Source organism: Alosa alosa, chromosome 4 (genome assembly GCF_017589495.1).
Source record: "Alosa alosa isolate M-15738 ecotype Scorff River chromosome 4, AALO_Geno_1.1, whole genome shotgun sequence".
NCBI lineage: Eukaryota > Metazoa > Chordata > Actinopteri > Clupeiformes > Clupeidae > Alosa > Alosa alosa.
In genome coordinates, this window is record NC_063192.1 from 27,624,539 (window position 1) to 27,677,928 (window position 53,390).

Genomic DNA, 53,390 nt, shown 5'->3' on the forward strand with positions numbered 1-53,390 from the left:
TCATCAGCGCGCCGGGTGCAGCGGCCGGGATCGGTAATTAGACAAGGACAAATCGCCCGGCCGCAGACACGGATGGCTCCGTCCGCTAAATAAGAGGCCCGTTACCATACCGACCGGTGGGCGGAGGGGCAGGACGCGGGACGCAGGTTCTTGGGTAGCGAGAGAGAGAGAGAGAGAGAGGAGGCAGAGAGAGAGAGAGAGAGAGAGAGAGAGAGAGAGAGGAGAGAGAGAGAGAGGGAGAGAGAGAGAGAGAGAGAGAGAGAGAGGAGAAGGAGGCAGAGAGAGAGAGAGAGAGAGAGAGAGAAGGAGGCAGAGAGAGAGAGAGGGAGAGAGGAGAAGGAGAGAGAAAGAGGGGGAAAGAGAGCGTGAGAGAGGCTGTACTGTCCACTGCCTGGCAAGTCATCTGTTATCGTAACACCCCCAACCCTCCCCAAAAACACACACACGGTCCTCAGCCACCACATCCCCCCTTAACCCACCTTGCAATCTTCTCCACGGGACCTAAAAGTCACGCCCCACCCACCTGCCCCACCCCCAGCCTCTTCCATCCTCCCATCCCACCTGCTACAACACCTCCCCCACCTCTACCTATTTCCCAAAAATTCAGGCCAGATTTGGACACAGACACACACACACACACACACACACACACACACACACACACCGTGCCCAGGTCCGCCCTGGTCCGCGACCGCGGGAGAGGCTATTAGTGCACCGTCGGGTCTCGGCCCACTCCGGGCTGGGAGGAGGGCCCCTGCGGCCCGGTGATTTTTCACGGTGGCACCGCGAAGGAGGAGGGGTCCGGCAGGTCACGGCTCACCACCGGAGCTCAAACGCCTCCCTCAGACACCAGCAGCAGCAGCAGCAGCCCTGCCCCTCACCCCAGCCCCCCCCCCGCCACCAGGGGAGCTTCAGCAGACCAGAGACTCCTGCACAGCCCATGGAGGACCAGAACGAGAATACGAAATAAGAATAAGAATAAGAAATGCCTGATAATTCATTATGATTCCTAAAAAGATAATTCATTATGATGTACTATTCATATTTCATTATGAATACTATTCCTAAAAGCCTGATAATTCATTATGAATGGGTACTATTCATATTGCTACACTATTCCTAAATGAATACTACTAAATACTAATCTGCTCTTTCTTTGGACAATTTCTTTTCCAGAGCAAAGTTTTGCTTATACTGACCCATCCACATTATTTACAATAATTATACTCCAACTACTACCGATGATTAAACAAACAAACAAGTAAACAAACAAACAGAGCACAAAGCAATCACAGGATGTTCGTCTAATGGAGCGTGCAGCACAACTTTAACCATGACTTAATCCCACAATGCATAGCAACGCAGGCAGGAGACCAGACAAAGCTCTGGCATTACACCATCTGCTTAGTTGAGGTCAAACCAATAGATATACAAGTGCATTAGGGTGGAGTAAAGCCCTGGTAATTATGGGGTTCACAGTACATTAGGTGTAACATTAGAGGGCAGAATTAGTGGGGAAAAATACACTGAGAAGCCACTAAAATTGAATTACAAATGGGTTGGCCAGGGCAGTCAACAAAAATATAAATTGCTATTCTACCCAAGGAGTGCAGGGAGAGAGAGGCCTCTGAGGAGGAGTTGGTCAAGATTGTTCCAGCCTGCCAAATACCCTGCACCCAGTAAAAGGAGAGGCCTAAGGGAATGTGGGGCTCAACAGAGAGAAGCTGACCACACACACACACACACACACACACACACACACACACACACACACACTAACATACACGCACAGTAAGCAAGCATTATGGCAAGAGAAACTCTATTGATTTTCCCTCTCCTAATTCCCTAATTATTTTCGAATTGGATTCCGGATTTAATAATCGTCATCAGGACACATTCAAAGAAACCCGAAACCCCAGCAAGATTTTTTTGCCCGAGTAAACATATTTTCATTAAAAAAATAATATTGCGGTTAAATGAAGCTGTGCATTCAATCCAAGTCCCCAGCTGCTCGAGTGACCCCCTTTTTTCCCTCTATACCCCCCTTCCCTTAACCCCAGCAGATGACAAGAACTCCTTCGAAAGCATGTCCTGTGCCACTGCAATGTTTAAAGAAATGCAGAAAAGAAGAGAGAGAGAGAGAGAGAGAGAGAGAGAAAGAAAGAAAGAAAGAAAGAAAGAAAGAGAGAAAGAGAGAGAGAGAGAGAGAGAGAGAGAAAAGTGGAAAGGGTGTGAGAAAAGAAGCACTGTCGGTCCCACATGATTGCACAATGTCTGCATGGGTTGTAGCCATTTCCCTTTCTCGCCCACTAGTGTCTGATCTCTGAAGATCATCTTTTAAAGGTCACAACGAAATAAACAAATCAATAAAAAAAAAACTACACTACCTGCATCAAAAGTGGGAAACGGGACGAGCGAGTGGGCTTTGTGTTCTCGCAAACGGAGCTAGAAGGAAAGAGAAAGCCAGCGACAGGAAACCCCCTCCCCCCACACACACATGCTACTGCACATCGCTGTACCCCACCACAGTACCACAGCGCGCACACACACACACCACTTCCTCTCCAAAGTACACACACAACTCACAGTACATTCTTAGGACAAACTTCCCGTGAGGAGAACGCAGGAAAAGGGTCCAGGCATCCCCCCCCACCCCTGCCCCCGTTCACTGACAGACTACCGGAGTCTGCCAGTAACACCCAAGCGACTTCCAAGAAAAGGGGAAATGTACGTGGATCCATGAAGCTGTGTGTGGGGGTGAGAGTTGGTACCAGGGTGTTGAAAAGAGCGCAATAGGGACATCACAAGACTATTTCATGGCCAGCTGTGTGTCTCTTCCTGGGGTTGACAGTTAGATGGTTAAACAAAACAAAACTAAGGTGGAAAAATAAAAAAAATGTTTTTCCCGCAAAAGCGCTAAAGACACCTGTTCCTTTCAGAGAAAAACATGGGACAGGACACACATTTCCCGACAAGAGGATAACAGGTCATGTGTCTATCAGAACAAAAGAAAACTTAGGGGTTATGACAGGTATGTGGTATGCGTACATGGATCTGTGTGTGTGCTTGTGTATGTATATGTGTGTGTATGTGTGTGTGTGTGCGTGTGCCTACCAGGAATTGGCGGGCTGCTCCAACACGCCTGCTCCATCCCCCTCCAGTGCAGCGCGGGGGAAAGGCAGAGGTGGCGGAGCGGTGAAGCACAGTGAAGAGCCCGCAGGGACAGAGTCAGGAGCGATGCACCCCTCTTTACAGGGATGGATGCCTGAGACGACCACCAAAGGAAGATGGAGAGAGGGACAGGGACAGCTGGGAGGGAAGGACCAAATGTGCATAAGGGTGTGCATGACTCTGTGTCTGTGTGTGTGTGAGTGTGTGTGTGTGTCTCTGTGTGTGTGTGTGTGTGTGTGTGTGTGTCTCTGTGTGTGTGTGGGTGTGTGTGTTTACAGGTAAGAGGTGACTTAAAATCCTGCAACCTGTAAACACATCACAGTTTAACAACAAGCAGCATACTTTAAAATCACGACAGTGTGTGTGTGTGTGTGTGTGTGTGTTTACATGTGAGGGGAGACTACAAATCCTAAAAACAGAGTACCTGTAAAAAGTACGCAGTAAAGAATATTCCAGAAGATCACCTGGTAAGCCTAACTCTTTCCTTCTTTTTTTAAGATCCCTATAACAGTGAATCAAAACTCCGGGGAGAGTTTTCAGCCGGAGTGTGTGTGAGGTGTGCGTGTGTGTGTGTGTGTGTGTGTGTGTAGGCAAGGCCCGGCACCTTAGCGTGTGTGTAATTACTCTAAGTGCAAGACTGGGGCCCTCTTCCCAGCACCGCTCCCTTGACATTTACCATCTTCCCAGCCAGCCTCTTCTTAGAATCACTCATACGTCAGATATGCTTTTGACATCTACCGCGAGGCTCCAAAAATATATATATTACTGACACTTCCTGATGGATATATGGGAGGGGAGATGGAGAGGTTCAATAGATATGTTCATTTGTCAAATCAAAATAAGACGGGGGGGAAATCAATATACAGACATGCTGCTGTTGCTTCAGTTGTGTATGACTTTTTGACACCATGGCTCAACCCTGAAACAACAGTGCAGGATTGAGAGGTACCCCAGCAGGAATAGCATCAGGGCTTTGGTCATGCAGAAATGGCTGAAGTAAGAGTCGCGGGGGGGGGGGACGCCACTCTCAACTCTGACGGACTTTCCACCGTGGCCAATCTGCCTAGCAACCTAACAACCCAGACAGGTCTCATTATTTGTTCATTGACACGTGTTGAATGATCCTAACCCCACCCACCCCCAACCTTTCTCGTCCGCCCCCGCCGGCCACTCTCACGCCTCCCCTTCGGTCCAGTCTGATTCCCACCGAGGTGCGCTCCCGTTTTACATTCCTGATTTAAGCCATGCACTTGAGAGGAGCTACAACAGCCATAAAGCATTTTTAAAACTTGGGCAAGGTGTAGGTGGCAAATGAACCCATTAAATCACCCCACAGAAGCACTTAGGTAATGAGGGAGTCGGAGGGAGCAGAGGAGACGCCCCGCTGTGGCCTCACACACACACACACACACACAAACACACACACACACAGGCTTGCTCTCTTGCTCTTACATATACAAATATACACAAACACATACTCTCTCTCTGTCACACTCACAAAGAAACAAACACACAAACACACACAAACACACAGAGACACAGACGCACGGCACACACACACACACACACACACAGGCTGGGAGAAGTGAGGGCCTGCCCTGGTGTGTGCATGCATGGCTAAAACCGCATTCTTCCTGCCACAGAAGCGCAGGGCGACAACTTGCACAAGCTGCGCTCCTCTGACTCATGCATGAACATTCAGACATACAGAAACAACAGAGGCAGGATTTAGAGCACCATTTTGTCTCATTTGTATAATGTTAAAACTAAAAGCACTTTTGTTTTTAGTTTTTGTGTCACTATCAATTTTCCACTTTATTAGGTATTTGAGTGGTGTAGCATCACTGCCCTATATTATTGCGGTTTTCGATGACCTCTTATTAGCAGATATATGTATTTCCTGATGGCCTAATATCTTATAGGCAACACAAAATACAGAGGAGGATATAGTGAAGGCGCGGGGGGCAGGTGGGGGTGTGTAGTGTGTGTGTAGGGGGGGTGGATTAGTGTGTGTATGTGTGTGTGTGTGGGGGGGGGGGTATAGTGTGTGTGTGTGTGGGGAATGGCCATGTGAGACCAAGCGCAACAGATAGAGGTGGAATAGAGGATCACCCAATTCCACCCACTCTCTGAGCTGTGGCTGTGTGTGTGTGTGTGTTTGTACGTTCATGTGTGTTTTGTATGGGTTTTGGTTATATTTGTGTGTGTGTGTGTGTGAGAGTATGTCTAGGTATGTGTGAGTGTATCCTGTTGGTGTGTGTGTGTATTTGTGTGTCTGTACAGTACGAGTGTATCTGGTTTGTGTTTGTGTGTGTGTGTGTGTGTGTGTGTGTGTGTGTATCTAGGTATGTTGAGAGGATCTGGTTTGTGTATATGTGTATGTATGCATGTGTGTGTGTGTGTGTGTGTGTATCTGGTTTGTTTGTGTGTATATGTGTGTGTGTTCATGGGTGAGAGGAACAGGCTTAAATTCCAGTGAAGATGTTTTTGGCCTTGATCACCGCGCCGATCGATTGCCAGCTGATTCGCTCTCAGATACGTCTTATTTTATTAGTGGCTTCGGCCTTCCACGGCCCCATTCGCCCGTGATCAATACCACTGTCGGGACGGGCCGTATTTTTCTCACTTTTAGTGCCTTAACGCTATTTAACCATGTCACCTGATAAACGACGGGCCCTCCCGAAACGCTGATTTCCTATTGATTTCTCCCACGCCACCGCTGGGCGCCGTCACTCTCACATTGTTTTCATCTCCTGTTATCGGCCTCCTGAACCCACTCCGCTGCCGCCCGCCTGCCTTTTTAACCGGCCGCCATTTTGGGTTTTGGTGGCCGAACTGGTGGAAGGTACAGATATTCGAGAGATCGTAACCCAGAGAGCGAGAGACTCAACTCTGGAATGTGAAACCTGAGAGAGTGCACAGATGTTGCCACTTTCTAGCTGATGTTTGCTCTGTAACAGACCTTCAATAAATTCTAAAATTAAAATAGAAATTTTAACGTTAACGTTTTAAACGTTATTTAAGTTAAAGTGAGATAATTATGAAAAGTTATTAAATAGTATTTCCTTACTTCCCTTACTATGAAATTGTTTGCAAGCTGGAGAGGGATCTACACTGCAGATGCGATTTCCAGTTAATCATACCTGCCAATGTAGTGGTGGACAACACACTGTCAGCCAAAATACAGAAAGAGTCAGAAGCTGTTATGGACAGACAAACTTCGGTGACCACTGCCAAACAACGGTACTTTGTGAACATCTCATATGTTAAATGTCAGATTCTCCTCATTTGTAATCAGATAAAATCACACAACACAAGTTCTCTTTCAACAGGCGTCTCATTCTTTTGAGGACCTTGCAGATGAAGTTAAATTCCTCAATATTCTGTGTTCTGGCATGTCCAATACCACCTCCCCTTATACACATACACACACACAAACATAACAGCACTCACCACTCCACCTGCACCACCCCCCTTCTCTCTCTCTCTGCATTATTAATGCAAAATTAAAGTGTCCAGTCTCCAGTCTGAGGCCCACACACACGGGCATATTGATCTCCCAATTTCTCCAGCACTTCTATAAATTTCCCTCCTCTCTTTGTCTCCCTCCTCTCTCTCCTCTCCTTTCCTCCTCTTCTCTCTTTGTCTCCTCTCCTACTCTTCTCTCCTCTCCTTTCCTCCTCTTCTCTCCTCGTCTCGTCTCCTCTCCTCCTCTTCTCTCCTCGTCTCCTCTCCTACTCTTCTCTCTTTGTCTCCTCTCCTCTCCTACTCTTCTCTCCTACTCTTCTCTCTGTCTCCTCTCCTACTCTTCTCTCCTCTCCTTTCCTACTCTTCTCTCCTACTCTTCTCTCTTTATCTCCTCTCTTTGTCTCCTCTCCTACTCTTCTCTCCTGCTCTTCTCTCCTCTCCTTTCCTACTCTTCTCTCCTACTCTTCTCTCTTTATCTCCTCTCTTTGTCTCCTCTCCTACTCTTCTCTCCTCTCCTTTCCACCTCTTCTCTCCTCGTCTCGTCTTCTCTCCTCTCCTACTCTTCTCTCCTCGTCTTCTCTCCTCGTCTCCTCCCCTACTCTTCTCTCATCCTCTTCTCTCCTTGTCTCCTCTCCTACACTTCTCTCCTCCTCTTCCTCTCCTCGTCTCCTCTTCTCTCCTCGTCTCTCCTACTCTTCACTACCACCTCTCAGCGCAGCTAGCCGTAAGTGCACACATCATTATAGCGGGAGAATGGATCGAGGAGAGCTGAAGCTACCCTACTAAAGAGTGCCACCGTTTGAGCCTCCTGATACACATGCCAACTCGTTCAGGGCCTCATTGAGGTATGACACGCGCTCTCTCTCTCTCTCTCACACACACACTGGCGTGACCGAAGCCAAGTCCTTCAAAACGTGCTAAGGGGCAAAAACACTAAGTCCTCCAGAAAAGGACAAAAAACAAACTGTCATATGATCTGAAGCCACAGCACAGCTGCCCTTTACAAGTGATTCCTGAAGACGTGGAGCGCAGCCATAAACATCTGTTATGCAGTGCAGTAATGCCACCTTGCCTGATTTTTATTAGACCTTTCAACCCTTTTACAATGGGTTAAGTGATAAACTGACATTTACGGCTGGCTCTCCCGAGTTACACCAGGGCAGCACACACTGGGTAGCAGACCATGAAGCAATAACAGGCGAGGGAGTGGGAGCAGAAGGATTTTCTATTAACACTGAGTTAGGACCGAGGAGGAGTTAAAAGGGGTTTGTTTTAAAAGGACCATATCTCTCACCTCCCTCCGCACACACCACTGCTACCATCCTGCCCCCATGTTCCTGTTCTAACACACACACACACACACATCACGAGTCACACTTTCACATATGACCTGGGAGGAGAGTCTTCCAGTTTGGGCCTGAAAGCAGCAGAGCAGGAGCACCACCTTGTGGTGACAAAAGGCCTAAGCACACACAAGCCCACCACCATCGCCACCCCCTCAAACCATCAGCCAGAGACCCCGAGGACATTAATCATGACCAGGGGAGTGTAAAATTCAATCGCCTCCTTCCATCCATTTCGAGTGTTCACGGTCTGAAGGCCGGCCTTGTACTCACCCGCCAAAGAGAGAAAGAGAGCAAGCGAGAGAGAGAGAGAGAGAGAGAGAAAGAAAGAGAGAGGGATGAGAAGCCGGGTAAAGGAAAGCAGAGAGAAGAGGAGGTGGGGGGGGGTGCAGGGAGGTGTGTGTGTGAAGAAAATAAATAAATAAATAAATAAATAGAGAAAAGCTCTCCCTACACTTCATCAGGACCCCTACTTCATAACAAATGGTGTGTCTGGGTGGAGGAGTAGTGCCATCAGAAACGGGCGGTCTCTCTATCCATTTAATCCCGGCACCGGGCGGCAGGGTCAGGGTGGGGAGCAGTGGGCTGCAGAGAGCCCCCTCTCCCTCGCACTCTCTCCCTCTCTCTTTTCCTCTCTCTCTCTCTCCCTCTCAGTGCACAGCAGATCAGAGCTTCCCCTCAGTCACGCTGTAAACTACCTTTTAGGAATTGTTTCTCAATAAGAAATGATCAGTCCATTTATCTGCGGTAGACGGGACTGTCTCCTCGCGCGGACCTCCAATATTTTTCGTTTGACCTGATCAGGGCAATAAACTAGACTGAGACACTTTCAATTTGTCACAGGGGGGTGGGGGGTGTGTGTGTGTGTGTGTGTGAGGGAGGTGTTGGCGTAGGGTGGGGGAGGAGGGGAGACTCGGGGAACATCAGCCGCTGATTGCATCCCTGCCTGAAACAGTACCGGGCGCAAGCACAGATGTAAAAATTCCTCCCACTTCACAGTCTTCCTTGGCAACACACTCCCCCCCTTTTTGCACGGCACCTCTGCAACTGCTTGGCAATTCTTTGAAGAAAACACACAACTGCATGTATGTACACAAGTATAACATATCCTGGATATCCACTGTATTTGCAAAATAAATGTTTTCTTTGCTTAATGAATTTCTGTTTAATGGCATTAACTCTTGTCTTGTGAAAGGAGACCATTATAAAACACTCTGTTTGCCAGTCACAAGGTTACAAGTACACAAGGTTAACTCTTTTCCAGGAAGACCAAAAACTAGCATTAACTTAGTTAGTCACAACAGAGGATGTTCTTTTAAGCACATCCTAATTATTAACCCTTTGTCTATTTTTCTGGTCATCTGTGAATAGATCATAGCAAACATAATATATTCCTCACCCTGAGGAAATATCTTTCTAAAATGGAGCTGGTACTAAACAGATGCACAGAAACACTGCTGGTGTTAATTGACATATAACTGTATGTTTAATGCAATACCAAAATATCAATAGTGTTTAAAGACTGTTGTGACACAGGCACAATTTCACCCTTGACTGGCTTTAAGGAGAAAAATTAACTGGATTGTTTTCATTCAAAACATTTGTAAACTTTGAGCAGGACTAATTACACTGCATGCATGACTTCCCCCCTCTCTCACAAAAGACATGTAAAAAGTGTTAAATATTCTCCCATGGCAAGGCAAACGTGTAAAACATTTTTTAAACCAGGCTCCCAAAATACTGGCATTGACACACGGAGTCGGAACATATTGCAGTGTCATCAAAAACACAGGCATCTATTAATCACTAATTGCTATGGCTGTCAGCCTTCATTGCATGTTGATGGTTGCACAACAAATGTGGCTGTTGATGTGGAACCAAAAACAGGATCAGGAAGCCCTTAATGTAAACATTTCCAAGGAAACAAAACAGCCCAGTTTAATATATGAGCGCTGCATTAATCATTTAGCTATTATCCTTCCCCAGCAATTGATATAGATAGCATTGCTCAGATGGTCTAAACCTATTTTTTTTTTAAATGCATTTTCTACCTTTTAAGCAATTATTTTATACACAAACGTGTACATGCAATAGCACACCACTTCTAAAGTTAATGGAAAACCTTGCCATTGAATTATATTGTTTTCAAAATGAGAAATTAACTGGTGACTAAAGGTATGTAGGCGGTGGCTGTCTTGGCAGCTCGAGGCCCAGTCAAGGCCAGACCAGGGTCTAAGAAGGGCTGGGTCTGTGATATGTTCCATTATTAGCGGCTGAATGGGATTTGTCATAACACTAGCAGGAGCCCACTGTCCAGACTGGCCCACCATGTACTGGCCCCCATTCAGTAGGGACGGAAATTGAATGTGCCGTACAGGGACACTGACCAACGCTTAAGATGACCTACAGAGTGCCCCCACCACCACTGCCACCCCCTCTTGCCTTGTGCTGTGGCCTGGTCAGGGCTGATTGAAACTGGGGCTGTGCTCCCCTATCGTTGTGGCCATCATCTGCTGTCCCGTGGGAGTCCTGAGGACAAGCTGTTTCCCTCCTCCGCAGAGCGATTGGAGTCCTAAGCGAGACACACTTTTTTATGCTGCCACTCGAGGAAAATTGGTATTTACCTTAACACACACACACACACACACACACAAAACCACAAAATCACACACACACACACACACACACGCAAACATACAATCCCATTTACTTTCACTGACTCTTCCTAATTGAAGCACATTGTAGATTGAACCAGGAGCATCAAATGACAAATTGAATGCACAGCAGGATGTAGAAATATATTTGTATTTAATGTATCCTAAATGTTTAGGTGTCCACAGTTCATTACTGTCCATTGCATTTACAAGCAAATTACTGTAACCATGACTAAATCAACAGTGAATATAATCCCAAAATAACTAGAACACCTTCTACTCAACTCCCAAGTGAAAATTCCTCTACTTGGCAAGCCTGTGAACTGAAAATCTCAAGTGTTTCCCAATGCCTATTAACAAAGACAATGCCAATTCCACCTGGTGTGTGAAACGATAAAATAAATGTGAAACATTTATCCCTCCATAGCAATGTCAACACTGACATCTTCTGGCCAAAATAGAAAACTACACTGGGAAATGTGGCCACCTCAATTCCCAAGCCACCCTGCTCCCCCAAAATAGACTAAGTAGAGCTAAAATGGACTAAGTAGAGTTTACTTTAAGCATTTTATTTAGGCTATACTCACTCCATACAAATCCCCATTGCTAAGGGTTCAGTTTCTGTAAGAGAGGAAAAGTAAAATAAATACTTGGCAAAACACTAGTCTCTACAAAAGAGGCAACACATACAACACAATGAAAATAGAAATGTTAGAGGTACAGTTGGGTTTATTTTAATATTTCAGCTCAAGTCAATGAAATTAACCCCTTTTCCATGCTTAACAAGGTGGATTGGCTAGAAAAGCGTGCGACCGAGCCTCTTAGATAATCACCCATTTACAGTGCCAACACTGCACTCAAACAAGTCCAGTGCTTGTACACTCACACTCACAGGACAGCTAGAGGATTGTGAGGAGCAATTTGCTGAGTTTGATCAACAGTACACCAGATTAGAATACCAGACTGTTCACTTCATCTCAATAGTAACCCTGCTGCAGGTAAAAACTCTAAAAAAACACTGAAAAATGAAAACGCCACCCCTTTGTTGAATGCATGACCATTTGGCTTTATTTGAAGATATGTCTAACACACTTGGGCAATGAGTGGATCTTAATAGAATTCACTGACTATAATTCTGTACTTCTGTAGAATAACATTTTGCCTGCGCTCAGACATTCTACAAATGATGACTCTACACACCTCTTCTTGTTGGCAACAAGTGGTAACTATGAGAGTAAAACTACTAGTGAGCTTCAAAGTGTTGTAGTTTCATCGCACATGCAAGAGTATGTGGCAACAATGAATATTTTGACGTATTTGATTGTATTTGACCTCAGCCTACCAGAATCTGCGGTGTTCTGTAAGAACTACATCTAAGGCTATCAAGTGGTGTGACCGCTACATCTAATCTGATATATTTCACCATGCAGACATTTACCAATAAAGTTATAATGCTAACCTTACTGAAATGAAAGCAGGTTTTATTGGAGCTAAAAAAAAAATACAAATAAAAAAAACAAAAAAAAAACAACCATTTGATTTGGCTCACTCCTCCCTAAAAATCATATGGTTTCCGAGAATCGAGTTTCACCAGGGCCAAAAGAACAAAGGAAAAAGGGAGTGTCCGTCATGATGAAGGGAACTGTTAAAAATGAAAAAAAAAAAAAAACTTTGAAAAGAGTAGAAAAGAGGAAAGGTACTGACTATAAGTGAGATATTAACACATGGGTTGGTGTCTTGAACAAAAATAAAACTTTAGTAAAAAAGTCACGACATTGGGAACAGACTAAATGCATGAAAGAAAAACATATCAGAAAGATGTTCAAATTAACAGTTTTGAGGCATTCCACAGATCTAAATGCTCATTTTCAAGCACGCTTTAAAAAACTGGCACTTTCCTTTTGATTGCTTCTTGTGCAATTGTAACTACAATTTATTTGTCCATTTCATGTGCCATGGTAACATGTACCATGAAATGTCAAATACAATTAAATAATTTGGCACACAATGGTTACAAAAAGGCCACTGAATATGGTAAAACACAGTGGTAGATTGGGGAGAATTTTGGTCATTACTACAATGACCCCCCCCCCTCCATTTACTGGGATATATATATATATATATGCACATTCACTGTTGAGTCACGTACCTGCCATTCTCATTCTTTCTCCAGCACTCTCTCCATCTCTCTCTCTCTCTCTCTATCACTGACCACTCACTCACACTGCCTCATGCTAGAGGATGGAAATAAAAATTAAAAAATAATTCACAGTTCTTGTGTTAATTCCCTTACCATCGGTCCTCAACTATCAAGCCATGCCAGAACGGAATAAAAAAGCTGTTATTAAAAAAATAAAGTTTAAAAGATGCTCATGGCCAGGGGCATATGGCTTATAACCTCAAATCCCTGGACTTAAGCCTGCTCTACTTACGGTGTATACCCATATACTCATATGAGTGGGGACAGAGAGGTTCAGAAGAGTGGGAATGATGCAATAAATAGATCATATATATATATCACACATCTCTATATACATGAGGTTGGGGGAACACAGTGTCTCTTTCGGAGGAACTTCAGAGGTTTTTTGCCTGCTACGCCCACACACAGCTTTCTTCTTTTGTGTGTATGTGTATGTATGTGTGTGTGTGTGTGTGTGTGTGTGTGTGTAACTTCGTCTGCCCAAGACCCATAAACTCTCAGGAGTGGGCTAGCACCTGATGTGGTGTGTGTGTGGGGGCAGCAGGGATGGCCAGTCTGCTCAGAAGACCTTAGCTCTCTTGCTTCCCAGTGAACCGTGCTGAGGGGGAGAGAGGGAAAGGACAGATGAGGAGAGAGAGAGAGCGAGAGCGAGAGAGAGAGAGAGAGAGAGAGAGAGAAGAAGAAGAATGTTAGTTGTATAATGATTGTTTTATAGTTCACAACAATTTGGTAGAACATTCCAGAACATGTTTTTCTTGCTCAAATCAAAAAACACATTACATGTCAAACTTTGCCCAATGTTTGTGTTTTCACTGTAAATATCCATACTTCTGAGTGTCTGCCTCCCTCCTCCCCTTGGCGGGTGTCTCCTCCCTACCTTGGCCTGCTTGTAGAAATGAGGGGCCAGCTCCACCAGCCAAGCAGACTCCACGGCAGTCACGTCCCGCATGTAGTACTTGGAGGTCTGCACCACCTCATTAAACACAACCCTGCACACACACACACACACACACACACACACAATAAGCCTGGACTCAGCTTTGACAGGAGTACAAGAGTATACAGGACTAACTACTGGGTTCTACACACACACACACACTGGGTAACTACTTAGATTAGGTAAATGAAACACATGAAAGTTCTATGCCTCTTCTATGTCCACACACCCACATACACAGGGAGGGTACTGACCATTTGGGGGGCTTCTCCCCAAAGAGGACAGAGTTGGGGTGGATGTGCAGCTCCCGGTCATCCCGCAGGGTCCTGGAGGAGGGCAAGAACGAGAGTGGATGGCACAAAGGAGGGAACGTGTAAATGAGAGAGAGAATAAATGAATCAGAGAGAGACAGGAGAAAGCAGGAGAAAATGTTGAGTAGCATTAGAGACAAAAAAGGGAAGAGACGCAGATGCCTTCAATCTCAACACGTCGTCACGGAGACCTTAGACCAGGGGTGGGCAATTATCCTCCCCAGAGGGCCATACTGATTGTGATAAAGTAAGTGTCGGGCCATACATTGGACGATTGAATGAAACACAAAACCCGCACAAAATGCATTGTGCTGCATAGGCTACAAGCAGATTAGCCTGGGCTACTTCCAAGCCCATTTGGAGGCCTGATTTCTTTTTACGGCTTAACCCATTTGTGTTGGATGCTGCACAACGCAACATTCTATCTCCCGCCTGTTGCTGCATAGCGCAACATTGACTCTCCCGCTGGTTTCTGCGTAGCGCAGCATGCTTTTTATTTCATGTTTCTAGGTGTACAGAGGCTTAGATATTAAGGATTTGGTAGACGTTGACAATTCTTAATATTTTTTCAGAAAACCCTTAGAAATAAGGTCATTTAGTCTAGAATGCCATAGGATTCTATAGGCGTTTTTAGCAGGCATTTCAGGAGTAAATGGGTTAATGCCAAATCACGCGTCTACACACGTCTAAAACGGTCAACTCAAATGCAGTGTCACAGCTACACCTAGTGGACGAGGGACGCTAAACCCTTCCTTAACCAACAATACTGTGCCACTGGCAGTACAAGCCGAATCCGCCAATCCCAGAAGCCCCACCTGTAGGATCCAGAATGGTGCAAGCGGGCAGCGTTGGCAAAGAATCCTGAAACAATGCACCTGAGGATCACATCCGGGTCACCTGAATAGAGGAATCAAAACCAAATCTGAGATTCTTAGTAAACACAGAGAAATACATAACAGGGACATGGTTGAGAGAGAGAGAGAGAGAGAGAGAGAGAGAGAGAGAGAGAGAGAGAGAGAGAGAGAGAAAGAAAGAGAGAGAGAGAGAGAGAGAGAGAGAGAGAAAGAAAGAGAGAGAGAGAGAGAGAAAGAAAGAAAGAAAGAAAGAAAGAAAGAAAGAAAGAGAGAGAGAGAGAGAGAGAGAGAGAAAGAAAGAAAGAAAGAAAAGAGAGAGAGAGAGAGAGAGAGAGAAAGAAAGAAAGAAAGAAAGAAAGAAAAAGAGAGAGAAAGAAAGAAAGAAAGAAAGAAAAGAGAGAGAAAGAAAGAAAGAAAGAAAGAAAGAGAAGAGAGACAGAGAGAGAGAGAGACAGAGAGAGAAAGAAAGAAAGAAAGAAAGAAAGAAAGAAAGAAAGAAAGAAAGAAAGAAGAGAGAAGAGAGAGAGAAAGAAAGAAAGAAAGAAAGAAAGAAAGAAAGAGAGAGAGAGAGAGAGAGAGAGAGACAGAGAGAGAGAGGAGGATCACAGACCTTCACTGGAGGTTCGTGGCACCTTGAACTTGTTCATGAGTCGCCTGAGCTGCTCCCGGACGGTCACAGCCCGCATCAGGCCCTTGTAGTTAAGGAAGCGATCCTGGCACCACTGGGAACTCTTCTGGTGCTGAGGACACCAATGGCCAACATACAAAGACAGGACAGGTTGACTAGTCAAGCCAAGTCAAAGGTGCTTCTGACATTATGTGACTAGAGTTCAGTCTGGAAAATAACCTTGGTAGTTGAAATTGTGCCACAGAAATGTGGAAAATCAGCATTGACAAGGCTATGCCAACAGCCTTCACCAAAGACCCACCCCTGACATGCGTTTTAATATTCTAACCAGGCAAAGAAATCCAATCCTTCTTCAGGAACTACTCATATGGTATGACTTTACTGGTCTCCTTATCAAACAACAGAATCTGCTTTGGGACATTCAAAATGGCCCTACAATCAATTCAGAGAAACAACTTCTTTATTTATTTATGAGGATGTAATCAGTTAAAACATGTCTGTATCCTGGTCCAGTCTATTTCCCACTTGTTATTTTGCTCACCTGGTAGTCACATACCTTGATGAAGGCTTCATAAACGTTGAGCATAGTGAGATGGTCACCTTCAGCTACAGCAAACTTCCTGTGTTCCCTGGCCTGAGGCAAGCAGGTAGAGTGAGACACAAAGACAAACACACACACACACACACACACACACACACACACCAGGCTTGTGGGAAGGTCACAGGAGAGAGCGGTTTTGGCACAAGACAACAGAGCTGGCACGACAGAGGTCACGCTTAACAGTCGCTGCAGCTGGAACTTTACAAGAGAACGGAGATCATCCCCAAACATTAACAGATTAGGTCCCAGTCACGGAGCTCTGCTGACCCGTCTGCCAGGTAAATAAAACACACTCACAAACAAAACACACACACACACACAACACACTTATGATCAGGGTAGGACCCTGAGAGAAGCAAAGATAGACAGAGAAGGAACATGAGCAGTGAAAATACACAGACAAACAAGAAGCAGAAGAAGCAGGAAAAAAGGACAGTGTGAAACAAAAGTAAGAGAGCTACCAACACTACTACTACACACACACACACACACACACACACACACAATGCAAATGGACTTACTGCTGCTTTCTTCTGATTGGGATGCACCACAAAGATGTTTTGGATCTGCATCATGGCTGCTATGGTAACAATCTCCTTGGAGCAGCCGAAGTTGCCCGACTCAAGCAGCATCTTGGCAAACATGGGGCTCAAGGGGAACTCGGCCATGCGTACGCCCATAGGGTCCGTCAGACGGCCATACTGGTCCAAACCTGCAGAGACGACAACATTCATTGCCAATCACTTTATCAAGGATATTTAATCAAAGAGAAACATACTAGAATAGGATAAGTAAGTATTATCTAATATTTTTAGATTACCATCAACATGTATAAAATTGTATTAATTTCAATACATTTTTGTCCATCACATATTTGGCGTGACCATTTCTGTGGCCATAGTTAGAGTAAATAGAGAATCATCATCTCCTCACCCCCGAGTGCATAGAGGAGCTCTAGGGCCTGGACCATGGACTGGGCAGGAGGGGGCTGGGGACAAGAGAAGAGACACAGATGGGACTTCTACCCACACACCAGTACAACCACATCACACACACGCACGCACGCACACACACACACACACCCTTTCCTCCCTACCTCTACTTCCTTCTACCTCCTTCTCCTTTTACTCCACTTTAACTAGTCTTAAACTTCTTCACTCTCATCCTCTGGTAGTAGTATTTATTGTTACCTAAGGTCTCCTTTGCATTGAAGCTTGTATGCTAATCTTTATTTTGTGAGTCGCTTTGGATAAAAGTGTCTGCTAAATAAATAAATGTAAATGTAAGCACAAGCACATACCTGAATTTAATTTAAGTTGCTGTAAATAACTTTAATAGGACTAGTAGTAGTGAATTGTCTCTCTAATCATCATCACTAATACTGACGAGCAGAAATTCAAAACAATCTGTCTATGAACTTTTCACAAGGCCCAACTACATCAACCAGTCATGATGCTTCAACAGAGTTAAGCATCCCTTCTCCTACAGTGGCTAAGCTGTGCTGACATTAGTGGGCAAGGCCAACAGTAGGTGTCCATTAGCATTGAGATGAAAGCTGGCCTGGGCTGGACTACGTACCGATAGGAAGCTGAAGCGCAGCACGTTGTCTATGCCCAGAGCCTTCAGCTGCAGGATGACCGGCGCCAGGTTTGTGCGCTGCATCTCGGGCACTGTGGATGGGGGCAGCTTCTCGTAGTCCTCCTCTGGAACACACACACACACACACACACACACACACACACAAGCATCACAGGTGATGTCCCAGCTAAAATTTGCTAACCAGTAATTTCCTTCATTATGTGAGAGGTCTACGCATTCTAGGCTTAAAGGAACACGCCACCCAATGTCAGTAGTAATATATGTTCTTACCTTAACTTTCACGAAGTTGATTCATACCTCTCCGTGTCAGTAACTGCGCACTCAACGCTCTGGCGCTGGCGCAAATGTGTTAGCATGTTGCTATGCTAGCGGGCTCAGACGTAGCCATAGAGGGAGGAAGATAGAAGTAATCAAAAACATCCACAAGACCTAGCGTAGTAATATTAGTTAACAGCTAAATGTAGATCCTATCCACCACACCGTTGTGTGACCTTACACATTTTTATCAACTACTCATGCAACTGTATTTAAGTAGGGAAAACGTGGATGTTTTTGATTACTGCTATCTTCCTCCCTCTATGGCTCGCCTGAGCCCGCTAGCATAGCAACATGCTAACACATTTGCGCCCGGCAAGACCAGAGCGTTTGAGTGCGATACCGACATCGGAGAGGTATGACTCAACTCGTAAAAGTTAAGGTAAGAACATATATTACTACTGACATTGGGTGGCGTGTTCCTTTAATGTGAGGACCAAATCTTACCGGTGTAAAGCCGGAAGCATTTCCCTGGGCGGTTTCGTCCACCCCGACCAGCCCTTTGGGCAGCCGAGGCTTTGGAGATGGGAGTCACCACGAGCGACTCGATAGCTGTATGAGGATTGTAAGCTCTCAGCTTGACAAATGCACAATCAATGACAAACACAATCCCATTGATGGTGATGGAGGTCTCAGCGATGTTAGTTGCCACCACCACCTAAACAGAAGGAGAAAAAAAAAAATATATATATTCTGTGAACCTCAATTCTGTGATTCTCATTGGCAGGTTCAGCAGTTCAACTCACCTGTGGGATTGACCATAATGAAAAATGTCAGATGTCATAAAATAGTTGTCACTCAACCTCTAATGTGCCTTCATCAATTATTTGTTTTCCATTCTAAAATACATTTCAATAAACTCAAATACATTTCAATAAACTTTCAATAAACTAAAATTTTGTGTAAGATATACACTGAAGGTTTGCAGATAACACGACACAAAATACAACAATTTAAGAAATCTTGTCATGATTTCTTGTGAAGTGAGCGTTGAAGTCAGTTCACCTTCCGCACTGAAGGGGGCATCCTTTCAAAGACTTTCATCTGCTCCACGTATGGGAGCCCAGCATACATAGGCAGCACCCGCAGGTGCTTCTTCATGCCATAGCGAGAGAGTGTCCGCGCCTGCTCCTGCAGCATGGACACCACCTTCTCCACTTCCTCCTGGGAAGGAGGATGATCATGTAAGGAAAGCCCTTGTGTGTACAGTCAACAGCAAAGGATGGGGGGAAAGTAATCCTGTGAAAGCTACAGGAACGAGATATGATATTCTACATTGTAGGGGTTGAAAGTGACACTTGGGAAGGCTAGTAACATTAATCTCTTATGTCTCTGTATGTTTTTGTTCTAAATATTTTGATTTTACATAGGAGCAACAATACAACAATGTTCAGCAGCTCATAAAATGATCTACGTTTTTTAAGCCAGTCTTGTTGCAGTGTTCCTCTGCTTGGATCCTCCCTGTAGCATGTTGCTGTGTATAATCATCTTATGAATTATCAAAGCGCTGGCGTCGCTCACAAACCCTGTAGCATGTTGCTGTGTATCATCATCGTATGAATTATGAAAGCGCTGGCGTCGCTCACAAACCTGTCCGGTGAGAAATGCCAGCACATCTCCATCTTCCTCAGTCTCATGAATCTTCAGCACAGTCTCCACTGTGGCCTTCACATAATCAGGGACAGGACTGGGAGGAAAACAGACAGAGAGACAGAGAGAAATGGAGAGAGAGAGAGACAGAGAGAGAGAGAGAGAGAGAGAGAGAGAGAGAGAGAGAGAGACAAAGTTAGGAAAATGCTACACATCTGCACCTCAAATTGTCAACAGTTTTCCTAAAAATGAACTCAAGGCACTGCAGGTAATACAAATCTGGAATCATATATAATTGATCTTTTGACACTACATAAAAAGCAAAAACGCAGTCTCACACACACACACACACACACAGGTGAGACCCATCAAAACATGAGCCAACAAGACAAATATTAGAAGATTGGTAAAACCAATGCTTTAAAACTGAACTGTCTAAGCCCTTTGAGCAACCTCTCAATATCACTCTGCAATCATTACACACTTGAAGCGTGTCTGGACAAAATAAATCCATCCACTTTGAGCTTTACAAAAGGGATAAAGGCTGAATACCTGACAGTATAAAAGACATCCACAGGGAAGGTTCGACCCTCGACTGTAAGAATGCCACAGGTATCCTTGTTGGGGTCTCCAGACTCATTCAGATTGAAGAACTCCTGAAATTTCTGTAAAAGATCACCCACGAAATAGATCAACATTGAAATGAATACAGACAGTCTACCCTTCAAAGGATGTGTAACCATTTTTAACCAATGATTATAGAGCACAGCAATCTGGAATCTTTGGCTTTAACACATTTGTTTATTCAAACAGCTTCAAGTTACAGTGTTATGGGGGCAGTTGTGGCCTACTGGTTAGCGCCTCGGACTTGGTAGGCCCGACCAGTAGGACCGGCTGAAGTGCCCTTGAGCAAGGCACCTAAGCCCTCACTGCTCCTCGAGCGGCGCTGTAGCATGCAGCTCACTGTGTCGGGATTAGTGTGTGCTTCACCTCACTGTGTGTTCACTGTGTGCTGAGTGTGTTTCACTAATTCACAAATTGGGATAAATGCAGAGACCATATTTCCCTCACAGGATCAAAAGAGTATATATACTTACTTAAACTGTGTTTATCTGACTGTCTTACATGTATTTACACTTGCATTAAGTAACTCTTTACTCATTACCACCCCCTAAACACACACACACACACAAATGGCTAATGAAACCCATTTCCATTTGAAACCCATCTGAATTAAATCACCTTGGCATCCAGGGTAGCAGATGCGACAATCAGTCGCAAGTCCCTCCTCTTCTTCTGGATCTGTCACAGGGCAGATGGACAAAGGGCTTTATGGACAGATTCCAATGTTTTTCCTTTTAATGCAATGAAATCAAGTCTGGCTTTTTCCAAGACACACAGGCAGCAAAGTCACCTTTTTCAAGAGTCCGATGGCGATGTCTGTGTACAGAGTCCTTTCGTGAGCCTCATCCAACATGAGGACACTGAGACAGGACCAAAAAAGCTATCAGTACCCAGAGACAAACAGGAGATTGCAGACAAACAAACTTCGAGGTCAAGTCCTCACAAATGCATTTTCATCACAAGTGACTAGAATAACATTTTGGCATTCATTTACTGCCAAAGCATTTAAGGACATGTGATGGGGCAGTGATGATTTTTTTACTGTCAGAGTGTCATAACTTTTCTGGGACAGAAGCATTTTAGCCTAAAAGTCTAGGACTCCGAACTCAATAAGACCTATTCACAAACCATCTTGAACCTCTTTTTTGTGGCATTTCACGTCGCGATGCCGATTTCTTTGAAATAAACATGCGGTTAAAGAGCTCTCAATCGCAAGGGATTAATTGTGCATTGTAACTAAGGGATGCAATAACGCCACCAACAACCAAAACCATTCATTGCATGTAAACTAAACACATTTTGTTGTTTCAACGTTTCATTGTAAATCAAATTAAATTGTTTCTCCTCTTTGCGACTATAGGCTACGTGTCTTCATACAGATTAATTTAAAACAAGTTGCAAAGATACTGCTTCAATCCATAGTGTATTTTATTATGCTACTAGTCTATTTTCTTTATCTTACTCTTCATTCATTTAGGCTGTTTATTCATCATCTTCTATTCTTCATAGTACTTGTGTAGCTCACGCATTCACACCAGCAAAGACCGGTCACCTGTCACTCATCATCGTAGGGGGGGTTTTTTCCATCATTCCCACGTTATAATCATCAGCCAATCAAAGTGGTCACGTCAATCAAGCTCGTGCATGAGTAATGATGTCAACCATAGCAACGGAGCTCTTATTTAATCTTAGGAGTTGGCATTTTTCCTAACTAAGAGTTGGTCTGAGAGGTTTTGTGAATAACTTTTCAGAGAAAACTTCTAGCTAAAATCTTTAAATGCGATTAAGAGTATTCCTAGTGGTAAGATAAAATGGTTTGTGAATATGGGCCCAGGTTGGAAAGTAATGCCCGCAAAGACAGGCCCACAAATTCTCACCTGTATTTCTTCAACAGAGGATCTGCCATCATCTCCCTCACCAACATCCCATCTGTGAGAAACTGTTAGAGAGACAGCGGTCAACAGATTCAGGTTGTCCATATATTTCTGCACGACTTAATGCAGTAAATTACATTGTGCTACAGTACCTATTGATCAGTGATCACCACCATCAGATCATACTGACAATTTAGTTGGTGAATTAAGCTTAGAATTAAAACCATGTAAATGTGCCCCGAAATAATATAGCTTTCAGCAGCATGAGAAGACGTATTTTCATGCGTTATCACAGGCCGGGCCAATATTTTAGAAGAGCAGTAATACCTTTATTCTGGTGGCATGGGGGTCAGAGCAGTCATCAAACCTGATGGTGTAGCCAACCTCGTGTCCGAGCAGTGCCCCGCGTTCCTCTGCCACACGGTTGGCCACCTTGGGGAATAAATTCATCAAGACTCGTTTCAATAGGCGATCTGGGAAATCAAGGTACACTGCATCTACAGCATAAGCGACAGAGAAACACTTACTGATGTAGCTGCCACTCTTCGAGGCTGAGTCACTCCTATGACCTTTCCCTCTGCGGCCCAACCTGCCTCTAAGAGGTACTAATGGAAAAAGGAGAGAGAAAGAGAGAAATGAGGGTGATGGTATAGCTTAGATGAAAGGTCTATCTTAATAAAATTGAGGCCTCCCCTTGACATTTTAAACACAGCATCAGGGAGAGTAACTGCACAATGTAAGACTTATTGACAGCATGAGTGACCGAGAACATTCAATACTAACCTGAGGTATTTGTGTGCTTTTCCCACATCCTGTCTCTCCGACAATTATCACTGTCTGATAGTTCTCCACAAGATAGAGAATATTGTTTCTGTGCTGAGGAGAGAGAGGGGAAAACCGCCCATAACGGTATGATGTCACTGAGGATAACTACTGCGCCTCTGTGCGCAATATTGACTACCAATTTGCCATTCAGCCTAATTGGTAAATTTCCATGAGAAGATGACTGACTTTACATGTTACTTGCACGAATTTAAGTTTATATTCATAGTAGCCACGAAACAGCGAAGACATGTAAATACCTTAAAAACTGGAAGTTTCTGTCGCTGCTTCTCAATGGACAGCGCAGTGTGAGGGTTGTAAATAACTGGGGAGCCAGCGGTCTCTGTCGTTAGCTCCCGCTCCTCCGAAACACCCGGAGCATCAGCTCCTGTATCGTGGCATTAACAGAAAACATCAAATGTACAGTACAATCGGCACTCGGGGAATGTGTCTCATATTATTAAACTAACACTGTGCGCCTCATCATTGTCATCGTTGACAGATTAGCTTGGCTAGCTAAACTTAGAGGACGCAGCTAACTCGTGACTAATTCATACTGTTCTCTCTGTCTAGTTGAGACCATCGAGAAAGCGTCTGCGGTACCTCTGGATAAAGGTCTTTGACCACGGTGTACAATAGGTTGGACCACAGCTACACTTGCTAAAGTAACTTTATGTTACTGAAATTGCGCATGAACACAAATCGGTGCAAACACCACTGCAGAGGTTCCACCAAAACACGAAAGCGTCTTTTTTGCTAAATTAACGATAGCACGCATTGTAAACTGATTGACTTTATTCCAGTGATGTTAAGTCACATGATAACATTCAGAATACAGGGACAGCATGAAACAACGCACAACTCTATTTTTGTTAGATATATTTTCATCTTACCGGGTTTCCAGAATTTCATCGTGGAGTGGGGCGCCGCCATCTTGAAATTGACGTCACATTCTTCAAAACTTTATTATATCCCACTAAAGGAATAAGGAGGCTGGGCAAGGAATAAATCATTTTAAAACTCCGGGTCCCGTTTCACTTAATGACGCTCACTTAAGTTAACATTATTTATTCTCAGTATATCATTTTAAGTATTGCTTTTAAATAAAACCCTTCCTGAGTTGGATGAAAAATCCAAGACGTCAAAAATGGCTAATCATGTATAAGGGTACCATATGTCAGACAGTTCGTGAGGACACTGTTTGGAAAATGTTGGATTCAGTGGGAGACTATACCTATTGCCTGTATGATGGTTGGGTGTTACATCATCTTCACTCCCCAACAATGGTAGATTCATAACCTTATTCACACCACACTGTTGTGCCCATTTTACCTAGTATAATGCATTCAGTTCTTTAAAATTCACTTACTTCCAACACATTTAGCTCAACAGTGTGGTGAAGTTAACAGTCAAGTCATCCCCCACCTTATTTCATAATGTATTCATCTAAAAGGAAGTACAAAATCCATCTGTGCTGTTTGGTGCTTATTTTAACAATTCTGTGAAGTTCTTAATTACTTAATGGTTCCTAGTGGATTGTAGCTGCAGTGACAGAGTAGCACAATTTGCAAAAAACAAAGAGTGTCTAATTTCACCTTCAAGTTGCCTATCTTTCGTACTAATACTAGTAGTCAGGCAAAAACATGCTATGATCTCTTGAACTGATCATGAGTTGAGACAACTTCAGGGTTGCATTATAACTGGGAGCATTTAGGAGCAGCCTGATAACAGGTTAGGGCTGACCACTAGACTGCCACTGGTCAGTTATGCCTGAAGACTTGTTCCTTTTTTTAAACCATATGGAGTAGACATGCGCTTTGGGGAGGAAAATTACAGGGTAGTGGTTGAATTTCATCCACGAGAGCTCATTATACCATACCTCTAGATAGATTTACAGTGATCAACTGTACTTCCAACATTACAGAGCAACACTTTGTCTGTTATAAAATGTGGGACAAACAAAGTCCATGTTTTAATGCAATTCCCAAAAGATTTCCATCAGAAAATACAGTCTTTCAAAAGCCTTGTGTACAGCTGAGTGTATACCTGGTAGAGCAAATACTTTTGCTTGCAGTTAATACACTATAAAATACTGAGATGTATGTTACACACAGCCTATACATAACAAAGACACACAAATAAATCAGTTTAATACACATATGATAAAATGCATATTGTACAGAATCTATACACTGTTTAATGTTTAAACAAATTCTTTGACTGATTTGGTAAAGACTATCTGATTCGGAAGCTAATCGTGAAAAAACAATAAAGTTAATTTAAGTTATATTCTCCTGCTAAATACAATGTCATTTACTGAAAAAAAAAAATCATGGCAGTGCACAGGACAGTTTTAGCTTAAAACTCAGACGCAATGACCAAGGACTCTAAAATGGCCATTTTACTGAAGTTACCCATAATGCACTTCTTTCTCAAGGATGCTGTGTGTTGCAGGTGATTCATCCACACCTTGAAGCTTGAAGTTCTGCATATTACATTTTACACTGAAGAAAATGTCTTTTTGTCTCGCTTTACCACACAATGTTTTTTCCACAGGTTTTCAATCGTAGTGTAATGCTGTGTAAAAGATAATCCATACCACCTGAAATAAAAAAAAAAAAGTTAACACATTTTAAAACCAAAAACCGAGTACGTGATTGTAATGTTATGTATTAGCTCACTTTGTTCCTGCCTGTTTTGACAAGATATCCCGGTTACAAAAACAGTTGTCACGTATTCTAGCTAAGGTTAGTCACGGTGAGAGTGTGTCATGTCTATTAAAAGCACATACACTGGATCATTGATGTTTCAACATCTCAAAAGCAAAACCCTGAGATGAAAAAAAAAAACAATCCCCCTTTCTAATCAAATTTATTCATTTGGTAAATCATGGCAAATACATTATCCAATAAGATATTTAGGGCTCTATTTTGGCTATCTAAAACACATGGTCACTGGCGAATAGCTTAGGGGTTTGTCCAGTCCACATTGGGGGTGGTTTTGTCATCAAACGTCAGGCGCCTGGCGCAAAAAGGTGGTCTTACTGTATGTTTCTTAATCAGTCATGGGTGTGTTTTGGGCGTAACATCATTTAAACCAATGAGAGTGACATCTGTTGTTTCCTTTAACAGGAAGCAGTGCGACTTCAAACAGCACATTAGTGTTTTGATGGTCACCGGCACATTTGAAAGCATCTGCTTGCACGCGAGACCATATGGAACAGGTATTCCACTAAACCATGCTTTCCTAAAACCTAGCAGAGTATAGCCTACACGCTGCACTTGTCTATTATTTGATTGGCTAAGTGAAACTAACTTCACCATGGTGTCATAGTCAACAACAAAACAATTATACACAGTTAATTACTTTCACTATTGACTGACAATGGGTTACCATCGAAACATAGTCTGAAAAAAGCAACACTTACCCAAATAATGTTCGAATAACTGAATAAAAAACCTAAGGACATTTATCCTGCAGAGGAGTTGCTGCTTACATCTCGTGACAGTGCGTCTTCAGCTGTGCTTTATACTGTATATGCCTCTTGCTATAGACCAGGTTTTTCTTGGTCAGTGGCCTAATGCTTTTTAGATGGTGTACGATAGCGATTTTTAGATAATGCTCTAGATCCCACCTTAGGTTGTTAATTGCCATACCCCTGAGCGCATTGCTCAATAAAAGAGACAGGCATGGCGAAAAACTCGAGTGTACAATAGGAATACGTTTGCGCCGCCGCCGTGATGGGAATACGCTTTGCGGCACGCTTTTGACCTTCATAATAGAGCCCATAGATTCACACATAGCACCTTGCATGTGCTGGACACAACAGCCTGAAAAAGGACCAACTTTAAAAAAGACTAATTGTGTACAGTAAATCATGTCATGTGTTATTTAATGGGGCTGCACAATTATCGCAATCGCAATATGAACCAATGCAATTACCTAATCGCAAAGTCTACAAATAACCGTGCAGTTTATAGTTACATATTTTTTATTTTTATATTCATGTGATCCTCCTTCACTGTGCCACTTCTGATTCATGCCTAGTGCGTGAAGAACACAGCACTTCTGACTGGTGATCTTCAGTCAATCAGGAGTGCTGTGATTCTCGTGCTCTAGGCATCAATGAGAAGTGGCACAACTCAGAGACTTTTGGAATACTGAACTGAATCAATTCCTTGACATTCAAAAATCATATCACAAATCGCAACCACAATCGCAATATCTGTCAGAAAAATCACGATTAGATATTTTCCCCATATCGAGCAGCCCTATTATTTACACATTACAACCTATTCACTAAAACAGAAAGACAGACAGACAAACAGACAAAGAAAGAAAGAAAGAAAGAAAGAAAGAGAGAAACAAAGGGAGCGATCTGATGGCATCTCACCAGGAATAATGCAAATGATGTCATAAACCCTTCTTTGGTCAGCTCCCATGTGCCGCCATACTCCTCCTCGTCTACCTGTTGAAAGCTGCTGAAGTATAGGTACAGAACACCTGCATTGATGATGCAGAATCTGGGAGGGGGAAACACAGAGACTGCATCAGGTGCGAGCCTTCCTGACAATCATTAGCAACCTGGGTGTATTATATCCGTCAGCTTTCAACTTTTACATTTTTTGACCATCGGTAGGGAGAGAAAAAAAAAATTAAGAGAAAAATTCTGCAGGTTCTTGATGCATTGGCTGCTACAAGATATTCTTGTGGAAACAGCATCGAATATTTTGGGGAAAATGACGTTTCCTTGAAAAATGTTCATGGGACCAAAACCAAAAAGCTATGTTTATGAATAACACTAAGTTACTGGGTATGCATCTTTTGTCTTTCCGGTCAAAGCACTACATGGAGAAGTAAAAGGCACAGTCCTCAGCTCTGATTAAATGTTGACATTTGAGTTAAATAGTCCCTGAAATAAAGCAAGATGTTGATGATTGGCTGCAACTGTACAAGCTAGCTTATTTGGCTCCCATATAGTCAGAAGACAATGTTTTGTGACAACAGAGTGGATGGACAGCTACAGGAACATGAATTTGAAAAAAAAAAAAAGCAATTCATGGTTTTCCGAGATGTTGGAGAGAAAGTTGCAAGGCTGATTCTCCATAACCAGTTGCAAAGGGTGTGCAATTCTCCCTATTTCAAGTTAGTTTACCATCAAAATGACTTTGAAGCTGTTATATCAAGGTAAACAACTGGCATAGAATGCCTTTAAAATAGACAGCTAATACCAGAAATGCATTCTTAAGGGAGCAGCTGGCTATCAAAGTAAAATGTTTGTTTCGCCACTTACAGATACGGAGGTACACGTGTGCCTGTTTACCTCAGTGAAGAAGTAGAAACGGAAGGTAAACCTATGCCCATATGCCCCCTCGCTTAGCTACCTCAATACTGAACGGTTTGCTGCTTTTGACCCTAATGAAAATACGCAAAAAATAACTATAGTACTACAATAATATCTCTATAGTAGTTCTATGGCAGTGTATAATAATTAGATAGATAGATAGATAGATAGATAGATACTTTATTGATCCCCAAGGGGAAATTCAAGTTATGTGATGTTCCTTATCCTTACCTTCTATAGTGTTCCTATAGTACAGTCTAATAGCACTTCTATAGTACGTGTCCCAAAATACTAAGGGTTCCTATAGTTCTTTTTCATTAGGGATCAAGATGAATGAAATTCCAAACTGTTGGCCATTCATACCAGGTTAATAAACTGACAACCTGGTTCAATATCTCAAAACACAAGGTAAAACAGGTGTTACATGTGCATTGCTAAAAGTGAGAGGATGTTAAGTTAATTGGAACTGGATTAAACCACACTGTTATTCAAGACTCTATGATTGAATGAAAATAAGAATTATGCTTACATTGCTATTCCCAGAAATCCTTTGAGCGGTGCAATGCCCCATATTACTCCGAGAATAACTGCTATGATTTGCCTGAACCAGTAGATCACATCCAAGAACTCGTCCTGTAAAACAAAGCAAACCGTTAGCCCAGTTTATCATCAAGGAGTCTTGAATCAGTGATCCATTAAGATGTCAACATCCGAAATATGAAACTAAAGCCCCTCACGGTTTCCTTCAACAACACAGTTGCAGTCTGCAATTGCTTAAAGGTTATGTTAATCATAAGACTGTATTCAATTTCCCAAGGTTGTATGTGTATTAGGGACACCCAAGCAAGAATACTGCATGTCTGCTGCATGAGCTGTGTGTTTCAGTTCATGTGATCTTAGTGTTATCCACCTTCCTGGCCCTGGTATGTCACAACTTCACAAATCCCCACTTCAGTTTCCTAAACCTTTAATGTAAACGTTAGCTATACAATGTGTAGATCAGGCAGAGAACGCATTGTTAGCATACGGGCACAAGCGGCACCTTGATCACAATCCCATGTCGAGAAATACAACAGATTCCGCTAACTTAGAAATATTGTGCGTCGCCTCATAAGATGACCACAAAACCGTCTTGAGTTAATCCATCGACGACCCCCCCCTTATGTCATATGATCTGACATTACAATACAGGGGCTATGCTAGCTAGCAAGCCAACTAGACACCTGGCCAAGTTCTGACACTTACGAAGAAGATAGTACTAAAAATAAGTTCAAAGTACAGCCGGCTCATGGGGAAGAATATATATTAACAGATTTTTCTTTCTCAATCACAAACCCACCTTCTCCTCCCATACAGCTTTACAATTGAAGGCTTTGCTCCATGCGGACTGCTTCACTCCACCGTTGGCGAGATGAACTTCTTCCTTCTTTTTTGAACTGCTCGTCATTCTCTGGGACTACCGCCGGGTATTAGCTGAATCTGTGAACTGAGCGACACAATTTTGAAAATTGTGTGAAATATCTCCGATTCTACTAAGAAGCAGATAGCGTTAACTCGAAATAAAAGCACTGCTGACTCCTCAAATTGGTGTCGAAGATTTCCAAAGCCCGCACTATTCACGCATGCGCTGTAACCATTTGACCCTAGTGGGAGAGCCAATAACAAAATGCGACGTTCACGCAAGCTCCACGCGCTGGACCCGGCTGGACCACTGGAGTATGTTTGAACGTCTCTCAAAATGAAATAGTGACATCTGCTGTTGGAAGACGGTCACTGAACGAATGAATGAATGAATTAATCAATGAATGAATGAACGAATGAGCGAATGAATGAATGAATGAATACACATTGCGTGTTTTCTGTCCGCTATTTGTATTATCAGGATTGTATGGTGAATTGTGAAGCCTATAATGTGTTGTTTTCATTGGTGTAAACTAATTAAGCGGACTATACAAAAAACTTCAACTATCACACTAAAAATGTGTGACCTGGATGTTTGATCATCATTGCCAAGGTCATGCATGGGCTAATCGATGCGAAGAAAATATTATTTCAGAGGTCTCAAAAGCATGATGATGCCAATCAATGAGGATGTTACTAGTACACAGAGAAAACTATTAAGGCTACATGTCCAGTGGAAGAACTTCATGGACCTCATAAAGAATGTTAAAAAAAAGTATTTAATCAAGAGCATAATTTTATGATTCTCTGAAATATTAACAGCCCTCAGTATTTTGCCATTAAAAACACATTTATAAAGTTTTTAATAACAGTCCCACAAACCCACAAAACACCTATCTCGGATTGGTTACTGTTAGTGACAACAAAGTCACTATGCAATTTGCAATTGATGCTCTAAGTTGGAAGGATATCTGCACTGGACAGAACAAAGAGGATGACTGTTCCCATAACTAACTTCACCTCTGAGTCTGTCCATGAGCTCATGCCGACCAGAGGTTTGGTAGCCAGTGACGCTCAGGATCACGTGCTCCAACCCTGGGTACGTACGTCGTAGTTTCTTTTCCCTTCTCTTTCTGCCGAGATCGATTCGTAATAAACAAGAACGAGGGGGCCATTGTCGCTCCCCTGCCCTGGTGGCCAATATCACTGTTACAACGAGCACCTAAGAGAGAAGTTCCACCCCACTTCAGTTGGCATCAAAGGGTACCTAAATCTCATGTAAATTATTTATTTACTTGTTCCACTGGTGAGCTTGCTGTTTGTTGTCGATTTCTTCTGCCACATCTGCTGGATCAAGTGCACGGTAAGTTAGATCTGTGTTTAACATCCGAAACACTGTTTCTGTGCAGCTACTGGGACTAAGTTATAACCCGCAAGCTAGCTAACGTTACCTTCGTAGTGCTACGCAGGGCCAAATTAGCTAGTTGACTGGCTACATGAAGTCGCTTGTGTAAAATGGCGACAGTAGGTGGGGGGCGCCGAGTCGAGTTTTGGGGTATAGTATTTTTCTATCGTTTCGATTAGGTTGCTTAACTGTTTCGCGAGGGCCGTTTAACCACTGCCTCCAGGACTGAAACTTCAGCAGATGGGCACATCGCGCCTGTTTTACTCCAAGTAATAATATCGGGGTTTCCGATGTTGGTTTCAACGGGATGTTACCCCGTAACCACACAAAAAAATCTCCCTGGATTTAATGCACCCTTACTCTTTCAGCAACACGACAGGCACACGAGGTTGCCACAACTTCGTTTTTGGTAAAAACCACAGTGTAGGATTGATAGTCTCCCGATAAATCACGCTCTGTTGCTTTTTTTTTGCAGACCTTGGATGACTCAAATTTGATTTATCTGGATACATGCATTTATTATTGTACTTTATAAACATTATATAATGTAATTAAGTGTTGGTTGTTAACATGTTTGCCCTCATGCTCAAATATATATATATATATATATATATATAACATTTGTTTCATGATGACTAATGTTTACCCTGAGAAGTATATACAGGCTCACATGTTGTTTCTGTCAGTTTTGAAATGTAATGTTGTGATGTAACTGGTCTTCCCAAGTCTTCCCCTGTATCCAAAGGGTGTCACTTGGGCCATGATTTTTCCACTGAACTTTTTTTACTGACAGACAGACAGACAGGGCTGCTTTGCACACAACACAAATGTGCACCACAGCAGCTCCTATTCCTCTCTGTTATGACATGTAACCTGCCACACCCCCTGTATGACTGTATATGAAAACGAGTGAGACATTTGGGGCATTGCACCCGCTTACTCTCTCATCCCTGGGTGTGATGCACATTAGATTAATGACCAGATTATGGCTGTATGGGACACCCGTGTTTTGAGGGACCCCAGTCTGTCAGTCCAGTGGATAACCCAGATTATTTCTCTAGGGTCAGTTCAGGTTGGAGCACTTTAGTGAGATCAGCAGTGGTTGTGATGATAGACAAATCTGTAGTGAGGGAGATGAAATGTATGCAAATTTGACATTGCATGGGCACTGTACTAGAGCGCTTGAATGATAAGCCTACTAAAAGGAAGCACATGGCCTCCTTGGCAAAATATCATATTGATGCTATGGTAACAATTTTAAGACCTTATATCATGTATTTTACATGTAGGCCTACTCTAGTTAGTTGAAGTGAATTGAGGCTTAGCGCCTCATTGGATGTTGAATATTTTAGGGGACAGTGTCGCTTTGGAGAGTGACCTGCTGTCAGCCTTCTCCCCTGCTCAGGTACAGTCATTTCAGAACCATCCCACCTATGTGGTGGACCAGGGCCTGGGAGCAGGTTCGATTGATGGCGGACTGCACCAGCAGTCCTGGGAAGCAGGAGCGCGGGGATTGCGCTCGCTCGGTTGCTCGCTCGCCTTCTCTCTCTTGCCCACTCACTTGCTCGCTCGTGCATCCTGAGCTAGCGGTTTTGGTCAGCAGGAGCTGGCGTTGCAGTGTCTCGCTGGATAAGAGGCTGTGATGTCAGCCATTTTAGGTTGGACAGCGGAGCGCGTGGTGTGCCGCCATTTTTTTTCTTTCCCCCCCTCCTCCTCCTCCACCACCGCCCCCTTCCATCCTCTCCCTCCCTCCCTCCCTCCCCTTCCTTTTTTTTAACAACTGAGCCTTTACGCCTGAGGTGGCCCCCCTCTCTTTCTCTCTCTCTCTCTCACACACACACCATTAAAAGAAGAAAAATAGTTTCCAAACTGGTCACAGGCCCTAACTGTACTGGTAAAATTTCTGTTGGGTTGATTATTTCTTGTTCGTTGGCTCATTTATTTTCAATATCAGATCAGTCTGCCATAACGCGTTGTGTTGCCGAAAGGCTGTGCAAGGCCTGTCTTTTAAGGGGCCATCTTTGGTGTGTGTGTGTGTGTGTGTCTTTGAGTGAGTGTTGGGGTGGGTGGGTGGGTGTTTGGGTGGCAAATACAGGGTTGGTAGGTCTAGCCCTGTGTATGCGCCAACCGGTCTAAGTGTGGTGACATGTTGTGTCGTCTTGTGGACCAGGCGTAGATGGAAATAAACAACCCCTGGCTCAAATGAGACGGCCCTAGGTCCTCAATGGTACACAAAGGCAGAGAGAGAGAGAGAGGTTTAAAATCCAAGAGAAACAAGGGGGGAGAAAAAAGAGAGAGTTGCCCGGCGTAGATGATAGAAGTGTGACGGCGAGGACGACCACACCTTCGAGACACGGACACCGCCAAACACAGCGCTGAAATAGGAGCAGGGCTGGGACTCGGGAGTCACCGCTCGCAGGAGTGTGGGGAATAAACAAGCCAGCGAGAACCCAGCCAACCGGCCAGCAAGCCTCATTCTGTGTGTGTTTGTGTGTCTGTGTGTGGGGTGACTACTATGTGAGTTCTTGCATGTGTTGATAGGGTGTGTGTGTGTGTGAGCGAGAGGGAAAGGAGAGGGGGTGAGGGGGATGAGGGGGAGTAGGACGGCCGGTTGCCATGGGGATAGTAACACACCAGTGGCGCTGCCGACCTGTCTCCCAACAGACCGAGCTGAACTTGTTGAGAGAGGGAAATGGAGGGAGAGTGGGGGAGGGGTGAGCCATGCAAGCGGTCAGGCAGGCAGGCAGGCGGATTGTTGGAGTGGCTACAGCTTACCCACACAAATGGACAAACACACCAGTGTACTTCACGTCCAGCAGGCAGACGCTAGTCTTGAGGGAGAAACGCTTGTTAGACGTTTGGGGGGAGTAAATAAAATTCGACGTAGATGCACGGATGGGGCGCTGTGGCGGCGACTGTTCTTCCTAGAGACGCCGTCAGCACGGCTCCGTCACTGCCCAGCTTCTAAAATTGGCACCTACGGCGCGGCGCGGTTATAGAGACAGGCCAGTATGTTATGATTGAGAGACACGCAGGACATGTGACATGGCTTATTTATGTGCTCCGAAGGGGACAAAAACAATCCACCCCACGTCGGGCCAATTCTCCTCTCACTCTGAGGGACTTTAAGAGGGGGTGCCGCACCAAACAGGCACCAAACAGGCACCAAACGGGCCTCAAACTATCCCCAGTGGTTAGGTAGGCTACAACTTATAGGCTCCATGATGCCATGTCCGGTTAAGTCGCGCAAGAATTGTGGTTTAGTTGAGTTTTGGTTAAGTTGTTATTTTCATCTGTTTTGTATTTGTCTGTTAACAGTCTTTTGTCTGTGCGTTTGTTTATAAGCATGAGAACAACAACATTGCTTTGCTAATGATGATGACTCATTGCATTCTCTAGAATGTGGCTGTCTGGTGAATTTAGTGATGAAGCACATTTGCGGATATGACTCGCTAGACCATCCCACACCATGTGTGGCGTAGGCTGCTCCTGGCTGACCACTCGGTCAACTTGGTTACTGCGCTCATACCCTTTTATTGTTCGTTTTTATCCATCTGATATTTATTCCCTTATGCAAACGCACAGACACCTCTTTTGACCCTAAGGTCAGTCATAGGCTTGCAAATAGTCTGATTCTCAGAAATGCGTAGGCCTCACCACCCTTTACACAGAGGTTAGCGTGAGAGTTTGATCGGATTTAGATTTGGCCAAGGACTGTGTTGGTGGCCATTACCATTGGGCTTGCTTGCAATGCTGGAGACGGGTTAAGCACACAAAATGCAACGCGGCTCCTAGGTTGTCCACTGGCTCCATTGCTCACAGTAGAACATTCCAGAGGCTTCGAAGTACGCCAGAGAGAAGGAGGAGGGAGGGGAGGGGTAAAGGGGAGGGCCAAAGAGAGAGAACGACCGTGTGTGATTGTTGTGGTGGGGGTAGAGGTAGAAAAGCTGTAGGGAGGTGTGTATAGGGGGGTATGTGGGGGGGTGGGGTGTATTAGGGCAGAAAATTCTTTGCTGAAACACCTTGCCCCTTCCTCTACGCTGCGACAGTTAACACCCCCCATTCACACTCCTCACACACACACACTGCCCCCCCACCCTCTCACACACACATCCACATACACACAACCACACAAACACACACACCAACACTCTCTCGGCCCACTCCTCTCGCCCATCCCCCACTCGCCTTCTTCTCCCTCGTTCGCTCTCTCTCTCTCACCCTCTCTCTTTCTCTCTCTCTCTCTTTCTTTCTGTCTCTCTCTCTCCCTCAGGGCTCTGGCCCACGTGATGGATGGTAAGCCCTGCCCACCCCACAACCCTTTTGTACAGGTCATGTGACTCTCAAGTCTTGGCAGGGCCGTGCCCCCTCATGCAGAACCGAGTGGCAGTAGGGCAGTAAGGCCTAACGGAAGGGCAGTTCCGCCAGCGACGAAAGGGAGGGAGTGAACAGGGAATATTTCTTTGTTGGGCGCGGGCCACTCGTCTCCTCTGTCTCCTACTCACCCCACCATGCCATGCCGGTCCCCACTTGACGCAAACAAGTGACCACCTCCTGCAATCAACCTCACGTACACGAGCCGTTGAAAAAAAACAAACAAACAAGGAACAAAACAAAACAAGAAATTAGATGTTTGTGTCGCAAGAGTCTTTTTCTTTTTGCAGGCCTGTGCATCCTAGAATTCCTGGCGTTGCTCACAGGAGGCTCAGCACTGACTTCGCTCTCCGTCGTAACAGCAGTAAGCCATGGAGCCCAAACCCCAGTAGGTTATTGGCACGACGCTCCTTACTGTTCAAGCCTGCAGGGGTATTTGTTAAAGCACTGTTCAGTTTGTTGTTCTCTTCTTGAGTTTTATGACACCCCTTTTTTGCACTCTCTGCAGGAAGAAAAACTAGAGGAGGTAGTCATGGATCTCTAGGGGGTCTCTGTCTGCTATACCACATAGAATTTAACTGTGTCAGCTAATCAACAGATGTCTTGGCAAAAGCCAAAACTGTGCCTAGCAGGAGGCTCAACCCTGTTGGTCTGGTTAGGCCTCACTCAGGGGCCTCGTCAGACTTAAGAGCGTTTAACGGCTCTCTCTTCTTTTCTCCCCATACCATACGGAAGCCATTAATTCTGATTCTCCAAAGTGCTCGACAGCGACAGAAGGCTAAAGCACTTGAGATCACATCTTGATACACTTGCTGTGTGGAAGAAATGGAGTGCAGAGCACGCTCATAGTAGTTGTCTGGTCAATAACGAAAAACCAACAGGAAAGCGAGTATGTGATGTTTTTAGTTCTGATATATCTTCCCTCATCAGTGCTGGAAAATAGACATCATTCATATGCAGTCTACCTTAGAACTGTGCCTGTTGCTGGGACAAACCTGTGCTGATTAAATCTACCGTAACCTTCCTGTTGGCAGAACAAGCTAACGTGTTTGGATACCGCAAACTAGGATTAGGGAGTAAGATGGTGGTGACCTATATTTTTTTTAGCAAAGCCTGGCAGCTGTGTGGGAGACAGGAAAGGTGTGTGAAAAACGGGCGAAGGCAGAATGGTTATCGGTCTGTTGTCACAAAAAGATCCAGTGGTGTAGGAAGCCAGGCTTTCCAGATGAGCACATTGTGTTCACAACAGTGTTCTGTGATTTTAGCAGATGTGCTCGGACCTTTTGGGGGTGGGGGTGAAACTATGCAGACAACTAACCAGTGGCCAAAAACGTTGTTTGTGTGTGTGTTTGGGGGTGTGAGTTGTGTTCATTTGTGGTATTGTGATCGGTGTGGTGTTGTGGCTGGGGTTGACTATTTCACAACACTTTTTAAGGCCTAGTGTGGGTCAAGCCTTAGTTCTTTTGTAGGTAATTTCCTGCATTTCATAGAAATAGTACGGATAACAAATATTGCCTAAAGTGTATACTATGTGTGACACTGTGATCTCATCTGTCTGTGGTCCTGTCCTACAGCGATGGACCATGCTTTCCAGGGTATTGTGACCGTAGTAGCCTCATCAGGGAGGTGAGGGGGAAGTGCGGGTCACAGTCTAGCTCTGACAGACAGAATGAGAGACCATAAAAGAGCCATCTGAAGTGTCTGTTGTTTAGGGAGACATCTCCATAGAAGTCAGGTTCTGTGGATGGGATAAGTGGGGATTTAGTCGTTAGACGTGACACAAATAGATCACCAGACCACAGTTGACCTTGGCGCACAAAAGCTCAATGTGTTTTAAGTTACCCCCATTGATATATTCAATGCTGAGCCAAATGCTTTGCTGCTGACATAGATATATCATGCCAAAGGAAAAGAGCAAGTTTATAGGAGAGATTATAATGCTACTTTCAAAAGTTGTATGTATTTTGTTTAGTATTACCATGTATGTTTTGTATTTGATTGTTTGATTTTTGTTTGTAAAATCAAACAATCAAATACATAACATACATGGTAGAAATTGTATAGAATTGTAGAAATGTTTCCAGTCATTGCATGCATCAAGTCCTACTGATATAATTGTGCCATTTAAGGGGACACGTCTCATAACCTTCCACCTAATATTAATTCCACTTTAATTGTTCCCTCAGTGGGTAAGGTCATAATACTGTCTTTTTGAATGTTGAACACAACATTTGTTTAATGAATTTCCTCTGCTCTTTATCCACAGGTGTCTTTACTGATGCCTGGATCTAACATCAGAAGAGCACAGCTGATGGATTGAGTGGCCTGTCAGCCAGGCAGCATCACAGACCTGTCTCTATGGCCAATCCATAACTCAGCGAACCACCAAACTGCAAAGCCCACAGAAAACCAGTCTTCTAGTCCACCCAGCTTATTGGCTGCAGCCATGGCTAGCAAGCGGAAATCAACCATTCCTTGCATGATCCCGGTGAAGACCATGTATATGAGGGATGACACTGAGCACGACCTGCCTTGCACAACGACTAAGGACAGTGCCTATGCATCCCGGGAGGACTTGTACGGTCAGGGCTACCTTGACGCTGGCGAGCCTTCCAGGCATGACTCGGGTGAAGCCCTGAAAGACGGGGGCACCTACACCTGTAGGCCGTGTAACTTCGAAACCCTGGACCTGAACCTGTTCCTGGATCACGTCTACAGCGGCCACCCGGAGTTCCGGTCGGACCCGAGCTTCCACTGTGTGGACTGCGGGGTGACGGCGGCCAAGTTCGAGGGTCTGGCCCTTCACAACGCCCGCGTGCACCCGAGCACGGTCACCACCACGCTACAGCTGAGGAAGCGGGACCGGAAGGTCACTGTAGAGCAGAGCCTTATCCTGGGCCCCGGCGATAGCCTCCTCTCCAAGTCTCAAGACTCGGAGATATCCATCACCAAGACGCCCATCATGAAGATGCTGAAGGGAAAATCGGAGCACAAGAGGATCGTGGTTTCGCACTCCGCCGCAGACGACTCGAGGCTGGAGGCTGGAGTGTCCGTCGCCACCGGCAAGCCGGCCGAGAAGAAAGACCCCCCTTCTGTTACTGTTACACACGTGCCCACTATCGTCCACAATGGTTCGACAAGCAAAGTGACATTACCATCCGCCATACAGATCGTCAACGGCTCCGGAGCACTTCCCATTCTCAAGACGGCGGTCACGCAGGTGGTGTCGGTGGTCCAGAACCGGAACCTCCACCAGCACTCCACGCCCATCACCATGTCCTCCTCGCCCTCCTCCTCCTCCAGCCACAGCTCCAAGAACCTGCCCAAGGTCATGATCCCTCTCAGCAGCATTCCCACGTACAACGCCGCCATGGACAACAGCAGTTTCCTCAAGACCTCCTTCAGCAAGTTCCCCTACCCGACGAAAGCGGAGCTCTGCTACCTGACCGTCGTCACCAAGTACCCCGAGGAGCAGATCAAAATCTGGTTCACGGCTCAGAGGCTGAAGCAAGGCATCAGCTGGTCACCAGAGGAGATCGAGGAGGCCCGGCGGAAGATGTTCAACACCATCATTCAGACGGCGCCTCCGTCTGGTCATCACCATCACACGACGGTGGGCCGACAGACCCATCACGGCGCGGCCCAGCAGACCATCACGGTCTTGCCCGCCTCCCTGGGTGCCACCGGCATCCCGCACATCCTCCAGGGCAGCCTGGTGAGCCAGGGAGGGGTGATCGTCACGCAGCCCATGATGGCCAACGGCATCCAGGTCAGCAGCGCCCCCGTAGCCCTGGCGGTCACCCCCAAGCCCCAGAGTGCCGCCAAGCCCATGATGCAGGCCAGGCCTGCCGCCGCCCTGGTGGCCGATAAAGGAGTCAGCATGGTGGTGGGCACAGTGGGGAGCAGCAGCAGTCTCAACTACACCATCTGCAGCAGCAGCAGCAGCAATGGAGGCGTAAGCAGCAGCTGCTCCAGCAACGCCAGCAGCTCCAGCAGCATCATAAGTAGCAGCAGCAGCAGCAGTCGGTCAAACAGCAGTAACAGTGGGAGTAGCGGTCAGACTAGTGTGATTAGCACTGGTGGAGGCACCATCATCACCACCACCATCAGCAACAACAACAACAGCAGCAATGGCAAAACTAGCACCAGCAGCAGTAACAACATTAACAGCAACACAACTAAAACCAATAACGGCAACAAAAGCACTGAAAACGGCAAAAGCGCAGTCAACGGCAAAGGCACTGCACCCAGTGCCGCGAATACTAAAACCAACCAGGATGTCAAGAGTGGCAGCAACGGTAAGGACAGCAGCAGCACTGTGAAAAGTACTAATGATGGCAAAGCCTCTCCTGACATAAAGACGAGCACTGACCGCAAAATCAGTACTGACGCCAAGAGTGACAGTAAGACAGACAGCAAGAGCAATGGCACCAGCCTCACCACCACCACCACCACCACCACCAGTGCGAGCAACACTAACGGCAACACAAACAGCACCAGTGCCACGACTGCAAACACGGCAGCACCCGCAACCGTCACCACCACCAGTGGCCAGCAGCAGCAGCAGCAAGAAAGGAGAGACCGCAACAGCAGCTGCAGCGTCATCACCATCCACCAGCACAACCCCGAACTCCCGCACCCTCCCCAACGCCAGTTTCCTGGATGCCAACTCCAAGCAAAACAAGAAGTCCCAGGAGCAGCTCTCGGCCCTGAAGCAGAGCTTCCTCAACAACCAGTTCCCCAACCAGGACGAGGTGAACCGCCTGACCAGTCTGACGGGCCTGTCTGTGCGCGAGGTTCGCAAGTGGTTCAGTGACCGCCGCTACCACTTCCGAAACCTCAAAGGGCCGCGCACAAGCACGGGGGGTCAAGCTTCGGGCACCGACAAAACCACTTCGCCTGGTCCCGCGTCAGGCGCCAGCGTTGGTTCGTCGGACACGCCGGTGGTGTCATCCGCAGACAGACCCAAAACGCCCCCGCCGACCCCGACGAGCCCTCCTCAGCAGCAGCAGCAGACCACATCTCCCACCACGCCGTCGCGCCGGCCGCCTCGGCCCCCGTCTCCCGATTTCACGGCCATCCGGTATAAAGAGCGCGAGCCCCACCAGCTGGTCGCCCTGGAGGCCAGTTTCTTGCTGGACCCCGAGCCCTCGTCCGAGGAGGTGGACCGGCTGAGGCAGGAGACCAAGATGACGCGCCGCGAGATCCACGGGTGGTTCGCCGAGCGACGGAAACGGGCTGCTGCGGAGAAGAAAAAAGAGGAGGCGGAGAAGGCCGAGAAGGAGAAGGCCGAGAAGGAGGAGGCCGAGAAGGAGGAGGCCGAGAAGGAGGAGGCCGAGGCCTGCAGGGAGGAAGGGGGGGAGAAGAGCGAGCCTGTGAAGGAGGAAGTCAAGGAGGAGAAGATGAACATCGACGAGCATTCGGGTGGAGATGCGTCGTCGTCGTCGTCATCGTCGTCACAACAAGGTAAAGACGAGAAGCAGAAAGACGACGCTCCTAAAGTCAACCCCATCAAGATTAACCTGAAAATGCTTAAAGTGACCGAATCCAACGGGAAAGAGGGTGAGTGCAACCAGCCGGTCCAGGCTGACCATCCGAAAACGGCCTCTCCGGCGCCTGCCCCTACGTCGCCCATCCCCATCCCCTCGACCCCGTACCGCGGCAAGAAAACGGCAGACCAGCTCCACGTGCTGAAGCAGGCGTTCGCCCGCACGCAGTGGCCGGGCAGTCCCCAGTACGACGAGCTGATGGCCCGGACGGGCCTGCCGAGACCCGAGGTGGTGCGTTGGTTCGGCGACTGCCGCTATGTGCTCAAGAACGGGCAGCTGAAGTGGCTGGAAAGCTACCAGACCATGGTGGAGGAGGAGGACTACCAGAAGGCCAACCTGGACATGCTGAAGGAGCACCTGGAGATCCACGGGACGCTGGACGAGACCCAGGTGAAGGAGCTGGCCAAGGGCAGCGGCCTGACAGAGGACCTCGTCCACCGGTGGTTCACCAACAGAGCTCCATTGCTGCTGGCGGCCAAGAAGGCGGAGGAGGTGGAGGAGGGCGGCGCTGGGACTGCGACAGCAGGGGAGGTGGAGAAGGAGAAGGAGTCCAAGGTGGATGGAGCTCCAGCAGCAGTGGCCCAGCAGGACCAAGGGAGCGAGGAGAAGACGGAGCAGTCGACACCTGCCAGCACCGCCTCCTCCACCTCCTCCACCCACGAGACTGAGAAGACAATGGCGGCAGACGTGAAGTCTACAAATCCAAATCAAGGTTAGTTATGATTTGGCTCTGATTTGCAAATTATCCTTAAAAGAATGTCTATGCACATGGGCGTTTTTACCCCACACGTCCTTTTCACCTCACACCTGTATCACCTGATTCTAACAGAAACACTGTTCAGGTTGTTCACAATTTCTAGCAAGACAAGTGGCGTTAGCCCTACATCTTCACCTTTCCCTCATGCCTCATTCACACCAGATGCTTGGCGTGTACATGGCGGTTGCGTTACCTGTCCGTTTTCGTTTTGGCGGCCATGTTCATGGGTCAGAGTTTTCACACGACCTCTGTGTGAGACGTGCATCTCCGGCACGGCGCCAGCTGCAGCCGCAAGCCGGCTAGATAATAGAAGTGGCGCCTTTTTTTTTTTAGGCAAGAGGCAAGCGTGTCAGAAGCGGTCCTGTGAAAAGTATAGTAGCAGCTCCGCATCAGAGATGTTCCTGGTGTGAATACACATGCGCATCTGCAACGCAGCAGGTGTGAATGAAGCGTGATGCTCTTACTAGAAACAGCCAGTGGCTGACCTAAACAACCAAACTACATGCGTCCTGTGCACTCGAAAGACTGTGCAGCCTATATTGTTAAGATTATGCAACAAATGTGTATATTATTGCGCTTTCTTGTGCCACTAAGCATCAGGGGCATTACTTACAGAAGCATAGGCTGCAAAAATGTGTGTGTGTGTATAATTATGTCCACACGCATCTGGTAAACGACTCCTGACAGACCACACACTGGAAATGCAATATCAGATAAATAAATTAAGTGGGCAATTACAGGCCATGTCAAATAATGACGACTTATGTAGAACATTAGAGGGATCGGAACACATGGTCTTCCTTGTATCTCTGTTTGTTTACATGGATATGCTGTTGTCGGGAAAGTGTCAGAGGTGGAGGAAGTTGATGTCATTTGTACTGAAATGATGTGCTGTTTGGTAATGGTAATGCCCACGTTTATGGGCGTGGGTTCAGCGGCACTTGTAGGCGACTGGATTTGTTGAGCTGATTTTAGAGCAACATATTTTTCACCATGTTGTTTTGTCATGTTTGTCGTTGCACCACAATTAATGTTCCTGTTTGTTTGTTTGTTCCACAGGAGTGGCCTGAGGAGGCGGCGCAAGAGGCCTTGTGTGAGTGACGGAGTACAAGAGAAAACGTGTGCGTGTGCGTGTGCGTGTGTGTGTGTGTGTGTGTGTGTGTGTGTGTGAGGGGAGAGAAAGTGAGATCGCCCCGAGGGATGTACAGTATTGGTGGCCTTTACCGGGAGAGTGAGTGACTGACTGTGTGTGTGTGTGTGTGTGTGTGTGTGTGTGTCATGACAGCAGATGTGATTGTAATGGGATCGCTGGACAGACTCAGACCCACCCCGGCCCACACCTTCACCCCCAGTCAACACCAGCCTCCATGTCCATCTGAATCTAGGGAGGGGGTCTCCTCTCCGATCCTGCAGTGGAGGAAGGAGGAGACGAAGAGGGGGCTGAGGCTTTGCGTCTGGGATAGAGAGAGCAAGAGGGAAAGAAAGACAAAGAGCAAAATAAAACACGGAGGAAAAAAGAGGAGAGGAGCGTTGTTTGGACTGTACAGATGTGGACCAGAGAGGTTTACCTGTTGTGTTAAAGGAGTGTCTGTTTCTTGGAGACATAGTTATGGGGTACGTAATGTCAACTGCACAGCTCTTAATGAGCTTTTCTGTTTTGTGTTTTTTTTTTTTTAAACCATGACTGACAAAAGGGCCGCCATGGACACATGTATCCATATTTCGTACGGTTTTAGCACTGGACTATGGCACATCCTTGATGGTTGCATTTTTCTTGGGTTTTTCTTTTCATAAGAAAAATAAAACATCTGTAATAATAATAATAATAAAAAAAAAAATAAAAAACATCACAGCTGTAAAAGTGTCAAAGCCAGCTTATCGGTTCATAAAAAAAATACTTAGGCTTGTATAATTTTTACAGATATTATTTGCAGAATAAAAAGGTTAATGTGAAATGGTCGTCTCTTCAAGCACACATATTCTCCCATAACCCAGACATGATGAATGATGGCACACATAATAGTTGAATAAGTACTTTATTTAATTTTCAGGCTTGAATATGTTTCTTATGAAAGGCAAAATTAAAATTTATACTTTCCCGTTCTCACCCCGCATAGCATAGGCACATTACAGAAAAGGCTTCGTAAAGAGCTTCAGTAACAAAAGAAGGGTGACCATGAGGGGGAGAACAAAACAGACATATATATATATATATATATATATATATATATATATATATATATATATATATTGAAAAGGAGATTCCTGTGGGTGTGTATTTATAAATATGTGTGCATATGTACACCGAGGCACATGAAAACCGGCAAGCCATGCCGAAATCCTAAAGGAGGACAATGGCAAGTGTGGTTGAGCAATTTTAAACCAAAAAAAAACATTGTATATTTTCTTTCACTCGTGCTAATGGGAAAACCTATAGTGGAGGCTGAAGTTTTGTATTTTTTGTATCATTTTTCTATAAGTATTGTATTCACTGGTCATAAATAGCACAGCGTAGGAACTAAACCAGTAGCCTATATAAAGATGCGGCAAGAAAACAGAAGTCATCTGGAGTCAACACAGCCCATGTAGACGATGACATGAATGAGTACATGCATGAATGAGATGAAGGTCCACACTGCAGCCGACTGGCTCTCGCTCACTTGGGGAGGGAAGTGCACGCCTTTGTGCCCCCTTCCTGTAGCCCACCGTCACCTTAGTGCCTGCTAAAGAGGCTCAGTGAATTCCAATTGTTAGTGGCACCATAAATTAAACTGAATTGAAAATTGCTCTGATTGTTGACTCTTGATGACCCTGATGTCCACAAACAAATCGCAGACAGCAGAGCCAGACCCTTTCCATTGGTTGTCCATCCAAGCTGTAGTCTTGGGACCCATATGTGATGAGGAATAACTAACATAAGGTTACGTGTTCTCAATATTCAACATGTTCATGACCTGGTTATGCAGGTGAAGCAGTTTATGTTTATAGCAATGTTGCAGTGATTGTACATACATGATTTAATAGTCATCAAACCCTCAACTAGTCATACTCTTCCAATTGCACTGTTATATACTGTTGGCCAGTAACAATGTCCATGGTTATCAAGGGGGGAGTAGCTTTAATCACACTGAAAGTATGGAAAATGACCAGATTTATGAAATGATGATACATTAACTATCACTATCACTATCTGTGTCCCCAATCATATGAAAGTCTGGGATAGTTCGTTATACGGCTGAACCACAGGTGTGGGTGTACCTACAAAACGGCAAACGACAGTTTCAACGGAGAGAAAATTAGTAGTGTGAGCAACGTTTTCAATAACGGAATTAAGATGACTGTTTGCAAGCACACACACACTTAAGTGCTTGTGGGGCTTCCTGCATGACCTCTGTAGGCTGAAGATAGCAACTGCAGAGTTTGGCGCTTGGGTATTTCTTCCTGTGTGGTGCTTGTAGATCCAGGACTATCTAATCACCGGGCATTGTGGTAGTCACCAGTCAAGCTGATGATTCACTTTTTTCACGGTTATAAAAACATGAGATCAAATACACTTCAATGAAAAGCAGGCAAGTTCATGTCGAAATGGCACAAAAGGAAAACTGGCTTATAAACCATAAACCATATTTTGGATCCAGAAATTTTGGGGAGAAAATAAAAAATTGTAATTTATTTTTATATATATATATATATATATATATATATATATATATATATATATATATATATATATATATATATATATATATATATATATATATATATATATATATATATAAAAAATATCACTCAATCAGCACACTTTGTTCAGTGCACCATAGTCATTCTATTTGGTCCCTCATTTTGCAATACTGCTCTTATTTATTTCTATTTTTTGGTAATATTCATCTGGCAAAAGCCAAGGTCAAATGAGGCGCTCTTTTCTGTGCTTGCCCTACTGTTCCTTGGCATATTTCACAACACACAAGCATTATAAACATGGCTGAAGTCTTCTGTTAGTAATAGGTAAAAGTCTTCAATGAAAGGCATTAGAGAGAGAGTAATACTCATCAGAAGCAAAGGAGGAGAAAAGGGCATTTTTTAAAAGCAACATGGAACACAAAATGCTGCAGCACTAAATGGTCACAGACTCTGAGGGGAAACAAAATACATATAGGAAAAATATTTCCCGCATCCTAAAATAAGCTGCGATCATTCCCATGATAAATGGACTCATTAACAGTAAAAGGTTTCGCTGGGGGTTTAAGATGAGATTTAGGTATATACACATACACATACACAATACACTTCTGATGGTATTCTCAGCAGAAAAAAAAAAAAACACCATTGGATATTTTGTCCTCGCTGTTGGCAAAGGTTAAGAGAGAAAAAAAAAGAACCAAAATAAAAGTTGTAAAACTGAACATAGTCAGTATTTGGCAGTGCACACTGCCAAAATGACTGAGTTAGAGATGAGTGTGCAACAGCGTCCTCTGAGTGGCCCAGCTACGCTGAGAGTTAGCGCAGAGCAGAGCAGTCGTGGCTAGTTCACCACTATCCGCATCCGGACAACCTGCCTTACGCAACACAACGCAAACACAAAAAAATACAAAATAAAAAAAATAAAAAAACAGAGAGAGAGAGAAACCAATGGAGAGTCTGGCTGTGTGGGAGGCGCAGCCGATGCCAGAAAAGTCCTGCGCTCTCCCATGTTTCTGTTTCTTCCTGAAACCAGTGGCGTCCAACACAAACAGGCAGTATCCTCTTCCTGAGCTTCTTTTCAGACGGTCGCTCTGGGTTTCCCGATTTAAAAAAAAATATAAAAAAAAAAAAAAAAGGGAAAATGAAAAAAAGAGGAAAAAAACAGCACTAATGTGTGCTCAGGGACAGGCCGGATGCTACCGGACGTCTCTCACCAGAGAGGGGTGAGAAAAACCCTTGTGTTTAAAAAGGGCACATGGTCTGAAGAGTTTCAAAAGTAAAAAAAAGGAAAGGCGTCACATTATGAGAGGTTAAAACTAAGGTTTAAATAACACAAAAAAATGATCAATAAAAACAAAACATAAAAAAAAGGGCTCTTTGAGAGCAGGTCAGCTATGGCTGTTCTCTGGTAGACAGCAAAGCTGAAATAAATATATATTTATATAGAAATCTATATATACTTATATATGCCAGAGAAAAGGGAAAAAAAAAAAAAAAAAAAAACATAACTCAAACTTGGGGAAACACACACACACACACTGCGTTTCCATGGCTCCTTGTGGTCCTCCGTTCAGGCAACGGCTCCACGCTGGCCTCCGCGTTTGCACTTTCCACGACCGCTCCGCTCCCTGCTTCCATCCACTCCTACCTCCAGCCCCACCGTCTGTCCAGTAGAGGTTGTGTGTGCGTGTGTGTTTGTGTGTGGAGGGGGGGAGGGGGTGTTGGTGCTGATTGGCTGGAGAGAGAGGCAGGAAGAGAGGGGAGAACACGCACGGAGGGGAGATCTGCCTGAAATGTGGGCCAAAAGCTCTGGCGACGTTTCCATAGAAACAATTTTCACAGCAGTCCGTGACATCGTCGGCACCGGCGGAGACAAGAGAGCGAGCTGAGCGGGAGAGAGAGAGAGAGAGGAGAGAGAGAGAGAGAGAGAGAGAGAGAGAGAGAGAGAGAGAGAGAGAGAGAGGGGGGGGGTAGAGAGAGAGAGAGAGAGAGAGAGAGAGAGTGAAGAGAGAGAGAGAGAGAGAGAGAGAGAGAGAGAGAGAGAGAGAGAGAGAGAGAGAGAGAGAGAGAGAGAGAGAGAGAGAGAGAGAGAGAGAGAGAGAGAGAGAGAGAGAGAGAGAGAGAGAGAGAGAGAGAGAGAGAGAGAGAGAGAGAGAGAGAGAGAGAGAGAGAGAGAGAGAGAGAGAGAGAGAGAGAGAGAGAGAGAGAGAGAGAGAGAGAGAGAGAGAGAGAGAGAGAGAGAGAGAGAGAGAGAGAGAGAGAGAGAGAGAGAGAGAGAGAGAGAGAGAGAGAGAGAGAGAGAGAGAGAGAGAGAGAGAGAGAGAGAGAGAGAGAGAGAGAGAGAGAGAGAGAGAGAGAGAGAGAGAGAGAGAGAGAGAGAGAGAGAGAGAGAGAGAGAGAGAGAGAGAGAGAGAGAGAGAGAGGAAAATGATGGCTTATGTCATATTTCATATATTCTGCATAATTACTAGTAAATATATTTAGCAATTTGAAAACTATTCTAAAACTATTTTAAACTATTACACTTAGGCATATTTTAATGTGGTGTGTAGGGTCTAATTGAGTGCACATTGGTGATGTGTAGGTGTAATTGGAGTGCCTGTCACTTTAAGATAAGTGAGAGTAATTGACCCTTGACTCACCATTTTAGTCTAGTGAATAAAAGTTACAACATAGACATAAAGATATGTGGATGCAATTAATTTTTTTTTGTATGTCATTAGATAAAAATAAATGTTAAAAAAAATGTACAAGTCGAAGAAAATCTTTCTGGGATCATAAAAGAGATAAGTGTCTTGCAATGTTCATTAATGATTTTAGCGAGCACTATTGTCAAACGTGACCCTGAGCTTTGAAGGGATAGCAAGGATCTCTCTTCAGATGTAAAAGTTTGCGATGGTTGCTTAGCCTATTTCTAAATTACATTGAACCCAAATAGTAGGCCCAAAATGACAAAAAAGCCCACAGCCTAGATAGGTTTGGGAAACACAAACTTGAGAGATGCAAGTGAGCAAATCAACTTGATATTAGCCTATTATTATGTGTTACCATAGCATCACTTGAACTAGCAGCCATGTCTCACTGTTTATAGCACGACAGCTGCGCTTACGTGTGTGAGGAGAAAAAGGCGCATAAACCACAGGTTAGGGAGGAGGGCGCTAGATGCCAATTGACACGATAATTACTTCAAAAAGAACACGGTCATTCTCAAAAGTATCGATACTAATAAAATTAGGCATCGTGACATTTTTAATTTCAGGGTATTGCGATACTTTTGTAGTATTGGTGTACCGTGCAACACTATCCACCACACACACACACAGATCCACCACCACCATACATACACACACACAATCATACCGACACAGACAGATACACCACACACACACACACCTGTTCTGGGGGTCCACATGGTCCAACAGCGCATCTTGCTGGGACACCCTAAAGTCGTCCAGCGGGGGCTGGTAGCGCGACTCGAAGGAGTTTTCCCGGCCCCGGTAGCCCAGCGCCTGGCCCGGCGACGAGGGCAGAGGGGACATGGAGGAGGCCGAGGACACCGAGCCGGACTCGCCCATACGCTCGCGCCCCACGTAGCTGGCCAGTCCCATGGTGGCGGCGCCCAGGAAGGGACTCATCTCCCCGTTCTCATGAGGCTACACCGCAGATAAAAGGGGGAGTCGTAAGGTACAAACCCTTAGGCACTCTACTCAGTCACATGTGAAGAGCAAAACCCTTACTACCTTACATTAATAAGTCATGTTATTTGATTGTGTATTTCAGATAATATCAATACAATTGCAGTTGTGTTTGATTGAGATGTATGATTTATGATGAATGATTTATGAACATTTCATAAAATGGAGGATATAACATTTTGGAACCAAATTCTTCATACATTAATATACATACTGTATTATTTGTACATTTGTACTATATACATCTGTACATATAAACACATTAGCGCCACTGTACTGGAAACTTAAAATACTGGGAGGGGACAAATAATTTGCATGCATGTGGTGCCATATAGAACACAGGGGGACCCTCACCCGTCCTCTGATAATCTCCATGTGGACAAGCAAAGTGGCCAGCTCCAGATCCTCATTATAGCTGTTCTTCAAAGGGACCGACCGGTAGCCTGTGCACAGAGGGAAGACAGACCTAGAGTTACGCCACTATTCACACACACACTAATGGAGGAAGAGGCATGACAGAGCCATGAACACCACACAACCCATATGGTACCTGTCTTGAGGCCATTGATTGGAAAGGTGGCCTGTGCAAGGAAATTCTGGTCACTGAACATGTCGATCTCGTACACGCCGAAGCGCAAAAAAGCAAACGCAGGGTTGCCGACCGTGAAGCGGAAGGATTTGCGCGGCCAGGTGGGGTTGAGGCCGTTGTCAGCTGATGGAACAAACCAGGAGAAATACAATGTTTTATTTAATTTCAATACATTGATTTAGGTGTTTTTTTTATCAAAGATGACTAGGTTACTGTTAAATCAAACAGCATTCTGGGTAGTGGAGTCTGAGAGTTAAAGTTAGTCTCACCTTCTGAGTCAGTCTTCTGCTTGGCACTGTCATACTCAGCCCCACACACCTCGATCTCGATCAGTGGACACACGATGCCCCTGCCGTGCTTCGGTAGGTGACGTGCCCCCAACACCTATGCAGTGACGTGTGGAAATAGGATAGTTAAAGATATGAAATGGTCCCAGGTGAGATTATTGACCTCCATCACAAGAAATGACAGAAATCTAATCTAAATCTAATATTTACCTCAATGACCAGAGTGCTGGTCTCCATGCCCCTGAGAGAGTGGCGGTCAAACGGATCGAAGTTGTCGTCCCTCATGATGGTCGGCTGCAGGACATAACCGCTCCTGCCGTTGAGCATGAACAGGGCCTGGTTCATCTGCATGGGTTTATCTGGACGGACACACACAGACACACACACAGAAATCAGAAAAGTTCCTGAGCAAAGCAATTTAGTAGAAAAGTAGAGTGAAGCGAGTGTCACTCAACAGAGGATTCTATGTAAAGTGACAGTGAGGGACTCGCAGCATCAGATTCAAACCCCCGTATCTCAGGCAGCATCACAACTGCTGCACCACTCCCCACAACTATACACCTGCTCTAAAGGTGGAACTGGGGAACCTTGCGGTGCTCACCTGCGGTCTGGAAGTTGAGGGCCACCAGCTGACTGCCGCACAGCCACATGGGTAAGGGGTCGTAGTTGGAGGAGTCCAGGCGCTGGCCCTTGGGGTAGATGCGCGACAGCTGCAGCCGGTTGTACTGCAAGAACTTCTTCCCCTTGATCCGGTTCACATACTTCTCCGCCTTGGTCTCTGGGAAGGACGACATGTCCCGGAAGCAAGCACGCTCCGTTCCAATCTCTACACACACACAAACACAGTCATTAGGAGGCTTAAGAGAGAGTGTGTGTGAGTGAGTGAGTGAGTGAGTGGTGTATAATGACGTTCTGATGGCTGTGGAACGCAGAAAGGGTTCTCTTACTGTCTTCGTCAAAAGGAACCGGCCGGCAATAGATGACCAGGTCCGAAAGCTCCAGGGCGATCTTCTTCCTCCTCTCCATAATCTTCCCTTCTTCCAGCTGTGTGGCAGACAACTTCATCATAAGCCTACGTTCATTTACTAGAATCATTCCCTCACCCCACACACATAGAAGCATCAAAAAGACCAATAAGAAACAAAATGTTCCATCCTTCCAGTTTTTATTAATAATTCTGTACTAAATTGCTAGCCTGCTGGTCTAAACCTAACACAATGCATGGCAGGAACCAGCTTATGCTAGCTTTAGAAGTGACACAAAACAAGATAACATAGCACTGAATATTTCAGTAAATAAATTCAGGCAGTCTGTTAGTCGACCATGCTTTGCTTTACTGGCCTTCGCCTCGGAGGTCATGGTGACCTCGCGAATCTTGAGGACCCAGTCCTTGAGCTCCTCCTGAGTGCTGGCGGCGATGTCCAGGACAGGCGACCGCGGTGCGGCCGATGGCACCAGCGAAAAGACGAACTGCCGGCTGCCCTTCCCCTCTTGGCGGACCACTGTGCCCAAAAAGAGAGAGAGAGACAGACAGACAGGTCAGAAAGGGCATCTACGTCAGCTTTGGCCAGTTGAAAGGTTGTATCAGCGATTTCAGGCTCAAAAAAGGCCCAAACATAAATGATCACATTCATCTAATCTTTCCTAACGATCCGCTAGCTGTCTACCCCATAAGCAGGCCGTCAAAAATGTGTCTCTGTAGGCAGCCTAGGCTCCGAGATCTGTACACAAAAACAATTGCTACCAACAAGGGTTGGCAACCCACTCAAAGGCAAATTAAAGTGTTTCAACCAATAACCGACGAGATGCGCGTTTAGGAGAGTTTTAATTGCACGGGAGGGAGGGGGAGGGAGAAGCGAGCTAGCTCTCTGTTTTGTTTGAACATCAACAGAAGTGACGTATCCCCACTATCGCTGATACAACCTTTAAACCACATAAACACACGATCTCCCATAGGAGAGTTCAAGCTAGCCAAGCACACAATGGAGAACATTCAAATTGTGGCTTAAGAAACTGAAATGACACTTTTAGAGAAACGTAGCCAATTCGGAAACAGAACAATAGATGCTATGTGCATCCAGGAGGCGTCGTAGGGCATCAGGAAACAAGCTCATCCTTAAAATCAACTGCATCTGTGGGGCTGAGTGAATCTGATCCGTGAACATACAGACAGTGAAAACCCAGAGCCAGAAGTGGATGCTGCTCCCTATGCGGCCGAGCCCTTCAGCACAGATCAGATAAGCGTGTTCCTTAAGCACGTTTGCACGAGCGGCTCTCTACATCAGTGACGCCGGAGTGGACCTGAACGGAGTGGAGAGAGGGGCTGAGCATGCAGTAGAGCAGTGGTTCTCATACTGTGGTACTGGTACCACTGGTGGTACGTGAACTCTCGCTAGTGGTACTCAGGGAGTCTCCAAGGTGTCTTTTCATAGACTTGACAACGCAAAACAGTACGTATGTACAATGTAAAATATGTAGTTGAATTGGCCTATGTAATGCCGGTCATAATGGTGGTACTTGGAGAGCCAATTGTTTTCTTGGGTGGTACTCATTGTGAAAAGTTTGAAAACCGCTGCAGTAGAGCATATGCACGGAGCAAGGCAGCGCACTGAGCCACCGGAGGGAGTCAATGATCTAATAGAGCAGCTCACAGAACAGGGAGAGATGAGAGTGTGTGATGTGAGTGTGTGGAGATGTACGTGTCTGTGTGTCTGTGTGTCTGTGTGTCTGTGTGTCTGTGTGTCTGTGTGTCTGTGTGTCTGTGTGTCTGTGTGTCTGTGTGTCTGTGTGTCTGTGTGTGTGTGTGTCTGTGTGTGTGTGTGTGTGTGTGTCTGTGTGTATGCGTGTGTGTGTGTCTGTGTGTGTGTGGAGATATGTGTGTGTGTGTGTGTGTGTGTCTGTGTGTGTGTGTTTGAGAATGTGTGTGAGTGTATCTTTTGAGAATGTGGTGTGTGTGTGTGTGTGTGTGTGTGTGGTCAGAGTGGCAGATAAAGAGTGTTGGAGATGTCAGATGAAGAGCCTCTGAGTAGAGGAGAAACAGATGAAAATCTGAGATCTGAAGAGATACAGATACAGACATGAGAGACAGACAGACACGAGAGACAGACAGACACGAGAGACAGAAGAAAAGGAAAGAAAGACAGAGATACGAGAGAGCAGATGGTACGATGACTGCAGGGAGCGGATGCACTGGGGACCCCTAACTCTCTCTGTAGAAAGGTGCACGCAGGCGTGTGTGTGTGTGTGTGTGTGTGTGTGTGTGTGTACTGCAGGATGACATCAGAAAAATGTGCAGTGGTCTTAGTTTTTTCCAGAGC

The 53,390-nt window shown here is 45.3% G+C and overlaps 4 protein-coding genes across 4 annotated transcripts in view; 1 reads left to right on the forward strand and 3 right to left on the reverse strand.

Annotated features, from left to right (window-relative positions):
- Window positions 1-10,773: 10,773 nt before the first annotated feature.
- Window positions 10,774-23,950, reverse strand: dhx35 (DEAH-box helicase 35). Its single transcript, XM_048242001.1, has 22 exons — window positions 23,885-23,950; window positions 23,252-23,379; window positions 22,953-23,045; window positions 22,697-22,774; window positions 22,497-22,601; window positions 22,173-22,234; window positions 21,086-21,155; window positions 20,914-20,973; window positions 20,224-20,336; window positions 19,672-19,768; window positions 19,087-19,245; window positions 18,529-18,739; window positions 17,746-17,870; window positions 17,101-17,155; window positions 16,689-16,879; window positions 16,123-16,200; window positions 15,549-15,678; window positions 14,900-14,981; window positions 14,028-14,099; window positions 13,714-13,825; window positions 13,352-13,434; window positions 10,774-11,257 (listed from the first exon to the last, which is right to left on the reverse strand). The coding sequence occupies exons 1-21, from the start codon at window positions 23,922-23,924 to the stop codon at window positions 13,396-13,398; spliced, it is 2,100 nt and encodes a 699-aa protein (XP_048097958.1). The 5' UTR covers window positions 23,925-23,950; the 3' UTR covers window positions 10,774-11,257; window positions 13,352-13,395.
- A 1,174-nt stretch (window positions 23,951-25,124) lies between these two features.
- Window positions 25,125-29,966, reverse strand: rab5if (RAB5 interacting factor). Its single transcript, XM_048241381.1, has 4 exons — window positions 29,675-29,966; window positions 28,865-28,968; window positions 27,385-27,514; window positions 25,125-25,593 (listed from the first exon to the last, which is right to left on the reverse strand). Exons 1-4 carry the CDS (start codon window positions 29,780-29,782, stop codon window positions 25,552-25,554), a joined length of 384 nt encoding a protein of 127 aa, XP_048097338.1. The 5' UTR covers window positions 29,783-29,966; the 3' UTR covers window positions 25,125-25,551.
- Window positions 29,967-30,812: 846 nt separating this feature from the next.
- Window positions 30,813-43,776, forward strand: zhx3b (zinc fingers and homeoboxes 3b). The gene is made up of 4 exons (XM_048240641.1): window positions 30,813-31,099; window positions 37,782-39,978; window positions 40,010-41,776; window positions 42,881-43,776. Exons 2-4 carry the CDS (start codon window positions 37,962-37,964, stop codon window positions 42,889-42,891), a joined length of 3,795 nt encoding a protein of 1,264 aa, XP_048096598.1. The 5' UTR covers window positions 30,813-31,099; window positions 37,782-37,961; the 3' UTR covers window positions 42,892-43,776.
- A 5,121-nt stretch (window positions 43,777-48,897) lies between these two features.
- Window positions 48,898-53,390, reverse strand: part of plcg1 (phospholipase C, gamma 1) — a gene marked incomplete at its 3' end in the record, with an annotated part of 35,011 nt that continues 30,518 nt past the window's right edge. The window contains exons 25-32 of the mRNA XM_048241193.1: window positions 51,415-51,575; window positions 51,021-51,117; window positions 50,675-50,899; window positions 50,284-50,432; window positions 50,056-50,170; window positions 49,748-49,909; window positions 49,552-49,640; window positions 48,898-49,155 (exon numbers count right to left, since the gene is read on the reverse strand). Of these exons, the coding sequence (XP_048097150.1) occupies window positions 48,898-49,155; window positions 49,552-49,640; window positions 49,748-49,909; window positions 50,056-50,170; window positions 50,284-50,432; window positions 50,675-50,899; window positions 51,021-51,117; window positions 51,415-51,575 (1,256 nt within the window). The remainder of the gene's footprint in view (window positions 49,156-49,551; window positions 49,641-49,747; window positions 49,910-50,055; window positions 50,171-50,283; window positions 50,433-50,674; window positions 50,900-51,020; window positions 51,118-51,414; window positions 51,576-53,390) is intronic.

Coding starts and splice junctions, on each gene's coding strand:
- dhx35 (XM_048242001.1), bottom strand. CDS start 23,924: ATGGCGGCGCCCCACTCCACGATGAAATTCTGGAAACCCG. Junction 23,046..23,251: donor AGAAACTTCCAGTTTTTAAG/GTATTTACATGT, acceptor CTCTCTCCTCAG/CACAGAAACAATATTCTCTA. Junction 22,235..22,496: donor CCCATGCCACCAGAATAAAG/GTATTACTGCTC, acceptor TCTCTCTAACAG/TTTCTCACAGATGGGATGTT.
- rab5if (XM_048241381.1), bottom strand. CDS start 29,782: ATGACGAGCAGTTCAAAAAAGAAGGAAGAAGTTCATCTCGCCAACGGT. Junction 28,969..29,674: donor AAGCTGTATGGGAGGAGAAG/GTGGGTTTGTGA, acceptor TTTGTTTTACAG/GACGAGTTCTTGGATGTGAT. Junction 27,515..28,864: donor GGATTTCTGGGAATAGCAAT/GTAAGCATAATT, acceptor TCCCCCTCCCAG/ATTCTGCATCATCAATGCAG.
- zhx3b (XM_048240641.1), top strand. CDS start 37,962: ATGGCTAGCAAGCGGAAATCAACCATTCCTTGCATGATCCCGGTGAAG. Junction 39,979..40,009: donor CACCACCACCACCACCACCA/GTGCGAGCAACA, acceptor CAACACAAACAG/CACCAGTGCCACGACTGCAA.